Raw genomic sequence first — 72089 nt, 5'->3', positions numbered from 1 at the left:
CAAGCAACATTAGAGCATTGTAGGGGGGGATGGAAGAGGACCCCGGGGTGGGAGTGGGGGTGAATAGACACAAAGAGAGAGTTAACACTTCCTAGCCTGCTGGATTAGGAAGTGGTTGGCTTGTTTAGGTCTTCGGGTAAAGTCAAGGCGCCTGATCATATTTCTTTACTTTATAGGGTATTGTGAGACTTAAGTCTGTAATGTTTGTCAAACACTTTGTTTATTTATTATTATCTGCATTACAGTAGCACGCTGAGACCCCAGACAAGGTCTGGGTTCCATTGTGTTATGTGCTGTACAAACACATTGTCAGAGAGTACCTGCCCTGAGGAGCGTACAGTTTAAAGCCCCTTTCAGGAAAGCATCACTGTTCAGAACAGCATTGAATCCCATGCATAAATCCCATTAAAGTCCATTGGAGTTAAGCAATTGCTCAAAATTAAGCACATGCTTAAGTGCTTTCCTGAGTTGGGACATAAATAGACAGGAGAGAGAAAGGACTGGAGACAAAACGTTTTATGGGCTGTAATCTACAGCTGAGGAACTGAAGCACAGAGAATTTAGATGGCTTGTAGAGAACCTGCCTCTGCCAGAAACCAGGGACTGCACTAGAACTCCTGTGTACTAGTCCAGTGTGGTATGTACAAGACCACCCTTTCTCTCTCTCTGTTTTGAGATGGTTGGGTGAAAGGTGCTATAAGTGCTAATTATTAATTCTTATTTTATTATGATGATAGTACAGGACCTACGATTTTTTAAAAAAATTGCAACAATAAGATTTGCAGGTTAAAAAGAAGTTATCCTAAGATACCCCTCTGAACCAGGGTGTTTGCAGGTGGGAACCAGCCAGCGAAGGAGCATTAGCTCTGTCCAGCAAGGAGAGCACCTGAAAAATCACTCCCCAATAGTTACAGTATTGAAACTCCCATTGAAGTCAATGGGAGTTTTGATACTGACTTCATTGATAGCCAGAACACTGTTAATCATAGAAATAAGACATGGAAAAAAGTCATTAAATAATCCAATCCATCTGCCCTTCCAGTGCAGGATTGTTCTCTACCATGGATTATCTATTGTTTTGTCCAGCCTAGTTTTAAGAGTGTCAGGCATTTGTGTTGATGGTGGGGCATTTCCATATAAGATTTATTTTTAAAAATCAGTTTTTGAACCAGACTAATCAATTTGTGAAAAATTTATGCTAAAGAGCTTTCCTCATTCTGCTGGCAATGTTTGGCTAAATAATAAATATAAGTAGCAATACTATGCTTTTCACTCATATAGCATCTTTCCTATGAAGATCTCAAAGTGTTTTGCAAGCTTCCATTAAGCTTCATAATATTTCTGTGAAGTAGCTATAACATTACCAGTTTGAGAAGTAGGTAAGGAGACTTGCCCAGACAGAGTCAGTGGCCAGGAAGAAAATCCTAGGCTTGTCCTACACAGGGAAAATGTCCCCCAAGATTGTAATTGGTTTTAAAAATGGTTCAGCTAACCCTCTTCTAAAACCAGTTGGAGACATAACCTAGACCTGTTTTAAGCAGCCTGAATTGGTTTTAGTTGATCCAATTTTAAAACCACATGGTTCAGATTACCTGGAGCCTGGTCTGCTCTATGGCTCCAATTGGATTTTAAATTGCTTTAAGCTGATGGAGATAGTTCAACTGACATTTCTTCAGTGTAGGCCAGGTTCTATCTTATCTCCTTGTTCCCTGCCCTCAACCACTAGAGCACACTCTGACTTGGATGGGTTGAAAGTATAGAAGAGTATAACCTCAGTCTAATGGTTTTCAGGTAGGACACTGCTACTGCACTGGAGACTGGTTTGCTTTTGGTTCAGGCTCAGACTCCAAATAAAAAGTGTTGCCTGCAGTTTGGACCGTTCACTGAGGCATTCATATGTTTATGAAGACATGGCCTGCCACTGATTTAACTGAAAATACCCAGCTAAACAGAAATCACTATGGATATTATTGAAAAAGCTGGGTCTTTAATAGTCCTGAATTCTGATCCACCTATGACTCTTGCCACCTGTCCCAGACAGCATGAGGATAATGGCTTCATGGCTTTTCTTGGACAAATTAGTCAGTGCCTTTGTGCCTACTAGATGTTTACATGAAGTTATTGGTTTAGTTTCCTCCAGGTTTTAGGTTTTTATCTCTGCTCTTTCAAAATAATGGCCTCTCTATGTTATGTCTTCACCTCTCTTTGTAAATAGTCTACTTATTTTATGTGTGAAACTCTGATTGTACGTCTGCTGCAAATGCAAGCACTGGATATAGATGAAGGGATTTTTTCTCCAGTCCCTTACACCGGTTTACCTTAGTGTGACTCCACTAAAGTCAATGGATGAAATTATGGCTCCATTGAAGTCAGTGGCAAAACTCCCATTGACTTCAGTGGGGTCAGGATATTAGCCAATACCTTTACACCCACACTAAAGCCAGTTATCTGAATGGAGGAAATGGCTCAAAAAGTTGAATTGAAAATAAGTATAGCTCTATTGTTTGAAAGACTCGGATGCACTCTGGAAGGCTTTTTATTAAAAACAAAACTAAACTAAAACTAAAAATTCAGCTCCGCTTCATGTACTTTTTATTTATACTTTCCCATTGTTGCTGCTGAACAATTTATGGGTAAACATGGACATTTTCACACTGGTTAGACTAGTCCAGTATCCTGCCTCAAATGGAGGTAAGCATCACATGCTTCAGAGAAAGGTACAAAAAGCCCTATAATGGGACTATTACGTAAAAATCTGCCAGTGAGGAAAGTTCTTCTGAACCCCCTGGTTAGCTTATGCCAAAAAGCAGGAGGGTTGATATCCCTTATATTTTTGTATTATTATGTGAGTGTTCATATTGTCCATATAAATCAGTGGTTTTTAAAATGTGTTAATGTGTGAACTCCTAAAATTTTTTGAATGGAGGTGAAGACCCCTTTGGAATTGACTCCATGGGATCAGTGTGTAAGCTCTTCATGTCTTCCCTAAATGGGGCTGTTAAGCATTACCATGGTTACATCGATAAATAAATAATAATTAATAGTAATAAATAATGAATGCTATCTTGTGACAGTAAATTCCACATGTTAATTATGTATAGTGTAATAATCCTTTGGTCAGTTTTGAATGTATTGCCTTAAATTTCATTGTATGTCCCTTTGCCCTTATGAGAAAGATAAAGAGGTCTGCCCAAAAGATCTCCTGTATGTCATATTAATTATTTTATGTATCTTGGTCATGTATACTCTTATTAATCTTTTCTCTGGTTAGTCTTAATCTTTCATCCTCTCTACATATGGAAGATGAAATAGGGTAACCAGACCTGGACCCATTATTCAAGTGGACGATATACAAATGACCTACACAATGGCATTATATTCTTTTGGTTTTAATTTTCTGTGTAATTAGAAACTTTTCTCTTCAATAATTAGCTTTCCAGTTGATTCATTCAATGATGTCAAATCCAATGTTCCTGATATCAGAATTCAGTACAAGGAAAGAAGTCCTGACATCAGGAGCCCTATATTGTGCCATTACTGAAGGAAGAGAACTCTGGTTATGAAAGAGCGAGCTTCCATTTACACACACACTTTTTGGAAAGTAGCAATAACAGGACAGGAAGTAGAGGAAAAAACAAAATGACAGTTTAATAGAGGTACAATGAAATATATATTCCTTAAATGTGTATTATCAACTTATTTAGAGGCTATAAACTATGCCGAAAATAAAGGATAACCCTATGCTCTTCTCACTATAGCTTAATGATAAGAGCAGCTATATACCTACTTGTTAGCCCTATACATATGAACTCGGCTTCTAAAAAGTGATTCTTTTGGAGTGGATCATTGTAAAAGGTAGCATGGAAGATGTTAACGACCAATAAACATCACAATGTGTAATAGTGAACCTATTCAGAAATGGACGGGGCACAAATGCTTAGGTCCCATCTTACACGAGTCTCAGAGAGAGAGAGAGAGAGAAGGTCGTCAAATTAGCTATATTAAAAAGATGCAGATCATAAATGCAACCCTTGTAGCTTTTGTCCCGCTTTAGAGCAGTACTGACTGGGAGGCGGAAGTGGAGGTAAATGGCTATTGTCAGAGTATTTTACCTCAATACAGATGAAGGCAGCTAGAAACCCTCGTGGTTGAACTACTGAGACAATAAAGAGGGATAAGCAGGTGTGCGGCAGTAGATTCTGGGAGCTGGAGTTCCATTCCTGACATACTCTGTTCACATACGGTAAACACGGGGGTTTTTGATGTTACCGATATTCCTTTCCCAGGCTGCATGTTTGCAGTGCCAGGTTAACATAACTACCTGTTTCCTAAATAAATAAATGACACAAAGTCGTCTTAAAGCAGCAGCAGGAAAAAAAAAAAAACCCCGTTAGTCCAGTGTTTATGGTTTTGAAAGGTGATCCAGTGGGCCTTACTCAATTCTTTCTTCACTTTGCGTTTTGCCTGGGAAAGGACTGCAGGCGTCAGTGTTGCAGCGCAATGACATCTAGGAGCGTGTTTCGTAGTATCATTTTCAGTTCACCTAGTTATATTAGATCACGGGCCGTTTTCATGTCTCCTTGCTATTCAGAGAGATGATGGAATGTGCTGATTGCCTACAGTATCTGCAGGTAGTGAAAAAAAATAACCCTCAAAAAGCAGACCTAAATTTGTGCCAGGGCTGTCCCAGCACCTCTAGATTTGGCAGTTCATAGCCCCACACCTCTGGGGTGGCTGCATCCGTTCTGAATGTAAAGACATTTCCTGAGCCCTGGCACCTATTGTAATTGCTTGAGCCCTTACATCTCTTTCCGTACAAATTAAACACTATCAAAAAACTTGTTGAAATATTGCAAGCTAGCCCCCGGGTATCCGACTAACTTGATGTAATAATAATAAGGCGCAGCCTCTTCTGTAAGCCTCAGAATTAGAGTCCCACCCGTCAGTTTTATAAGGATGGGAAAGTACCTGGAAAAGATGAGTAGCGTACGAGGTACTACCGAAGAGCTACAATAGAAACCCCCAAAAAGAAAAGGAGGACTTGTGGCACCTTAGAGACTAACAAATGTATTTGAGCAGAAGCTTTCGTGAGCTACAGCATCCGACGAAGTGAGCTGTAGCTCACGAAAGCTTCTGCTCAAATAAATTTGTTAGTCTCTAAGGTGCCACAAGTCCTCCCTTTCTTTTTTGCGAATACAGACTAACACGGCTGCTACTCTGAAAATAGAAACCCCACTATTTCCACCTTGGCAAGGGTTCTGGTTTACGCAGTTAACAGCACACCTGACCCACAAGACAAACTTGCGCTTACCACGAGAGAGTGGGACAACGTCTTTACCAGAGCACATCTCGTGACTACACCAGTCCCGGACTGTCTCTATGTAAAAAAACCAAAACAAAACCCACTTTTAAAATACTATTTCAAACATTGGGCGGTATAATAGTCTATTATCTACTTCCCAATCAAGTCACTTACCAGCGTAAGGTATCTATTGATGCTAGATGTATAGATAATAAATATTTGTTGCAAGCCCCCCCCCCCTATGCAGTCGCCCCGCACCTGCAGTTAAGAGTTCTTAGAGTTCTTAATTCTAACATAATGATAAATAACCTTTCCCCCTTTCACTGTTTTTTTTTAAAATCTTGAACTGTCATTATTTTATTGTTGCGCGCTTTTTTCTTTTTCTTTCTTTCTCTTTCTTTCTTTCTTTCTTTCTTGTAAATTGCAGCTACACTCAGGAGTTCTTTTGAAGCCCCCTCCCTCTTTACTTTTCTAAGCTTTTTTAAAAAAGGCCCATTTACGTTATGATTAAATACAGTCTTGGATAAGCATAACGAAAGTCGTTAATCTATATAGATCTTCAAAGAATCAATATATTCTGAACTTTTGTAGGATTTGTTACACTCCATTTTGTTACAGTAGGCTAGCTCGTCTGGGTCTGGGCACATGTGTTTCTCCCCCTCCCCCTAAGAGTGAAAATAAAGTAAAAGGTCTTTCATGGTAAACAAAACCAGCTTATTCTCCACATAGAACACATGAATAGCTGGAAAAAAACTTACAATAAATGGTGCATTTTTTTCTCTGCTGGGTATAGCATTCAAGATCAGTCCAGTATTCAAGAAGCAGTCCATTTTTTGCTCAGCAAGAGAGTTTAGAAAAGAAGCGTGGGGTCTATTCAAGGATCTTTTCCCCCTTCACAATTGCTGGGCTTTATGAAACCTATCTTCCATGCCTTGTCAGAGTATTTCTGGGGACCAATTAGTGCTTTGTTGCAAGGCTTCTTTGCTGAATCTTTGAGCAGCAAGAAAAAGCTCTCTTGAGTCTCCCCTTATTTTGACTATTTCAGTCATTACCCAGTGTAATAATTAATATGACAACTGGACGCTGAAGTTTGTATAGAAACACCTCGGCTGCAGGAGGGAGCGTGCAGTGGGTGGTAACAAGCTACAGATCAGACCGAGAAGCCACACACACAAAAAGAAAGAAAGAAAGAAAGAAAGAAAGAAAGAAAAGGAATAAAGATAAATAAATAGTTGGCACAACCCGAAGAAACATAAAGCAGACTGGAAAGAAAAAACACAATTAGGAAGAGAGGGGACACAGAGAGGTTAACTTATTTTAAAACAGTTTTCTGGATCAGACACTATGTGCATCTAATTTCCAAATATTGTTAGTCTCATCACACAGAAAAGAGATATTTCTTATGATCGGTCATGTTTAAGGCGTATTTCTATACACGTTGGAGGTGTCCTTTAAGATTCCTTTTAGTAACAGTTTAACCCTATGGAAGGAGGTTTGCTGGCTTTGAGTTTTAAAAAACTGGCGATTCCAAACCACGTTAGAGACTAATACCCCATACTGCAAGTTTGAAGAGTCCTCTCCTGTAAAATCTGCCAGAAGAGGAATAAAGTGTGTTCACTCTGCTCGTTTAAAGTAAAGAACGACAAGGATGTTTGCGTCTAGGGTCGTTACTGGGATCTTCTAGGAATATTCACTGGAATGGACCCTTCTCGACTTTAGAGACATTTCTTGGGCTGCCAATTAAAAAAAGTCTCCGTGTTTCTCGAACCATTAGGGCATAATAAATAATTAGAGGTTTTAAGCATATTAGATACAGCTCATGCTAATGAGCTACCTCAGATCTCATACTAACCTGAAGTGACAGTTTGCATATAAGGCGGGGGGCACTACAACTTTTTTCGAGTCTTCTCTCCTATGAAACCACAAGCACTATGGATGTCTACACTGCAGTTTTTCAATCCCCCTCCCTTTTAATTCTGCAAACTTTGGGGTGTTTTTAGTTCATAAACCCGTGTTATTATATCACAAACACCCAGCCTCCCCCATCACCATTTGTGGTATGTAAGGAGATGAAGCGCAAGGCCGCTCACTGACTGCACCGAGGTGAGGATGAGACATGATATTAGATATTATTGCCTGTGCGTTTTCCTTTCTCCTGGCTTGAAAATATTGCAACTTCTTCTTGATCCTTCAGTTCCCAGACTGCGGCGCAGAGTCACGCTTGAAGTCACTGGCACAAAACAGCTGGAGGTGGGCTATGTTCAGCCCCTGATTTGGTTGCCCCCCCCCCCCCCACCACACACACACGCACTCTCGATCCACATTTCCGAGGACGTGGAAAAGGAGAGGGGCAGTTTGCCGAATTAGCTGAGGTCAGTCGTGTGTCTCCATTGTGTGGCCACGTGTCCCGTGTCCATCAGGAGCTCCCGAAGTCCAATGCAGCCCGACTCCTGGCTGCACAGAACGGGAGCATCAATCAGTCCCCCAGGTTCTCCCTGTTATTCCCCAGATGTCAGCGACTGATGCAGAAATATTGACTCTCCCTGCAGGTTGGAAGCAACTGTGTACAAACTAGCACTTAACCTCTGTACCTTGGGCTGAGTTCAGTCCAGCTGAGAGCTCGTTAACCCTTCAGCGAAGGTCACGCTATACTCTCTTTCAGCACGATGTAGGTGAACAGTGGGTGGAAAGGGTCTATTTCAAGATACAGGATTCTATTGGGTCTCAACCTGCACTCAGGTAAAACTGCCCTTGAAGTCAGGGGGAGAAGTTTTGCCTGGCCCCACTGTATGTATGTGTGCAAAATGGTTTGTGATGATGGCCTATTATACATTCATATAGAATAGGAGTTATATTGCCACGCTTAACCTTAGATATAACGGGCCAACTCCATGCCCATCTATAGCACCGTCCCAGCAATCAGTAATGATGTTAATAATGAGGAATAAATAATACATTTGCCCCTTGAGCGGATCCGTTGACGCCAGTGGAATTGCACAATGAGTCACTTTGGCTCACTGGTTCTAATTCACTTTTAAAAGGCTGATTCTTTAGTTAAAACGAAGCCTTATGCAAGCTAGAAGGAGGAAGGCAGACAGGTTCCTTTAGCTCCCAGGTTGTCCAGGAGAGGGCATCTTCTCCGCATTTCAGATGTGCCGAGAGAACGTGTGTTTTATAACTTCCTCAGTAGCTAATGATCTTTGCCGGCTCTGAGCATTGCATTGATTCGTCTTCTCAGGTTGTTTAAAACGATTGCATCTCTTTAAAAGAGAGTCATCAGTAAGTAGCAAAGACAGAATAATTTGTGTATTGACCAAATACCTGGAGAGAGACAGTGCTAAGACGTTGCTACGCACCAATCTCTCCTTTTATTGACTCAATTAACTAGAGTGGAGAGAGGGGCAGGTGCTGATCCAGGTGCAGAGGAACTGAAATTCCCTGTAGTAACTGCTAACCTTCCATTGATTAATTGGGTTGCTGGATTTTGAGCCCCCACCTTCTCTCCAGTTGTAATGATTTTTAAATCTTGAATAAAAAATCCAAATATGCAAAGTCAGTGATCTTATGAGGCCAGAGCTCCACCTATCGACCAGCTGTAGCTTTGTGAGAGGTAGAAAGGTACGTTGACACAGAGATATACTCAGGCACTGCTTTTGCAGAGGGCTTATCTTGGGACTGACATTTGATTCAGACACATTATAGGTGTTTCTTTAGTGTTTACTTAGTATAACTCTAGCACGTTTAAATACTTGGTTTGGCTTGTTCCATCACATAGTGACGGTAGCAGAGGATGGGACAGTCAAATGCATGATGAAACAGTCTTAAGCTACACTAAATCGCCAAGGAGTTTTCAAGTAAAGACAGACAGGTGATTTGCCTCGGGGAATTAGGAGAGTCTGAACATTTTGGAGGGGAGTCAGCTAAGGAAAGGGGTGGAGTAGTTCTGTGAAGGATGACAGGAATTCAGCTGAGGCCCTTCTCAGAGAACAGCAGGAAGATAGTGGTGTTACATCTCCAAGAAAGGGACTTAGTTTTCTTGGAAGATATTTTAATTTATCTTAATGGAACTTTTCAGATTTTTTTTTTTTGCCACTAGGGGAATCTCCCTCTCCTTCCCACTGATTCTTCAAACTGTCTGGGATGTATTGAATAGGCAAGAAAATGGGTAGACTCTTGGAGAATATTATGGAACAGTACAGATTTTGACAGATATATCCCATGTCCTACAAGTTGGAGTGATTCCTAGGTAAATTCTTGCCTCCATAAAGGCACTAGGAGGGATCTTTTTCCCAAGATAAGGGGGGAGTCTGAAATCCACTACTGGCAAGGGGACCCCCCCCCACACACACACACTTGATACCTATTACCTGTTTTCTCCTAGAAATTGTTTTTTTGCAACCATATCACCTTTAAAGGTCCTGACTGACTTAGCAGACAGATAGATCCAGAGAGCTGGTGGCAACAGGCTGATGATACTAATATTATGATTTATGTTATGGTAGCTACTAAAGGCCTCAAAGGACACAGAGGCCATTTAATTCTAGGTAATAATAATAAATCATTAATATCTAGTTTTTATACAGTGCTTTTCATCAGTTGATCTCAAAGCGTTTTACAAGGGAGGTCAGTATCATTTTCACCACATGGTATATATACATATACAGCATCTCTGTTTCAAAGAGCTTAGGGTATTCATATACAAAATAGACAAAGAGTGGGAGGGGATACAAAAGTAATTACAAAGATTCTGAATGAATGATTTTTAGCCTTGCCACTGCTGTATGGGTAGTATAAGAGGAAGGTCTCAGGAAGAAGAAGAAAAGATAGGAGAAGAGAATAGAAGTAGGACAAGACTGAAGGCATAGGGGAACACAAAAGAGAAGGAAAGGGACAGGCCAAAAGAAGGGGAAGAATCACAGGTGGCTGGTGAAAATATTCTATTTTGGGGCTGAACCTGCCCTTCACTCACCCTACACTGGTGGCTCGTGTCCCACGGGCCAGGACTGACTCCTTGCTCGGGCCTGTTGGCTCTCATGGCCTCAGAAGTTGCACGCATCCATGCACGGTCAGATACTTCCCTCCTTGACACCCCCCCTTCCTGCCTCTGGCACCACTGGAGGTGATTCCTCAGGATACACCCTTCTCTAGGACCCCTTCTTCTCCAAAACCCCTCAGGATCTCCCCCTTCCTCAGGATTCCCCTTCTTCCCCCCACTATCCCCCCAAGATCTTTCACCTTCCATGGGACTCCCCTTCCCCAATGCCCCAGGATCCTGACTCCCCTTCTCCCCAATCCGCTCAGGATACCCCCTCCCCTGGGACTCTCTGTCCTCTAAATCACCTCAGGATCCCCCGCCCCCCCAGGATTCCCCTTTTCTTCCCTAACAATCCCTTAAACATTCCCCCTTCAATGGGATTCCCCTTCTCCCCCCCCAACCCCAATCCCCTCAGGGTCTTCCTCCTTCCAGAGGAATCCCCTTCCCCACAATTTACTCAGGATCCACCCTCCTCTGGGACTCCTTTTCTCTCCCCCACATTCCCCTTGGGATACCCGCTCTGCCAGGACTCTTCCTTTCCCTCCACAATCACCTCAGGATCCCTCTTCCCCAGGGCTTCCTCTTCTCCCCTGACAATCCCCTCAGGATCCTCCGGGATACGTCTTCCCCCCCGTCATCTCAGGATTTCCCCGGTGCCTGTGCTGACCACAGCTGTGGTGGTATCACATGGTGAGAGGGGCACTCTATTCAACCCCGATCCTGCAGGTTGCAGCACATTGGTGGAGTCCCACTGCCTTCATTGAGGCTCCTTTTGGGTGCAGGGGCATATAACTAATTGCAGAATCAGGACCTCAGATCATTTAGGTATATAGGTCAAAATCAACATAATCAAAATGCACCTGAATATTGCTCCTGTTTTCTTGTATAGGGCCCTGGCTCTGCAGCATTCCCTCATCCCCCATTCTCATCCTCTCCCAGCTTGGTCCTGTGCTGTTCTGTGCAGATCCCATTACCAATCTCAGCCCTCCTCCATGATTCTCTTGTCATATTGATCCATCTCACATAGTCCCTTCTCAGTACTGCCACACCCTAGCACTCTGATACTCCTGTGCTCCTCACGTCAACTTTCGCAGTTCTCTTCCTACATCCTCTCCTTGTGGCTTTTCTCTATGTTCAGGTATCTCCCTAGACATACTTGCTTACTAAAGTAGATCCAACTGTAAACAGAAAATGTTGTAAATCCTGTATAATGTCAAATAGTGTCTAATGCTCACACAAGCCATGGAACATCAATGTACCGATCAGAAACTGCTTAACAAAAGATGAAGCCCTTTGCACAACTAAAATGAAAATAACATACAATATTAACCAAAAGCAAAGGATCTTAAACCATGCCATCTGTCCATGTTGGTCCCTGATACCATATGCTGGAGTGATTTATATGCTAAAGGACACTCCTGGAGAGGCTTGAATTCTGCTGCTCTCACTGCACACATGTGAATTGTTTGAGACTCTGGTGCCAGAATTTGACAGGGGGTGGAGAGGGGCGTGTAGGGAAGACGCCCCCTCTAACCACACACAGCTGGAGAAGGAGAGGGAGGAGGACAGCGTGAGGAAGGGTTGGACCTGCCTTTCATGCTGAACTTTAAATACCCTTGCACAGCACAGATCTGTCAAACCTAGTAAGGTCAGAAGGCTTTCTCTACAGGAGAGAAGAGTGCGTTACAACCTGAGTATTACTAGCTTTAAAGTCTGGACACAGAGGTTTGCAAAATGAATGAAGACCCTTTTCAGGTAAGTAGTATGGTATATACAAGTGTATCTGGTATGGCAGGTGAAATTATACTGATCTTTGGGGAGGATGGATGACTTTTGCTCCTCTGATCTTGTACTGTGTTTGTGAGACACAGCACATTATTATTCACTTCTGGTATGTGAGGAAACCAGTAGTTGTGGTGCTTAGTCTGCTCCCTCTTTGACAGTGAATGTACTTTTCTGTTGTAAATTATATTTATATGTGTGCATTAGTAACAAAAATTAATCAGTAAAACAGAGATGGAGACACATTATAGCAACATCATAAGACCACTGCTAATATATTTATGTGTATTTTTGGCAGATAGAATAAGAAAAGAAGTGAACAGAAAGATACTGGAGACTTCAAAATGTGTTGTAGAAGAAGACAATACCTATTATGATAGCCAGTTTCTTTACTGGTTTTGAGGGATTATTTTGTTAAATTCTGGGGTTTTATTGTCTCGTTACTTTTTTTTTTTTTAAGTTCTGATTGCTGTAGCTATTTTGAATCCATAGCTTCTGAAAGTAGATGACAATTTGCTGAAGTACATGCCATTAAGCTGTGGGCAATATTTTTACTGTAGGAACAAATGAGAGAAGTAGTCCACGATCAGTGGTATAGGTAAATTATTAGGGCCAAACTCTGTACTCATTTGCCCTAGTGCAACTGTATCAAGGTCAGAGTGGAACTTCAAAGAAAATGAGAAGGTATAGCAATTTAAAAATGGAAATTCTCAGAAGATCAAGGATAAAATTTTCAGTAGTAACTAAGTGACCTAGAAGCCTAACTCCCATTTTTCAAAAGTGATTGAGGAGCATAAGTGTGTATCTACACTGCAATTAAACACTTCTGGCCAGCCTGTGTCAACTGACTTGGGCTGATGGGGCTGTAAAATTGCAGTGTAGACATTTGGGCTCAGGCTGGAGCTTAAGCTCTGGGAACCTCTCCCTTTGTGGGGGGTCTCAGAGCTCGGGCTGCAGCCTGAACTCAAATGTCTACACTGCAAATGTACAGCCCCACGAGCCCAAGTCATCTGAATTGGGCCAGCCACGGGGGTTTAGTTGCAGTGTTGACAAACCTAAGTTTCCTTGAAAGTCAATGGGATTTAGGCTCATAATTTCCTGGGTCACTTTTGAAAAAGAAACTTAGACTCCTAAGTCACTTAGGTGTGTTTGAAAAATTGATCTTGTGTCATGTTTTGAAGTAGGAATATATTTCCATTTATAAATATTCCAACTCTGGAGTTTAGTAACATTGGGTGAAATCAATTGTGTTCAGTAGGGCTGGGATTTTACTCTTTCTTAATTTTAATGAACTCCAAAATATATGATAATGAATGGCAGATTTTGAAATGAGTCATATTTTCCCTCTTAGATGTGCACTGTGGATCTCCAAATTTTGGAACATCATGTGTGCCTGAAAGGCCAACAGCAGCCTCTATGCAAAACATTCAACCTTCTGGTATTACACTTTCTTGCAAAATACTTGGTCCAAACAACCACATTCTGTCTGCATTAGGGGTGGTGTTTTGGTCCAAAATGGTATTTAAGCCAACCATCTTGTTTTTATTTTAGTGTCTTAAAAGGACAGAATGGGGAAAAAATTGCTGAACTCAATTTGTTCCTGAGCTCTTTTGGATTTTCCTTAGTCTCCACCGATGCAAATTAATTAGTACTGGTTACCTGGGTTTGGTTTGGTTTGTTTGGATATATTTATAGAGATCAATCATATCTTCCCCAGCCTTCTTTTGGATAGGCTAAACAAGCCAAGCTCTTTGAGTCTCCTTTCATAAGACAGGTTTTCCATTCCTCGGATCATCCTTGTAGCCCTTCTCTGTACCTGTTCCAGTTTGAATTCATCCTTCTTAAACATGGGAGATCAGAACTGCACACAGTATTCCAGATGAGGTCTCACCATTGGCTTGTATGACGGTACTAACACCTCCTTATCTCTACTGGAAATACCTCGCCTGATACATCCCAAAACTGCATTAGTGTTTTTCACAGCCATATTACTTTGGTGCTCATAATCATCCTGTGGTCAACCAATACTCCAAGGTCGTCCTCCTTCTCTGTTATTTCCAAGTGATGCATCCCTAGTTTATAACAAAAATCCCTAAATGCATGACCTTGCACTTTTCACTATTAAATTTCCTCCTATTACTATTACTCCAGTTTACAAAGTCATCTAGATCTTCCCTTATGATATCCTGTTCCCTCTCTGTATTGGCAATACCTCCCAGCTTCGTGTCATCCGCAAACTTTATTAGCACACTCCCACTTTTTGTGCTGAGGTCAGTAATAAAAAGATTGGTCCCAAAACCGATCCCTGAGGAATTCCACTAGTAACCTCCTTCCAGCCTGACAGCTCACCTTTCAGTATGACCTGTTGTAGTCTCCCCTTTAACCAGTTCCTTATCCACCTTTCAATTTTCATATTGAGCCCCATCTTTTCCAATTTAACTAATAATTCCCCATGTGGAACCGTATCAAATGCCTTACTGAAATTGAGGTAAATTAAATCCACCTCGTTTCCTTTGTCTAAAAAATCTGTTGCCCTCTCAAAAGGAGGAGATCAGGTTGGTTTGACATGATCTACCTTTTGTAAAACCATGTTGTATTTTGTCCCAATTACCATTGACCTCAATGTCCTTAACTACTTTCTCCTTCAAAACTTTTTCCAAGACCATGCATACTACAGATGTCAAACTGACAGGCCTGTAGTTACCTAGATCACGTTTTTTTTTTCCCCCTTTCTTAAAAATAGGAACTGTGTTCGCAATTCTCCAGTCATACGGTACAATCCCTGAGTTTACAGATTCATTAAAAATTCTTGCTAATGGGCTTGCAATTTCATGTGCCAGTTCCTTTAATATTCTTGGATGAAGATTATCTGGGCCTCCCCGATTTAGTCCCATTAAGCTGTTCAAGTTTTGCTTCTACCTCTGATGTGGTAATATCTACCTCCATATCCTCATTCCCATTTGTCATGCTACCATTATCCCTAAGCTCCTCGTTAGCCTCATTAAAGACTGAGGCAAAATATTTGTTTAGATATTAGGTCATGCCTAAATTATCTTTAACCTCCACTCCATCATCAGTGTTTAGTGGTCCCACTTCTTCTTTCTTTGTTTTCTTCTTCTTTATATGGCTACAGAACCTTTTACTATTGGTTTTAATTCCCTTTGCAAGGTCCAACCCTACATGGCTTTTCGCCTTTCTCACTTTATCCCTACATGTTCTGACCTCAATAAGGTAGCTTTCCTTGCTGACCCCTGCCATCTTCCACTCCTTGTAGGCTTTCTGCTTTTTCTTAATCACCTCTCTGAGATGCTTGGTCTACAACTCCTGCCTATGAGTGGTTTTTTTTTGTTTTTGTTTTTTGTTTTTTCCCCCCCCCCCCCCCCTTCTTGGGATGCAGGCTTCTGATAGTTTCTGCAATGTTGACTTGAAGTAATTCCAGGCCTCCTCTGCCTTTAGATCTTCAGTCCAATCCACTTCCCTAACTAATTTCCTTCATTTTTTAAAGTTAACCCTTTTGAAATCAAAAACCCTAGTCACAGATTTTTTTTTTTTTTAATCCTTCCACTTAGTTTGAACTGAATTAGCTCATGATCACTGAAACCAAGGTTGTCCCCTACAACCATGTCTTCTATGAGGGCCTCACTACTCACCAAAACCAAATCTAAAATGGCATCCCCTCTTGTTGTTGTTTCAGCACCTACTTGGTGGAAAAAATCCATCAGCTATCACATCCAGGAAAATCTGAGCCCTATTATTATTACTAGCACTTGTCCTCCAGTCTATATCTGAGAAGTTAGTCTCCCATGATCACACAATTCCCATTAGTATTTACTTCATTAAAAACATTAAAGTCATAGTTTGGGGCTAACTGCACTTCTGACCCCTCCTCAATCTCCTTAAAGGCACCTCTCTGTGGGTGGAGACTTCTTCCCTTTTCCTCTAGGCTGGATGTGTAGGTTTGCAGACCTCTGCAGTTCATTGTGATTATCCCAGCAGGTCAGATCACAGGCCAACATCTGCACTTTGCCCTTCTCTGCACCTGTTCTAGCCTGAATTCATCTCACATGAACTTGGTTGACCAGAATTATATATAATATTCCAGATGAGGTCTCACCAGTGCCTTCTAAAACAGCATTTTTTGAGTCTTCTCATATATGAACACTTAAATACAAATTATACTCTGTTTTATACAAGTTGTATTTAAGTGTGCAATTTATTCAAAACTGAAATATTTATCTTTACAAAATCTGGCTTCCATTAGGTTTGTCTAACAAAATAATTACCTGATTATTTCATTAAATGAACCACTATTTCTCTTCCATACTTTTGTTAGGGTGCCTTCCTAACAAAGACATTTCAACACTGCTACTATCACCATTTTTTCAGATTCATTTCTGCAAACTAATAGTTCATAACTTGCATTTAAAATAATTGTACATAATTAAGAACTAACAGTCAAAATTTGGCATTGCATACTTTGAGGATGAGTGGCCCAGAGTTCTCCCCATCCTGCTGTCTCTCATGTAGAGGAACTTTGTCCAGACTTCCAGTTTCCTTATAGAGGAAGGATCTGAAATTCATAACCCACATAAAGTATCCAACCTCATATGTTGACTTCATTACTAAGATGACTCAAAGATTTCAAAGCCTTTCCCCTTTTCTTAAATGAAGGGTTGTCCAAGAAATAACAAAATTTAACGTTAAAAACTTTATTGATTTTAGCAGAACAAAAAGTAAACTTTCCAGAATGAAAACCACCATTGAAATGGATCTTATGAGAACTTTCTGGTGCATTTAAAAAAAAATACAGTAGAAGTTTGCCTCTAAGAGGGGGTTCATATAAGATAGAGTAGTGTCCTTAGTGAATATGTGAGAAGTAAGATCTACACATAAGTGATTTAAATTAAAAACTATAGACCAAAATAACAGCTGAGAAAGGAACTTCTTTTTGAAAAATCAAAGGAAACTGAAGACAGTGAATTTATCATATGGGGAAAAATTAAAACTTCAGAAATAAAAATTGAAAATTACAGTAACAAAGTGCTATGCTAACACTGTGAGATGTGATAATTTGAGAAGTCCAATTCAGGCAATCTGAACAAAGAGAAAACAAATTTGTGAAATGCTATAAAGCTATATACAGACACATTGCACTTATGAAAACTGACAAGGAATTCTTTGATGCATTTAAAAACATGTATGAAAAGTGTGTGTGTGTGTGTGTGTGTGTGTGTGTGTGTGTGTGTGTAAGTAAACTATTACACTGAATCAAGTCTCCTAGAGTTCAAATCCTCAAGACTCTGAGGATCTGGGCTCTAGGTTACACTATGCCTTTAACACCACCGTCATGGGGAGGGGGTGCTGATATGGTCCATCCAGAGAGGAATACAAGCCCCTCTGCCACTCACACCTTACTTTGGCAACCACTATAGGTGGCTCACCCTATTTCCATCAACTTTTAAACCCCCCCCATGACCTTCCTCACTCTCCCAGTTTTCCCTTCCCTGCCACTGTCTGGCAACGCGACTCCTCTTGCCTTAAATCTTGGCTCACCCATCCTGTTCCCAGTGTTGCCTCTCTGCTCCTCTTCCTTCCCTCCCTCCATTCCCTTTACCCTCCTCTGTTTGTTTGGCTGCTGCACAAATTCTGCCCCTCCGTCCTCTCCGCTTTGCCTCCTTCCCCTCCCCTCCCCTGCCCCAGTATCCTCGTTTTCAACAAGTAGCAAATTCTGAAGACCGTTAAGGGCAAAATGAGCACAAGGGATTCAAAAGATGTCACTGAGATGCTCAAACTGCTTGAGAAGTGACATGCTCAGGAACGGCAAGGTAGCTAATTCTGCTGGGTTAGCCAAGGTAGTTAATTTTGACACAACAGCTCCCTTGTAATTCTCTTCTTCAGGCTGTCTCTTCTCCCCTCCCCCCTTTTGGAGTCACTTAACCGCTAAGTTTGATTAAGTTAAGAAGGTAGCTACTTGATGACTAAGACTCCTCTGGCTAATCTGCTGCTCCCTTGAATACCTGTTTCCTTAAAGGAGCCATGTCCTAGACAGCAGCTGGCTGGTCCCGTCTTCACTACCCCTAAAAGGGCACAGACTCCCCTGTTCACAGTATACTCCTTCCTACAAACTCATGTACCACCAGTGTTACATAAACCACAGTTTGGGAACCACTGGTCTATTGCAACATGTCTGAGGTATAAAGAACTGCACACCACAAACTGTTACCAATTTCCAAGAGTAGAAAAGCCTTTGTTCCTGTTTTTGTTTTAAAAATGACTCAATTCAACACATTAAAGTTAAGGGCCAAAGGGAATTTATTAAGGTTTGAGTACATGGGTAAAGTCGCATAATCTAAAAAGATCAGTTTTTATAGTTACTGTGCAGGTTTTGCACCTCTGATTGTATACCATGCAAACTCACAGCTTCCTCCTTTTGTCAGACGTATTAATCTGAGCCTCTTCTGGAGATCTGTACGTGGTTCTAAATATTTTAATTGCACTGTTGCCTGGATTTGAAAATGTTTTTAGAACACAGCTTTTTAAAGTTAAATGCCCTCTCCGCTTGCTTGACGTCTGTGTAATAAATTTATTCCCCCCCCCCCCCCAAAAATGACTTAAGAACATCAAACTCATCTGGTGCTAATATTTTAGAATTGTTTTTCATTGCTTAAAATTTTTCCTCATTAAATCGTGCAGACTATTGACCTTTTTCTTACACAAGCACTTGTGTAAGAATGGCTTTCATTGGTCTGCTGCCATACTGTTTACTACTGCTGTTTCCCTCAGGCTTCACAAACTAAGTAGAGTTGGAATGGGTAGGTCTTCATATGAGAAGCCTCCAGAAAACAAACATGTTGTTGTGGGAAGTGGTGTTGATGATTCAATAGATGGCAATCTTTCCTCTATGCTGCAGTCTTGTCTCTACACAAGGTTTTTTACCCACCCCTCCCCAAACCATGTAGACCCCTCAATCGCATGCTTATTTGTGCTTTGATCCCATGCTTGTTTGCGCAACTGGGGAGATGAGTTAAAGTTGGAACAGTTTGCACTGGTACTGGTATTTTTCACATCCCATCCTAAACTATTACCTAATGTTTTTTGTGTGCTATGAAACAGCTGCTGGTTTACCCCCTAATGGCATCGTGAAGTGACCTCTCTATATCCCTTACCTACCATGCAATAGTGTTGTAATCTATAGTTAGTTAGTTAATGATTGTATGGCGTTTTGAAACCCTCAGCTGAAAGGTGTTATATTTGTATTACTGTAGCACCTAGCAGCCCCAGCTCCAGTCCTGGACCAGGACCCCACTCTGCTAGGCACGGTACAAAAACAGAACAAAAAGACAGTCCCTGTTCCAAATAGCTTACAATCTATACCAGCCCTAAGCCCTCTGGAGACTCCCCATACTGGGAGACTCCTCTTTGTGCTATTTGAGCATCCCAAAGTGAATGGCACCTGGCAGAAAATGTTCCCTCGGCCTCTAGTGATCAGTGCACAGTCTAACACAAGTAGAAAAGCTGGTCTGGAGAAGTAACAATAATTTATTTTTAAAATGAACCAGAAAATATTGTCTCTCAATGAGTCCTTCCCTTTTGACTTCAGGGGCAGTATTGGGGGTACAAGGAAAGCTGGATTCCCTTGCTGAACCAAAGGCTGCAGACTCTGCCTTTTGCTATTAGCAAGGCCTCTATCCTGGCATTGTTTTTGTCTTACACCGAATTCTCATTGCTTTTTAGTAGGAGTTCTGCATGAGGAATGCTCTCTGGAAATGACCCCGAAAATACAGTTCTGAAGAATATCTTCGAGAGAAATGGAAAAGATGGTCTAGTGAATCGGGTGCTAGTCTGAGACTTGTGGGTTTATTTCCCTGCTCAGTCACAGATTTCTTGTGTGTGCCCTTGGGCATGTCACTTTGGGATTTTTCCAAAGGCATTTAGGCACCTAAAGATATAGATAGGCACTTAGTGAGAATTTTTTTTTTTTTTTTTTTTTTTTTTTTTGAAAGCACCTAACCAAGTTAAGTGCCTAACTCCTATTGATTTAAATACCTTTGAGGATCTGGGCCTCTGTATTTCAGTTCCCCCTCGGTAAAACAGGGATAATATTACTTTCCTACCTCCGAGGTGTTTTGTGAGGACAAATGTATTAAAGATTGTGAGGTGCAATCTCACCATGGTAATGCAGGCAGAGCACACCTTAGCTAGTGCATGGCAGAAATTGTGCTTAATTGTTTTGAGGAAGAAAACGTAATATGTTTTGAATGAATATAAATGGAAGCATATCTTACCATCAGTCACTAGTCATTCAGCCTTTCATTGACTTTTTACATTTTCTGCACCATGTCTTTAATTTTGATACCACCCTGGGTGAAAGTCATCCCTGAAGTGCTATTTTGAGGGTGTAAGTGGTGCCTAGTCCTTGTGATGGCTCTTTGCACTGCATATGCATGTATGTATGTAGTTCTGCTGATCCTAAGGTGATGATCTAATGAAAGGAAAATCTAAAAGAAAGTCTTTTCACAATATACAAGATAAAAGAATGTTAAATCCTCAAGTGTGCATGAAGTGAGCTTGGTGTGTCTGAGAGGTGAAGTTGGATATTGTTGGGGGCTTAGTGACACCAATCATGGTACTTTCTTGCATGGGTGGCTCATCTCCAGCATATGTCAGAGTAGCCATAATACTTTTCTAAGCTACACTAGCAGAAGCAGCTCCCTATGCTAACCCAGGATGGCAAGAGTACACATCAGCTGTGCCTTGGCACACTCCCTATACTGGGGCAATGCTCAGATGTCTGTTTAAGGCAGCAGTAAGTCCACTTTGAGTTGCTGGAGGAAGGCAAAAGGGACTTATTGCAGAGCAGAATAGGGCCCTACCTGTATATCTGAATTTAAAAGAATTTGTTTTATCTTTCAGGAGACTATGTACATTGAAGAAAACACATATAAAAATGATATGATCTCTTTGATTTTCTCTCTGAAGGAAAAGGTTGGGGCGTTGGCTAAAGTTCTGCGCATATTTGAGGTAAATATTTTTGCTTTTCTCTGTGTCTTTAAAATGTCAGGACTTCCAATGTTACCCCCTGTTTTCAAATGATCCTGACTTAAGGGCTGGGGAATGTTTGTTTTCTGGGATCTAATTTTCCTTGATTACTTTCAGATGAGAGATGACTTTTTTTTTAAAAAAAAAAAAAAAAGCCCCTCAAAACTAACTCTTCAGTCACTTGTGCAAGGGTTTAAAAAAATCTGAATTTTTCCCATTCTTAGAAAATGATTTAGTGAACAAAATGTACCCTAGAAGTAGTTGCATTTGACTAGCTTGTGGAGTGTGCCTGTGGATGTGTCCCTATATTTCATATCTATGAATGTATACAGATTATAATCAGGCCTGATTCTTTACTTCCTTGCACCCTGTGTAGTCACTGACACTTGTACAAAGTGAGTGCATACTCTGTGTAAAATGCTATTGGATCAGAATGGCAGCATTTTACATCCACTTTGCAGAGGTGTTTAGCACTACACAAGATGTGAGGCAGCTGAGAATCAGGCCCAGGATATGTAAAAGCACTTTGGGATCCTGTGGGAAGAAAGGAGCAGCATTGCTGTTAAAACATCATCCATGCACATGCACACACATTTCCCCAAATGTAGTGGGTAATGCTTAAAAAAAGCCCATGGAATTTGTGACTTCTTTGACAGTCTTAGTTGTGACACGTAGGGCTGTGAACATAATCCCAAGCAAATCTACTGGTTTCTTAGGTTTTTATAACTTTAATATTAATCAATTGTTTCTTTGAGCAATTGTTTAGGCAGATTACTGTAATGAACTGCAGACTACACATTTTCTATTAGAAAATTGAATTGACTAGTAAATGAAAGGCATAGTACAAATGGAAACAAATGTCCCAGGACATCTTCAATCCATTAAATGGAAGGGGAGTACATAACTATCAGAGCTAGTGTCAGTCTGTGAATTGCAGTATGGCCCTTTGACAGTATTTCCACTTCTTAGCGATATGCACGTCTGAGGGTTTGTTTACACATACAGTTCCTTCTCATTAACTAATTCCATGTGTGGACATTTTCACAGAGATACAGTGACTCTGCGCTGCTCCCAGGTGCCCATCTCGGCACATTTGCCATGCTCCTATTGATTCCATCCATATCCCTGTCCTGTGGAGGAACAAGAGAATGAGCAGGAAAGTGTGGGGGGGGGGGCAGGCAGGGGGGAAACAACAGGAAAGGAAAAGAATAGCTCCTGATAACTCCCAAGAGTTTGTGGAGAGTGATAGCTTTGGCATTGACACTTCTCTATTAGCTGTGGTGATTTTTGATGACTCTTCAGCCAGCCTGCAAAACTAGTTTGGACCAGGACAGGAAAAGGCCAGCTGTCACAGGCTGACTAGCCCCTTTGAGAGGGAGCAGGGTTCAATGCATCTCTGATTACCTGCTGCTCAGCTGGGTTTAAGGGAAGGCACTTGGGGGCTGTAATACTTTGGTCTAATTTTGGTTGTTGAGGTTAGTGTGTGGGTGCTGGTGGCCTGTGATATACAGAAGGTCAGACTAGATGATCTGGTGGTCCATTCTGGTCTTAAACTTTGATTCACCTGGGCCTTATAAAGGGAAAGACACCAGCAAGGAAAGGGATGCCTGCTGACCCCTTCAGGCATAACATTAGAGATTGATTAGGGAGGAAAAAGAAGAGTGTGAACCCAGCAAGAGGTAACCAGAGCCCTGGGTTAGAGAAGTTTGTCTCCAGGCAAGTTCTGAGAAGGCAGCATCTGGGGACAGGTGTCAGGATGTATAATATTAAAAACATTGTTCTTAATATTAATCATAGAAAGAAAGTCATATAATTGTAGGGCTAGAAGGCGCCTGGAGAAATCATCTAGTCCCTTTCCCCTGCACTGAGACAGACAGGACAAAATAAACCTAGACCATTCCAGACAGGTGTTTTGTCTAACAAGTTCTTAACCTCCAATGGTGGAGATTGCACAACTCCCTTGGTAGCCTGTTCCAGTGCTTATCTATCCTTCTGCAGTTTTTCCTAATAGGTAACCTAAGTCTTCCTTGCTGCAGATAAAGCTAATTATTTCTTGGCCTGCTTTCATTGGACATGGAGAACTGATCACCATCCTCTTTACAACAGCCCTTAACATGTTGGAAGATTATCAGATCCCCACTCAAGACAAATAAACCTGGGCACATTGAAACCTTTCCTCATAGGTCAGGTTTTCTCAACCTTTTATCATTTCTGTTGCTTTCCTCGGGATTCTTGCCAATTTGTTCACATTTTGTAAACTGTGGTGCCCCGAGCTGGACACAGTAGTCCAGCTGAAGCCTCACCTGTGTTGTGTGGAGCTGAAGAACTACCTCCTGTGTTCTACACATGACATACCTGTTAATATACACCTGAATATTAACCTATTTTGCAACTGCTTCACATTGTTGGCTCATATTCAGTGTGTCATCCATTATAACCCCCAGATTCTTTTCTGCAGTACAACTAGCTAAGCAGTTATTTCCCATTTTGTAGTTTGTGCATTTGAATTTTTTCCCTTAAGTGCATAATTTACACTTGTCTTTAGTGAATGTCATCTTGTTGATTTTCAGACCAATTCTCCAGTTTATCCAGGTTACTTTGGAGTCTAATTCTGTCCTCCTGAAGTGCTTGCAACCCCTCCAAGTTGATGTCATCCACAAATTGTATGAGTATACTCCCTAATGAAAATATTGACTAGTACTGGACCCAGGACAGATCCCTGCAGGACTCAACTAGATGTGTCCTCCCAGTTTGATAGCAAACCATTAATAACTACTCTTTGATTATGGTTTTTCAACCAGTTGGACACCCACTTTACCGTAACTTCATCCAACCACATGTCCCTGGTTTAGAGAAGAAGCTTGTCTCCAGGGAGAGGGAGCACTCAGCATCTGGGGAAAGATGGCAGGGAACATAATATGCTGAGACAAGATATTTGTCCTCCAGAAGGAGAACCTGGCGAGAGATCACCTGGCTACAGAGGTGGTGGGGGAAGTGGGATATTTAATCATTGAGCAGTATGTCTTAAAACCATTCAAGGAAGAAGAGCCCAGGAATAGGTGAACTGGAAGAATTGTAAGGGGGGGGAAAGAGAGAGAGAGCTATTGTTGCTTGACATAAAAGTTTAGAATAGGGTAAATCTCTCTGTTTTGGGGGGGAATGATAATGTGACCTTTTATTAATAAACAAGGCTGGCTTGGGCACAAACACAGTAAGCCTGTTGTAATTTTTATATGGAGTCTGTAGTTCCATGGCCACCACTTGCCTCTACTTCCCCTTCATCAGGGCCTTTAAGAATTCACAAAGTTGCTAGTCACCTTCTCAGCCTCAAATTCTTTAATTCACTCTCCACCAAGTTGGCAACAAAGCTTGTCAAAAACAGAACAAAGTCCCAAAACAATCATCAATTCCAGAGCCATGCAATTGCCTCTCTTAGGCTTCCATAGCTTACTGGCAGGCCTCCTACCTCTGGTAGCCTCAGATACTTCTCTGTCACACTCTTCCCTTGCCCCTTCCTGTTGCCTTTTATATTTTAATGACCTGATTTCTCTTAGGTGGCATTCATCTTGTAATCAGGGCTGGCTTGGCCCCAGGTTTTCTAGCCCACAGAGCAAGCCACCCTATTAGAGTCCCTAATGGGGAGGAGAGGAGGAAAGGACACTGCAGAGCCACACTTTGTCAGAAGGATGAATGGCATGGTATGCCTGTCCTATTACAGCCATAAACACAGGATACCAAAGATCTTTGGCATGTTTAAAAAGGAACATTGTCTCAAGAGGGGAAAGTTGTTTGTGGGAATCACACTGCAACCCAGGCACCTGCTGGAGGTGTCAGAGGAATTAGGCCTGCCTAGGTTACCAGCAGGGGGCGGTAAGCCATTGTGTAACACAAGCATTAGTGTAGATGTTTGTTTTTAAAATCAGTTTTCTCAAAGCTTTGTTCCTACAGTTAAACAAATGACATTTTGGTTTTAAGAAGGTGGCTTAGTCACTATATACCCCACTGGTCACAGAATCCTGAAGGGAAGAGTTGCAGAGGCTGATCCTATTCAAACCTGCTCAGTAAGCATGGTTGATGCACAGGGAACTGAAGCCCATGGCCCAGTCTAGGAATGGGAATATTGCAGAATTCCACCCCAGGGGAGGTAAGGGCATGAGGCTGGACATCTGAGGGGGTGCACTCGGAGCAACCCAAAAGGGGATAGAGGTGCAGCTAGCCCTGCAACTGTGACACCAAATTTAAGGGAATCTCAAAGTGCTTTTGGGATGCACTGTATTTATTGTATGCAAAGAGCCCTCAAGGTCATGTCTGTGACTTAGGGACTGTCCATATGCATTGTTGTGTAATTTTGCTTTGAAACTGAGCTCTTGTTTTAGTACAATTACCACTTGTATCCAGAAGTGGTATCTTTTGGTATCCTGTGTTCATGCACTGAATCCCTCCTATTAATAGGAATTGATATTTTATCTGTTAGAATGTTACCACCAGATTTGAATAATTTCTGTGTAACTGCTTCTATGCATCTGACTGCTTTAAATTCAAACCATGTTTGGGTAGATCTGTTTTTTTTTTTTCTTATGTTTATTCCCGATTTTTATATTCTTTCAATCAGTTTTCAGAGCCAGGTCTGTGACTCTGAAATACAATCTGCCAATGTGGATAACCATTCTGGTCCCCAACAAAGGATGGGGTGCATGAGCAGGGTGACCATGTATCCCTTTAAACTGGGAATCTCTCTGTCTTCAGCAACAGGCTTAGAGCCACGTTTTTAGAAGTGCTGAGCATGCACAGCTGGGTCCAGATTTTCCAAAAGAGTTCGCTCCCATTTAGGCAGCAAAATAAATGACCACGTTTTCAGAAGACCTCAGGACATGGAGTACAAATTGAGATGCTGAGCTCTCTTGAATATCTAGCCCTAGTGTTTTGTCCCATGCTTTATAAGTTGTGGGACAAAACGTCTGGGCCAGATGGAACACTAGAATGGTGCCCTGAAGGAGTCATCGACCAGCTGAGCTGATGAACCAGGCAGCAGGCTGGCTGAGTGCATGTGTTCCTCAAGCATCACTCAGTACCCAGTCCTGCCACCATTTGCTACCCGGCTCTACTTCTACCCCCAGAAGGTTTCCCAGTGAGCCCCCCAACCCATTCTCCCCTGCAGGGTGAGCCAAATCCTCATGGAGTCAGAGGCTCATTCTTAAACTGAGCTGTGAATCCAGCTCCACCATTATAAGCAAGTGGTTACAAACCTAACCTGAGCCAGATTCTATGTATCCACTATCCCTGCCCCAGAAGTGAGTACCAGACTATATGGCAGTCCATTTGGGGGATGAAAGGAAGCCTGTTTCCCCTGTCCTTATTTACTACAGTCCAAATCTAGTCCCCATTAAAGTAAAAGGGAGTCTTTCCCTTAATTTCAGTAAGCAGTGGATTGGTGATGACATTATGCCTGTGAGAACTGTTGTTCGCCAAAATGTTTATGGAAAGAAGTGCTGCAAATGTGTATCTATGCACAAATATGCATGCAAATCTTCTTAAGGAACTGATATGGTTTCCATTAGTGCAACATAAGAGCACCTCACAATTTTTAATGTCCTCACAACACAGCTGTAAGTTAGGGAAGTACTATTCTCCTTATTTTCCAGAAGGGGAAAAGAATTGAGGCACAGAAAGACTAAGTGACTTGCCCAAGATCACACAAGAAATCTCTGGAACTGAACAGAGTCCAGACTTCCTGTGTCCTAGGCTAGCCTCCTAACCATTGGACCATTCCTCTTATGTGACGCCCCATGTGTCTGTTCTCAAGTACTCGTGTGTGTGTCTCTCTCTCTCTCTTGGAAGTTGGGATCTGAAAGCTTTGTGGGTTTGGGAGTCAACCAGTCAGGTAGCAGAAGTAGTACCTTGTGACTAAGGTGACCAATCACATACCATCAATAGTGGCTGGTTCTGCCAGCCTTAGTCATGGTGAATAGTATTCATCCTGTCTTACTGATCTTAATGGGACTATGTAGAAAGCAAGGTACTGCCCCTTGTAAGTTATGGTGGCAGAATCTGCTTTTATGCTGTAAAGAAACATGTAGGAAGTCACTAGTGGCTTTGACCACAAGAATGATTTTACAGTGTAGTAGACAAAATATATACATATCCCTGTGCAGAAAATCATGGATGGATTAAATCAGGGGTGAAAGTAAGTTAGAGGACTTACCAGTACACTGGAGTCCTGAGCAGGGGGCGTGGCCTGAACCAGAAGAGGCAGGACCTTAAATCCCCGGTCCCTTTAAATCTTGATTTAAAGGGCCAGGGCTCCAGCTGCAGTAGTGGCCCTTTAAATCACCCCTGACCTTCCAGATGCAGAGGTGGCTGGAAGTCCCGGGGCTTGGGGGTGATTTAAAGGGCCCAGGGCTCTAGCTGCCACTACCACAGCAGAGCCCCAGGCCCTTTAAATCTCTGAGGAGCCCTGGGGGATCCCAGCTGCCACCGCTACCCCCAGGCTCTGGGCTCTGGCAAAGCTTTAAAGGGCCTGGGGCTCCGCTGTGGTAGCAGCTGCCTGAGCCCTTTAAATCCCCGCCTGAGCCCTGCTGCCCGAGCCCTGGGGTAGCAGTGGCCTGGCTCCATCAGGGATTTAAAGGGCCCTGGGCTCCAGCCGCCACTACCGCCCCGGCCCTTTAAATGCCTGCTGGAGCCCCACAGCTACTACCCCAGGGCTTTGGCAGCAGGGGTCCGGCAGGGATATAAAAGGCCAGGGCAGTGGCTGGCACTCCGGGGCTCTTTAAATCCCCGCCAGAGCTCTCTTTCCCCTTCCCCCCCCCCCCCCCCCCCCGGGCTCAGGCAGCAGGGCTCAGGTGGGGATTTAAAGGGCTTGGGGCTCCAGCTGCCACTACCAGCCCTTTAAATCCCCTCCAGAGCCCTGCCACTGCTACCCCAGGGCTCGGGCAGCAGGGCTCAGGCTGGGATTTAAAGGCCCCTGGGGCAGTAGCAGCGGCTGGAGCTCCGGGGTCCTTTAAAGCCCCACTGCAGCCCTGCTGCTGCTACCCCAAGGCTTTAAATTGCCCTCTCAGAAAGACAGTCCTGGAACGGCGCACCAGCTCTTACAAGTATGCCGTATCGGGGCGTACCGGCTTACTTTCACCTCTGGATTAAATACTGGCCATATGAGAAGGAAAATCCTGCCCAGAGCCAGATGGATTAAAATGTTTGCTAGTTTAAAAAAAAAATAATAGGGTGGAATAATATTGTAATGCTGACTGACCCAGTCATTGTTGGGTTTGAACTTGAGGTTACTGGAACTTAGTGCATGAGCCTCTACTGCATGAGCTAAAAGCCATATGCCTGTTAGCTAAGGCTGTAGAGCAGACTCATTAATCTCTCTCTCTCAGTAGTCTTGAAACAACACCACACCCAGGAGGTGTGTGGGTTACGGTATCATGCAAATTGTTACCTCACGTTCAAATAGAAATCGCCCTGCTTTGTTGAGTAATGTTCTTTTCAAATAGCAGAATTTCACCCTAAGGACCAGGTTCTGATAGCTTTGCTTGCGCAGTGCAGCACAGCACATTTGATTTACATGGCTGTACTCATGCCGTAAATTGTTGCATCATGTGAGTAAAGATATTGGAACCTGGCCCAGAGGTAAATGGTAACATTGAGTCAGACCCTTTGCCTTCTGAGCCAACAAAGATGACTGTGGTAATTTTTTTTTTCTGTTTAGGGAGTTAACTTTGTGGTCAACAAATAATGACCACTTTGAAGTTTATCTCTTTGACTATCATGAATGTACTGGGCTTTTGCTGAATTTTGGATTGTTTCCAAAATGAGGAAAAGCATACAGGTTATGCAGGCATGGGTACATTTTGCAAAACAATCTGTCCCTAGAATTTAACTCAGTACGTTAGTGGGATAAATGGGACCTCTCCCACTTCAGCGCACACACAATTCCCAGTATACCTATTTCTACTACAACAAGCACCAGCTATCAACCCTTCCTTTGCTGCTCTGATCTAGACACTGCAGAAGGGTCATTTCATAGCTTTTAACTTCAAGACAGAAAGCACTGTGACATACTGGAATAGTGCTAATGAGAGCTGTGCAAATTGAGGTTTTTCCCCTCCAAAAAAAACTAAAATAAAAGGTGTTTCTCAGTGATACAAAAAATGAAAAATTATTAGTTTCAGGTCAGATGAAATGTTTCATTTCAATGTTGAGCATTTTGAATGCTTTTCATTTTATTAAAAGCAAAGGACAATTAGAAATACCATTCACAAAGCGACAGGAGGAGGCAGGCTCATTTGTGACCTTGCCCTTGGTCCTGAGCAAGGGGCAGTGGCTAGCTCCTTTTCTCTCAGGAGCAGACAAGGGAAACAGACTGTGACTCAAAGTAACTATCTGGTTCCTGGTTCTGCCGTACTCTGGGAGGACAGAAATCTGTACTAGCCGTACACCAAAGGCAGATTACTTCCCAGGGCATGTTGGCTCAGTTTAGCTGGCTGCCACACAAAAATGGGCAGGGTGGTTGGGAGAAGGGGGAGAGCCCTGTGTGCTTTGTACAAAGCTGCATGATTCATGGTCGTTTAATTTGTATTTATTACATTCAGCAAACTCTGATCTCATGGGCTTTGGCACTTAGACACTGCTGTGATGAATGCCTGAGGACAGAAGGTCTCAGAATGGTTGTGACAACTCCCAAGAAGTGTCAGGAGATTGTGACCACTCTGCCCTTCCCCCTACTGCTGAATGGAAGGGTTCCTGACTAGATATCAGCTAGACAAAAGGGGTGTCATGGAAGGGTGAGGGTGGGGTCCCAGTAGGGGAAAGGGGGTTGCAGTATGGAGACAACTGAGAATCCCTGCCTTAAACAAACAGAGCCTAAACAAACTCTCCCTGAGCAAAATGAAAGTCTCTGCATTGACTTTGAGGAAGCTATTCAAAGACACAAATGGCAATTAGGCTCCTAATTCTCATTGACTTTCAATGGGAATCAACAGCTTAACTGTTATGTGTGCTTTTTGAAAACCTTCCCTTTTAATGGGACTCGAATGTAGCCCACAGCTAGTCAGGGTTAAAAACTGCAGCACATAATTTTATATAAAGCTGGTAAGAAAGAGCATGTAAATGTTCACTCTGGGAGTATTTACTCAGTGCCTGAGTGAAAATTCAGTAGTTACGCAATCACCTTGTAGGAACGTCATGATGGGTCTGAGGTCGTTTAGTGACAAAGGCCATGGAAACAAGCCACAGATGGATGTTTATAGCTGTTTCTGGTTTTTAAGAATCAAGTACAGGGGCGTGTGGTAGCTCACAGAGGGAAGACACAAATGCACTGTTGGAAACAGTAGCCTAGAACTATCGTTCCCCCTTAAGGCTTCCTAATGTATTTGTGTGAAAATGTAACCTCTCCAATGATCTTTTGTTAAGACTTGTTAATGATGGGCCAATGTCTACTACCAGTGACGCATGCAGTATTGCCAACTCCAATCATTCAAAAATCATGAGACTGATTTCCCCCCCCCAAAGAAATCATGACTTTGTCTTAAAAATCATGAGACTTTTAAAAATCATAAATTTTGGGTTCTTGTTATTTGATGGTTTTTGAACCCATAGGCTACACCTGGGTCATGTTTTCAGGCTTTTTTCTGCAACCATGAAGGCTAAATGCTTATTTCCCCCCCCCCCCCCCCGCTAAGGAAGATAAAATTTTAAGCTCCAGGAGTGAGGCCTTTAAGCAAACCAATAAGAGTCAGGCTAAACTCATGGGAACTGGCAACCCCACTGAAGACTGGAGGGTTGCATAGCGCAAACTGAGAGCTATCATTGACCCTAATGGTGAAATCTGTTATAATTGGTTACTACGTGATAATGCTGAACTTATAAATGGCGCAAGTTTTGTGCCTTTAAATAAATGCAAGGCAGACAGCTATATGCTTACAAGCATCTCTGCAACTAAGCAACTCAGACAGGGGCCTCACTCATGTGCTGAAGCCCCTTTCAGTTGGCCAAATAATCATAGAAGTGCTGCAAAGGAGCCATAAATCCCATGTATGGAAGACCCCATGAGGCAGGTTTTCCACAGCAGGCTGAAGGCAGGAGGAGGGCCTGCTGAGGTAGGAGGTGGACTGGCCAGGGTGTGCCCACCCCCTCGGGATTCTGCACAGCCGCAATCGGAGAGAGGAGCAATTGCAGCAAGGGCACAAGTTAGTCTGAACCATGTGCTGAATTGATCCCTGTTGTTCTTGAATAGGGGCAATGCAAGATGTCCCCTTGCTAGCACTGGCACAAGGGTGAATCTGCGCCAGGGACATTAGGCATTAAGGTGTAAACTACAGTATTGTCAACCCCAAACATTCAAAAATCATGACTTGTCCCCAAAGTCATGAGATTGGCTTAAAAATAATGAGGGTGGATTTTTTTTTTAAAGAAATAATACACCCGAGGAGGTGTATTTTTTTTTATTTGCCTTCTGGTTTCTGAGCTTTTAGAGGATACTCATGTCAAGTTTACAAGCTTTTGTCTACAACCAGGAGGGCTAAAAACAACTTTTTTAAAAAAAACCAGTAACCCCCAAATTCTTCTTTGGCTCCAGGAGCTGGAGCTTTAAGTAAAACATCAAATATCATGAGACTAACAATAAAATTGCAAGAACTGGCAACACAGACTACACCCTACTGACTTCTGAATCATATAAAATATAATTACAATACCATCAGTAGACACCAGGTGGGGAAGTTGTACCAAAATGAAATTGGGTGCTGAATAGAAATTCAAGTAAGGGAGCTGCTGTAAATAATTTGAAGTGAAAGTGTTTATTACCAATACAAAACATCTGAGAACATGATTCTGCAAAACTACCAATTGGGAGGGGTCAATATTTGTGACTGAACTTCTGTTTCTAAAACAACAGTGATTGTAACTTACATTTATATGGCTCCAAAAGGATCCCAAAGCACTCTTTACAAAATGGCAACCATATATATATATCTATATAATACACACATGATTTTCTTTGCCCATTGCTGAGATGCAGGCACCTCTTGAATGAAAGGCAAAAAATGTTTGTGAGTACATAACACTACATCCTAGAGTCTGTTGTTTTGCATTATACAAGATTTTAGGACAGGAAGTGAAGACTGCCCTCCACAGAGCTCTTCTTCAGAGCTGAAGGAAGCATGTCTCTTTCACCAACAGAAGTTGGTCCAGTCAAAGATATTACCTCACCCAACTCTTCTTACTCAAACCTGGAGCCAACATGGCTACAACAACTATGCAAGCAACTGTCTTATAAGAACAGTTTCTCTGTATTGTGTTCCTCTGAGCAAACTACTGATTGTAAGAGAAATGGACATAAGAAATACAGATCAGTTTTGTTTACAATGTAATGTAATCAGTAACAGATGTTTTTGTAGTTAAGAGCATTGGTTTTAACAGAAATGAAAATAAAATGTGCACAGCTAATTGTGTATATTTATTGAAGTGATGAAGTGAACTGTAACTCACGAAAGCTTATGCTCAAATAAATTTGTTCGTCTCTAAGGTGCCACAAGTACTCCTTTTCTTTTTGTAAAGTTACATAATTCATGATGGGATATATACAGTTCAAAAGCTACACCTTCAATCATTGTTTTTTTCAGATGATAGTTTGAAATAAAGGTATTGCTTTCTGACATCAGATTGTAATTCAGGGTGAATTTTGACCCTGAGTAACTTAAGCACCATGGGCCTTTAATGCATCAGAATTTCAGATCACTTGGACCGCATTCTGCCCCTGATTCTCTGCTATGCCCAGTGTCTGCTGAGCATGGAGCAGACTGGTGGAGAGAGGGCTACCAGACAGCTAGCTGCCCCCTCTGTGTTTCTGAGGTTGGTTCATGGCTGGCCCTATACAGATTAGGGCATTGTAGAGCCTGATTAAAACTCTGCCAGGTAAGCTGAATTACTCTTTTCCCCACCCCCCCTTCCCATCTGTTCCTGACATACAGTCTGTGCAGAGGTGATGGGAGTGGAGAAGGAGCTGCCTGTGCCAGATTTACACAAGCTAAGGACTGAAGAATTATCAGATGGACAAATATGACCAATTTCTGGCCTCTACTCCTGGCTCTGTGTAGAAGTGACAGAGAAGGGGGAGAGAACCTTGTCTCACTTATGCTGATGCAAATTCAGAGTAGCTTCTCTGATTTCAGTAGAGTTATTCCAGAATTACATTGGTGTAAAGGAGGTGGAAATTTGATTTGGTGAGTATACGTCCTCTTTTAGTCTGACCAAAAGAAACCTGCATGAGCCTCTTCTGCCTCCCTGGTGAACTAGAAACAATTTGCTGTACAAGACGATAGCAGATCAATAGGTATTTCCTCTGTATTTGTGCAATAGTGGTACAGCTGGATGAGTAGAACTTGAGAGGACAGGCGACTATAATAAGCAAAATAGCTCCTTTTGCTTTTTACATCAGGCCAGAATGCACCGGAACCAATGTAGGTGGATAAAACAGGGAGAAGGTATAAAACAGCCCTCCCACCCTAGTCCTGCATCTTGGCACTGGGTCCCTTTGGGTTTCAAGACCCTGAACCCCAGGCTCATGACTTTTCAAGGGGAATGAGGCCAGTGTAGCAGGGCTGACCTGTCACTAGAGTGGCACACGTGTTGGCTGGCTGCTCCATTGTTTGTTCTCCGAGGACTCCTGGGCAAAGCATTGCTGTGTGGCCCCTGTTTGTATTCATTTAGATGGAACATATGGGCCAAAGGTGTTAACGCAACACAGTCACTGTCTAACATTAAACAATTTTAACAAGGTTCAGGGTTTGGTATGCAGAGACGTCAGCCTGCTTAGCACCATGGCGAAGCCAACATTAAACATCTTTTTAACTTTTTATTAACAATACAGAAAAGAAGGGAAAACAGTTAAAGCATTTGAAATGTAAAGCATTAAGTAAGGCTTGTTCCCTTTCCTTTTACAGAAGGAACCCTCCCCCGTTTGACAAATGGTATCAAAGCGGGTAATGACTGCCCTTTTGGAGGGAAAGAGAAGTTAGTTGACATGAGCTGAAACTGCTGCTGTTGTTAAAGTCTGATTCCCGTTTTATCTCAGGTGGTGTTTGGTATCCGCTGGAGTTGGTATGGGTGGTGATGTCATCTGGGTCTCCCTCTCCGGCCCGGTTTGCTCAGGACATCTCTCAGGACCTGGATGATGAAGATCCTGAGTCCCTGAAACAGTGGGAGAGGCAGCCATGATCATGAAGCTTACTCATAGCATTCATCTGTTCTTTTCTTTTCCCTCAAAGTCTCTTTCTATAAGGACCCACAAAGGGAATGGAGGGTGGAATAGCCCATCCCTTCATGTTTTTGTCCACCAATCAGGCCTAATATCTGACACATCAGTTCTGATTCATTAATTTCCAGTTCCACATCTTCTATTTTTACTAAGCATGATTTTAACATAGTCCTTGAGTTATAGCAGGAGGCCTTTTTCTCGGACTAATTCAGTTTTTCATCTCCCTTTTGCACCTATTCTCATCAACATTTATTACTATAGGTTGTTGTGACATTTTATGAACTTTTACATACTTCTTACACTTGAGCCTACAACGAGGGTAAATTTGTAGTCCCAATTATTACAATATCCCTCTGTCTCTCCCTCCTGCCAATCAGTACAAGCTGTGGGCTTCATTCTCCACTCCCTTGTTTGTTTTGTTTGTTTGTTTGTTTTGTTTGTTTTATGTTATTTATTACGGTAGTATCTAGGACTCCCCCAGACATGGACCTAATGTGCGAGGTGCTGTACAACCTCAGAACAACAAGTCTTTGTGCAATCATTTGCACCTGTGCACAGTGAACGTAAAATGTTACTGTCAGTGTGAATAGAGCATTCTGGTTTGGTGGCAGTTTACCGCCATTTTGCACAGTTGTCTGGGCAGTGGAGAATAAGGCCTAATGGTTCAGATTCTGCCCCTGGTGTAAATCATCAGTTGCTGCATTAACCTCATTGGCGTTATCGTGGATTTACCATGGCCCAGATGACAGCAGACTATAGCCCACTGTCTCTGGTCTCTGTCAAAAAATATATCTAGTTGCAAGTAATTTTAACTTCTAAGTCTTGAGCACTGTAATGAACTCTTACCATCTAGCTAAAAAGCAAATACAAAGTAAGGTCTGTGTGCTACACAGAATTTTATGGCTCTAAAACAAATCGTCCCTGGGGCTTAGCACAGTTAAACGCATTCTCTGCATTCAGACAGCACAACTGGGGAGTATCTTTCATGAGCAGCCGTTGGTGAATGTGCTTTTGAACTTTTCAACTTACTGTACTGATATTTAGCAAAACAACTTAAGGTAATCAGCGGCTTGCAACCCTCCAGACACAGAAGAGCGCCATGCATGCTTTTTCCTACCAGATTCTGAACTGCCTTTTGTAGCAAGGTATTTCTGTGTTGTTGATGGCCAGCTGCCTCGCTGCACTATGCAGCACAAAGGGGAGCAAAGGAGAACAAAACCAAGGAGCAGACAGGCCCAAACCTGAATTTTCTCTGTCTTCATGGGTCTCAGCTTCCTTTTGGGAAGCAGAACTTCATTATGGGCCTCGCCCTATAGCAACAACGGATGCAGTGGGAATATGCCTGAATAAGGAATGCAGGCCTAGGTCCTACATTTTGAGCTGGTTGACATTTTTTGTTCAAGGATTTTCTCAAGTAAACATGGGGTTTTTTTTGTTTGTTTGTTTTTTGTAAATCAGAATTTCCTTGGGAGAAACTCTGCTTTTGACTACGTTTTTCTGATTTTCCTCAAGAAACCAAACCCTGCATATTCTGGGTTTTTGATGAAAAGCAGAAGAATTTTGGAGAAAAACGTGGTCCACAACAAAAAATGTCTTCAAACTTTTTTCCATGGGAGAGAAAACATTTTCTGACCAGCTCTACTTAAGATTCAGCCCCCTCTAAGATAGAGACAACAGTCCTGCTCACTGGACGGAGATCCTGAAACACTGTGAAGTGTTTCGAAAACACTTTGGAATGTGTATCTTGGATGTTATTAATCAGATATTGTATCTATTTAGCTTGTTAAGTCAGTGGTTCCCGATGTGCATTTTTTTCTTGGTGCTCCCCTAGTGTCGGATTGGCAAATAGGGGCCCTTTCCTGTGCTGTTTCCTATGACAGTTGTTGTCTCTTCTCCTTTGTTTCCATTTATTTTTCTCTCTTGTCTTATTCGGTTTCCATTTTCTCTTTTCCTTCTCATCTGTTTTTTCTTCTGTGATTTTTTTTTAAATTTATGTATTTTTGGTGGGAGTGGCTTCCTATTCTTTTATTCTTTCCTGTTCTCTCTTGACTTTTGTTACCCCTTCTAGTTTCCCCATTCACCTGAATGCTACATGTTGCCCTGGGTGGCTTGCAGTGGCACTTTGGAGCCATGCCACATGTGCTTCCATGGCTGAGCTGAGTGTTGCAAGAGCAGAGATATTTGAGCTTGCAGCAGCTGATACTTGAGCTGCTCTCCTGGCTGGCTGCAATGCAGGAGCAAAGAGAGTAGGTAGGCAGGTTTAAAGGAATTGTCCATGGTTTATCCCTGCAGTCACATCAGTAAGCTTGCAGTAGGGTATGAGGCAAGGACACTGCATGTACAGAGTGAGGGCATATAATGACTTTTCATTTTCAGCCCCTTGAGATTTGGATCACAAGATGCCCCGCTTCTGGCTTTTCCAAACCTCATTTCATTGTAATTGCAAATAGCTTCAATGTATTTGTTTATTCTCACTTCTTTATTCTTCATGGAAGGAATTCTTGAATCCTGTGTTGATTCTGAGTAAATGCTCTTCTCCACATAGGCATATTCAGAGCCTCTGTGCAGCTTTTGTTCCTGGTGTACCAGGAATGAAATTCACCTCTGTAGAAATCCTATGCACCACTTAAATCCAACTTAAGCCCTATTTTGTGGGACTTAGTTGTGCGCAGGCCCTGCATTGACTCTGCATGGGCGGGTGAGGGGGATTTTGGTTGTATAGGGGTGAAATTCACCCCTATACAACTGCTCCATCTGATGGAGATTATTGGTGTAGAGGGCCTTGTGTGGACCATTTACCAACAGGTGAATTTCAGCATGCGTGATTCCACCTACAGCGTATAGTATCAACATTCAACCTGTTATCCTTTTCTCACAGGAAAAAAGTATAAATCTGATCCATATTGAATCCAGACCTTCCCGAGTCAACAAAGATGAGTATGAATTCTTTATAAACCTGGATAGCAGGAATATTCCTCTTCTCACGGATATCATCACAACTTTGAGAAATGAAATTGGAGCGACAGTTCATGAGCTTTCACGTAAAAAGAAGAAAGATGCTGGTAAGAAAATATTGACTATGATAATATTGACTATAAAATTGTGTGTTATCTGCCTAAACCATTCGGCCTTTTTGAACTACTTCTATTCCCTTCAGTAAAGCAGTTTTCTGGTTGACCTCTGTACCTGTGTTTCCCCTTCCACCCTTTATCTGTCTTGTCTATTTGGATTGTAAGCTCTTTGGGACAAGCTCTTGACTATACTAGGTGTTGTACATCCCCATACACTCTATGTGCATGTGCAGTACCTAGTATGGTCAACCTTGATTTTGGCTGAGGTCTCTTGGATCTTTTGGAATATGAATACATAATCATCTAGCTGTTCTCAATATTTTGTTTGCTGGCACTTACTGATATTTAGTTAGCAGGGCTGTCGTAAATGGTTAATATAACTACGGTAGTTATATGTAGTCAGGTGAATGGTTATTAAGGGGCCATTCTTGCAAACACTTATCCTCAGTGGAGCTACTTACTGATTAAAGCATTTTTATAGTCCTGTCTCCCATTCCAAAAAGTTGTAGGCATGTTCATTTTCTGCAAATGAACAGTGCCCCTGCTGTTCAAATAGGCTGCTATTTTCATACACAGCTTTCAGCAATCTACCAGATTCATCTAGTGTTGTCTTTTGCTCATACACACCAAACAATATGAAGAAACCACACGGGCACAGGTGCGTTCCATATGACTGCGTTTGCTAAAGATACACAAAAATGTCAAGCCTAGCTACATACACACGGCCACTGTGACTGATTTCCGGTGGCTTCTAGAACACAGTGAGCACCATTGGAGGGCTCACTAACTATTTAAAGAGATATTACTCTATTCCTATAAACACTATCTAGATTCAAACTTGTTTTTTTTAATGATGGCCTTTGCTTGACATGCACAACGTCTTTAGACTTGTCAACCTCCAGCAAGTTGCATAAAGCCCAGATTCAGCAAGTTACTTAAGCATATACTTAACTTTAAGCATGTGAGTAATTCTATTGGAATCTATGGGACTATTCATATGTTTAAAATGAATTATGTGCTTAAGTGCTTTGCTGGAGCAATGCAAGAGTGCTCAGCACCTAATTGAATCGAGCCCTTAATGTGCATTTTTGGTAATGAATGCGATCTAGAGCAAGATTCTCTTTCACCTTCCTAAGGAGGGCTGGCTCCTTTAAGTCACTAAGGAAGGCTTTAGAACAGTGGCCTAGAGACATTTGCAACTGCCTGCCCTTTATGCTCCCTGGATGAAGAACTTGAATCACTTTTCAAAGCTGTCGTGTCTTGATCACCCTTACAGGGGAGCAGTCAGGTGAAGATAGGCAGTTTGTTAACATTGAAATAGAATAATGCAGATTGTTTGAATCCACAATACAAAGTGAGCGGAGCCCTTCTTAGTCATCCTTCATAGTAAGGGTCCACATAGAAGTAGTTTATAAAGAGTTAATTATCATAAGAGGTGTTATGATTATCAGCATCTTACAGATATGAGTAGTTTGATGAGTTATAGATGGTTTATAAACCCATCAGTAGAAGGTATGACAGATGGTTATAAGCTACCAGTTTGACCCATTGGACTCTCTAACAATTGACTTACCAGTGCTTAAAACATCTGCTGGTCATTTATTAACTCTTTGTTAAATGGACCCTTCATGCAAAGTGTGACCATATTCTCAATTGTGTTTAATGCATAAAAGTTGCTGATAAAGGACCAAGTAACAAAATAACGAATGAAGTGTTGATTGTCCTGTCTAACTCCAGCACCCCCCATCACCACCCCCAAAACACCCCAAAATCTTGGTTAATAACAATGAACCAAATCCTGCAGCCCTTACTAAGGACTAAGGCCAATGAGGCACAGTCCAGTACTATGCTTGGTGTGAAGCAATGTAACCCATGGGGAAGCAGAGGGAGAAATTCTGCTTCAAGGAAGTAGATTTCTTCTCTGATTTCCCTGGCAGGAATCTATTACTGTGCCCCTTCAGAGAGTGGAAATCATTCCAACATCTCTTCCACACTGGTCCTTCTCTACAGTCTGATCAACCTCCAATCTCTCTCCATCTCCTGCTGGAGCACTGTACACCCCTTGGTGGATGGAGGGAGCAGGCTGTATCCTCCTTCAAGCTCAAGGGCAGCAGCTTTGTCTGACCCTTATGCAGGTTGGATGATGAGTGGGGAGGGGAGAGGAAGCCTTCTTGTGCACCTCCTCCCCCACAGCGCACCCACATAAGAGTCAGGCACAATCTTCCCCCTCATAGGCATAATCTTGCGCCATAATCTCACTCAAAACTTTTGGGTCCAATCGCCCCCCTCCCCCCACCCATGAAATCAGGGAGAGTTTTTTCTACCCATTTCAGTGGGAGCAAGCTCAACCCATTCTCATGCAGGCAAAACTCCCAGCAATGTTGATGGTAGTTTTGCCTTTTTAGGGAAGTAGGGCATGATCCTGGGAGGTGCTGAGTACCGTCCGTTCTTCTTATTAAAGTCAGTGAGAGTTGAGAGTGCTCAGCACCTTACAGGATTGGGGCCTGGATAAAGACGTGGCCCAGAAGATTCATATAAAGAAACCACGACACCCACTTTTATTAATACCTAACTAGCTCTTCAGACACCAGACGTGATTTTAATAGGATTTAAGCTAGGATTGTCTTCAAATGCTTTTGGTCTGGTTCTTCCTCTTCCTTCCTCGGAACAGCATAAAAGGGCATTAATATCTGCCCAAGATGAATCCTGGTAATCCTTTTACCATCTCCTTTGTGCCTGACCCATGACATTACATTTGGGGGAAAGAAGTCTCAAGCAAATACTTTCTGGGGTCAGTTCTCTCCATTCAAGTGACAAGAGACAAAGGGTTATGCCTGGACAAGGAGCTATGAGCACTACTGTTGGGATTCCCTCCAAGACCTCTTTCCACTCAGCTTCCCAAGAACTCAGTTCGATTCCCGCCTTTGTCACTCGGGTATCTTTACTGGGCACACAGCAATGCCATGCTGAGCTGATCAGATTCAAATGCAGGGGGGATGGAGGCAGGGTACATCACAGCTCCAAAGTTACACAGAAACTTCCTCCCTTTGTACACATTACACATCTCATTGCATTTACTATACTTTGCAGCACACATTTTTGGATCGGCCTAGTTACTTTGCAGGAACCAATCCCTGTGCAGCATGCACTGTCCACACACACACCACCAATTCAACTTCCTCTCTACATTCTTAACTTCCCTTATCTAGTTCATAGTAAACAGTCCTCTGTGTATTTCCCCTCTTAATTGTCTGAGACATTCTGTCTTCTTAGCCTACTGACCTATTTACTTACTTTATTTAGCACAAACATTCTGTTTTCAACCTAATGATTCATTTCCTTCCCTAATTTTCTCTTCCAAAAAACAGAGGCCTCCCTCCAGGAGTTAATTATTCCAGCCAGACCTCAGCTACACCTGCTATCATAGATATTCTCTCTTTGTCATGTGTCATTTTTCTGAATTACATTTTCAGAAGAAAGCTACAGACCCTGGCAAGTTTTTGCTGAGCAGCAGTGATTAAAGGTTTTGTAGGCACTGATTCGAGCACAGGGTAGAGCTCAAAACGTCAACAACAACAAAAAGACCACAAGAGAAATCATGGCTCCCTTGAAGTCAATGACAAAAATCCTATTGATTTAATCAAGGCTAGGATTTCACTTCATTTTTCCATGTTCATCAAAAGGTCTTCTTGAGCCAGATTAATCTCTATTGACTTCAGAGCAGCAGAGATTAATTCGATCCCTTCTGATTGAAGGAATGACTGTTTTTGTTTGTTAGTGGAAACAATTTATCATCAGAGAGAGAAAAGATCAAATTAATCATTTTATTTTTATTTCTTCTGTTCTTGATTCCCTTTTCACTTTCAATACTTGCCATTAGTGGAAGGGTCCACCATGAGCTTAAATCTCAGAAGGGTTGTGTCCTAAAAGTCAGATTAAGGCAGAGGTGCTGGAACAATTTATATAGTGGGGTGCTGAGAGCCGTTGAACTGAACTGTATCTGATGGAAACCACTTCAAGCCAGGGGGTGCAATAGCACCCCTAGTTCCAGCACCTGTGGACTAAGGCTGCTTAGGGAGCAAAGCATACGCGGGTTCAGAATGAAATGAGAGACCAAGCTGCAGACATAATGGCTGAATTTGTCCCTTAAACAAATATATGACGAGTGTTAATAAATAACAAGCATTGCCATGACAATGTCTACATTGACTTGTCCTTTAAAATTATCCCTGATAGATCTTAACATTGGAATCTTAACATCAGAATCTGCTGATGTTCTTTTTTGAAAAATATAAAACGAAGCAAAATATCACCCCTCCTCCCCCCCCGCCCTGCCCCGCCACCACACCCACCCACCCACCCACACACACACGCAAGCCAACCTCCCCTATGTTGTATGCGGACACAGGCCTTTTTCATTGCCAAGTAAAGTCAAGGAAAATCTTCTCCTTGTGAGATACATCTGTGTCAAGAAAGAAGCAATTTACTTAATATAGGGCAATAGTGCCAATTCCTTATCCACCATCTACAAATGTGATTGATTTTTCTTTGCTAAGGCTTATGGGTTCAGTTCAGCTGTGCACTTTACATGAATTCAGTGCAGGGCCACAGGGGTAGCAAAGGTGATTTTGAAATATTTCCCTATGTTGCTCCTTGGTGACCAATGCGCCATCTAGGCTAGTGAAATCCTCTTTCCTCAACTGATCTAATTATGACAGTCTGGGCTTTTTTCGGCTTGCGCTTAAATAGTCTTTGTTCATTTTGCCTGACATTTGTTGAGTGCCTCTAGGACTTGGTCCCCTAAGCACATGAAGAGAAGGAAGAACCACAAGAATGATTTAAGGGTTGGAAAACATGCTGTACAGTGAGTGTGCTGTCTATTTAGGCCAGGTCTACGCTTAAAAATTAGATCAACCTAGCTATAACACTCAGGGCTGTTAAAAATTTCATGCCCTGAGCACAGTAATTAGGTCAACCTAACTCCCGGTATAGACATGGCTAGGTTGATGGAAGGATTTTTGTGTCAACATAGCTACTGCCTCTCAGAGAGGTGGATTTATTATGTTGGAGTGAATTAAAAGCTCCTTTTGTCAATGTAGGAAGCATCCACTGGCTGTAGTGTAGACATACCCATAGTGTATTGAAGAAAAGGCTAAGAGGTGAATTGAGCATAGTCTGTAAGTACAGGAAGAAGATCTTGGATAGTAGAGGGGTCTTTAATTGAGCAGATGAAGGCATAACAAGATTGAATGGCTAGAAGTTGAAACTAGGTGAATTCAAACTAGAAATAAGATCACATTTTGAACAGTGTGGGTGATTATCAGTTGGAATGTGTAGTGGATTGACCATCACTTGAAATCTTTACATCAAGACTGGTTTCAGAGTAGCAGCCGTGTTAGTCTGTATTCGCAAAAACATCGATGCATCCGATGAAGTGAGCTGTAGCTCACGAAAGCTTATGCTCAAATAAATTTGTTAGTCTCTAAGGTACCACAAGTACTCCTTTTGTTTTTACATCAAGACTAGATATCTTCCTAAAAAAGTAAGTTCTAGTTCAATCACAGGTTACTGGGATTGATGCAGGAATCACTGGGTGAAAGTCTATGGTCTGTGCTATGCCAGAGGTCAGACTAGATGGTCACAATGGTCCCTTCTGGCCTGAAAATGTATGAATCCTGTGTTAACTTGAAGCATGTTTTGAGTGCTTTACTGGTCTGGGACTTTAGTGTACTGATGATTTTTCATTTGGGCTCAGTTATCATTTTTACTTTCTTTTTTCCCCAAGCTCTCTCAATTGTAGGACAAAAGATATTATATTTTCCCCTATTCAAGCAATGAAATAAAGATTTAGATCAATAATATAACTATAGCTTAGCAAATGCTAGCAAAATGTCATCATTCTGAAGGTAACTTTAGCTCTTCACATGAGTGATGTGCTGAAATGTTTCATCAGGCCAAATGCCTTTTGTGGAATTAGAGTTATTTGTTGCGAAAACACAGTGCATCTCTTCATGACTCTTTTGGGAAACAAGTTGAGTATTTGCAGACCCCTAGGAGCCCAGGAATAAAAGAATTAAATATTAGTCTATTTCGGGGGGTGGGGGGAACAGAGACAATTTATTGCATTTCTGAGACTGGCTGGAGGCTGAGGTTCTGTAAGAGCCTTGTTTGCTAAACCCTGGGGCAGGCCAAAGCATTTGGATCTGTTTAAAAAGGGCCAAACCTGTGCCTCGAACAGCTATAAATTTAATAGACCTGCCTTTGACCCTCCTCACAATGGTCAGAATGTAGGAGCTCTGCAGAAACTCCTAACGGCTTCCGTTTTGTTGCCCCACATATAAATAGCTTATTAGCATCCTATTACGCATTTGACCCCATGTTAATTTGGTCACCACTTGGGTGTCCAGTACATGCCCATAAATGCTGCTGTTTCCCTTACAGACAAATCAATATTTATTACTGATCAGCCCATGTTCTCTCTTGAAGTCTTCACAGAGGCTCCCTGTTGCAACAGCTTGCTCTGGCAATTCATTAACCACAGTGCAGACAGCCAGCATGTCTGGTTCGCTAGCCCCCACAAAAACATGTCAGCAAACAAAATATTTGACAAATTCATTGAGAGCCTAATTTGATTTGATATTTTTAAACTGTTGCTAGCATTGTTGGGGAAGGTCTTTCTGAACTGCATAGCCAGACAATATACCCCAGCAGCTCTCTCACATCTCTAACTGTTCTGATTCCTACTGTATGTATAGGACAGAGGGGCTAAATCCCATGCTGTGGTCAGCATCCTCAATTCCCATTGACTTGGGTACTGAGAACACTAAGCTCTTGACAGAAGACTCATAGGGCCCTGTTCAGCCTTCTGCTGCAGCCCCTTTGTACCAGTGAGGTTGGTGCAAATGGACCATAGGGCAGGTATAAAGCCTCCCTCATCAGGGATTTCCCCTACTACAGAGCCACTCCACCAGCTCTGAGCTGAATCCACATGAGCCCCAGGCACAGAGGATGTTCGGCGGTGGGATGCGGGGGGACAGACACAGGAGGTGAGGTGAAGTGAGGCCAGAGGAGGGAGGGGAGTAGTGAAAGGTGGTGTGATTAGGGTGGACTTGTGTCCTGGTGATTCTGGGTCCCTTGGGGGCAACTAATGCAAAGGTACAAGTTTGGGAAGCCCTGAGGGCTGCTCTAATCTTCACAACGCTCCATATTGGTCACCAGCAGCTCAAATAAGGGAGAAACAAACCACCTCCCTTCTGTCCCTAGGCCGGTGCCAGCCCAGGAATGAATCTGCCCCACAGTTTATAAGTCACCAGTTTGTCAAAAACTTTGGTAATAAAAGTTTATTGGATACTATTTTTTGTCTAATTCATCCACACTTGAAACAGCAATTACTTGAACCCACACCTTTCTAGTTCAGAGGAATATCTCTTCCTCTCCAAAATCCCTAACGGACCATCATCTCAGATCTGCACACACTGAAATCCATCGCAGGGCATAGCAGGCTTCACAGTCACTACTGGGATTTTTGCTGTGTTCAGATCTGATGGGTTTTAGAGCTTCCCTGGGAATGGCAATATGTGATGGCAATAATTAATAATATACATGTAGCTTCATGGTAGCACTTTTCCTCCCAAAATCTCAAAGCACTTTACAGAGTGTTGTCACCCCAATTTTACAGATGGGGAAACTGAGGCAGGGCATGGTGATGTGATTCACACGAAAGGTCACTGGCAGAGCTGGGAACAGAACCCAGGTTTCCTGACCATAAAGCCAGTAGCTTAGTTGCCTCGGCAATCAAAGTAGAAGATAATGGCATTCTCCAGGATTGTTGTATGAGGTTTGCCTTCTTTTAGTGTGCAGGCTGACAGGGACTTTTGTATCAAGTAAAAACATTCTTTCATAACAAAGTCCCATTTGCTTACTTAATCGGAGGGGGTGGAAATTACTGACAGAAAGTAGTCGAATATTTCTAGAGAAACAATGGAGCTCTGGATAAAAAACAAATACATCCAGTCGTGAAAGATTTTGATGCTACTGCTGCTGCCATCTAGTGACTAACTTCTTAGGTCTGCTTAAAGTTAGTAGCATGGGGCTCCAAAGAACATTTCTTTCTGAAATACAAAGCCACGTTCACTTCCATTAAAGGAAAAAAACAAAAACACCGCACTAAAAGAGCCTGTTTTGATGTTTAGAAACTGTTTGCAGCAGGAATTCTAAAAGCACAAAGACAATAGCACAACTCTCACATTAGTGTGCATAACACTGCCCTGGCACAGATTCACATGTCACGGAAGCATGCCACCCAGTAGTCCTAAATGCAGCCTGCTTTTCCGGGGCCTGTGTGAATTGAGCTAGTGGTCTGACTCCAATTCCGATGTGCAGGTGTCCGCATTACTTAAACCCTACCCCCATAAATGCCTTCTTTATTGTGAGTCTCAGCAGAGAGACCAAGGGCTGAACAGGCCTGGAGATGGAATGATCCTCTCATCCCTTAGGTGGTCCATGAGGCTCAGGGTTGGGGAACATCAGCAGGGCACTGTGGGAGGGATTGCGCTGCAGCTGGCTGTGCACCCTGGAGGATTTATACAGGACTTCCCTTTCCAGAGCTGTGGGTGCAGAACTTTTCTGGCAGCTGAGATTAACTAAAAACCAAAATGTTAAACAACATAAAATTGATTCGCTCAGCAGCAGCGTCCTCCTTAGGGAAGAAAGCAGGGCATGGGAAGCATTTTAAGGCACTCGCTGGATGAATGATGCACCTTTATGAAAGAGGCTAAATTCATATAAGTCACGGTGCAGTTCAGCTGGTAGAGAGAACACTGAGAGCTCTTGGGCTTGAACCCTCCACTTTAAACTCCAGGGCCCTCTGGGATGTTATCAATGGCAGTTACTTGTATCCTGCATGAAGAGAATAAGGCACACGAATGCAGAGTGCGAGCCCCATGTGACGTCCAAGCTGACAGCAGTGCTGTTGTCACCACAAGAGCTGTAATGATCCCCTCTCCTATTATAGTAATTGCTCTCAAGAGATTTGGGTGCCATTTTTCCATCTCTGATACACATAAAAAGAAATGGAGCCTGATTCTCTATTGCCCTGCACCTCATGTAGTTCTCACGCTCATGCAGTGTGAGTACACGCTGGATGCAAAAGACTCTGAAATCAGTGTTGGTAGCATTTTACACCTACAGTGCACTGATGCAAATGCATTTGAGAGTCATGGGGCAATGGACAAACAGATCTGTTCCTGCTGTTTGAAATGACACCTTGTGCGTTATTGCAATGTCCATTAATTGATACTACACTAATCAGAGGTACTAGAGTGCTGTTTAATTTGTATACTGCTTCACGGCTTAAACCAGATGAAGTGGCAGAGATTAGGAATTGGATGAGACTTTCATGGAGCTGATTATTCCATATCTACCTGCTGCAGGGTTTCTTTCCCCTTCCCTAAAGCAGCTGACTCTGGCTACTGTCAGAGACAGGATTCTAGACTAGATGAAACTTGAGTCTGATCCAGTCTGGTAATTCCTATGTTCTGATCATTCAAGAAATATCAATAAAAAAACAATAAATAATAACCATCACAAGCAAACAATGCCTAGAGCTGGATTCACTCCAGCTGCTTTGCATTGCTCCAACAATGCAAAACAGCCATAAACCTAATTTAACTGGCTCATGAAGCTGGGTTGACTATTGCATTGCTTCACTGGTGCAGTGCAACACTTCCGAAAAGTACCAGTGAATCTAGCCAGTGTTTATCCTACTTTATATTTATATCAAAGAAATGGAAAGAGTTAGATGAGACCCCCAAGATAAGCTAAACTGAAAAGAGCTCATTTGTATTTTCTTTTCTGTTTTGTAGTGCCGTGGTTCCCGAGAACTATCCAGGAGCTTGACAGATTTGCCAATCAGATCCTAAGTTATGGAGCTGAACTGGATGCAGACCACCCTGTAAGAAACAAGTCCTACCTTTAAACAAAGAACAACTTTATAGTATTGGGATTTTCATGTCACATGTTTTATACCAGGGTAACTCTAGTGGTCCAGGGAGGCACAAAGGCAGTTCCCATAACTAGGGTTGTTTGAGAGCTGGTCCCTGACATAAATTAGATCAGTCTGGAGGCTGCTCTAACTTATGCAACTGCCAGCAACCCCAAGCATTATGGCAGCTGGGGCTCTCCAGAGCCCACAGTCATCACAGGCACACTCACTTTCTCCCAACTACACATATGCAAAGGATTCTGGGATGTGGTATCTTGACGAACAATTTTTTGGCCATGTTGTACTTCATGGACCACAGAAAGTTGACACTCACCATATTCCAGTATGGTGATATTATGAGCTTTTTTTCCTTTTATAATGAACGTATAGTTGATTGACACCTGCATATTATTTGTTGCATGCCAATATGGCATTTATGATGCAAGGCACAGTAAAAGAAGTGGTCCCTGCTCCAAGGGGCTTGCAATTTAAATAATGAAAGTACATTTGTTTGTGCTAGTCAGCACATGAATCCTTAAGTGTTTTAAAGACTTTTCTTGATGCAAATATACTTTCCATTCCCACCCTCTCCCAAACAACAACTTATTTTCATGTCAAAACACACCAAGTTACATGCAGCACAACAGAAATTGCTGCTATTAGTTTAATTGAGACAGGCTCATTATAAATAAATTACATGCAGTGTAGCAAAAATTGCTGCTATTAGTTTAATTGAGATGGGGTGATTAGTCATTCACTACCTATTGCTTAATTCAAAGTGCGTTGTGTATCATGTACAATGATTCATGATATTCAGTGCGGTCATATGAAAAACAGAATGAAAGAAGATGCAATTACTTCAGCAAACTGAATCAATAGCCTTCTCATTTGTTGCACTGGGATACGAGCATGTCATAAAACAATGTTGCTCTTGAAAGCAAAAAAAGAAATAAAACTCAGGTATTAAAGTGAATGAAGCTGCTCAGTTCTACCTGGCAGAACTCATTAGCTAGTGGTCAGTTTCCTCTATGTTCTCATAAAATCAAAGCACAACGAAGCATATGGTATAGTAAGAAAGGATAGTAGAATTTAGGATGTAACCAGGAGGAAAAACTAGGAGTCACTCAATTGCTATCATTTAGGTAGACGTGGGAGCTAAAAATAGGATAAATGTTCTATTATGCCATTCTATTCTATAACAAATAACTTTTCAAATCACCTGGTCCCTTTTGGTGTATGAGCACACTTTGGTCTAATACAACTGTGTTGGATACCTGGTTGTTTCACAGTTGTCCCCAGATCCCGTTTCATCTTGTACTGTGCTGGGGTTAACCAAATGACCATTATTATTTGTATATTGGAGTAGTAGTTAGAGGTCTCAGCTGAAACAGGGGTCCCATTGTGCTAAACACTGTACATACACGTAGTGCGAGACAGGCCCTGCCCTAAAGAGCTCACATTCTAAATAGACAAGGCAGACAAAGACGGGAGTATGTTGCATTGTAGCTGTGTCAGTCCCAGGATATGAGAGAGATGAGGGGGTGAGGGAATCCCTTTTATTGATCCAACTTTGGTTGGTGGGAGAGACAAGCTTTGAGCTCCCACAGAGCTCTTCTTCAGGTGAGGCCTAATCCTCACTGGCCAGATGAACTTTGTGAAAAATACATGTATAAGAGGTGAGATTTTTAGCTTAAATGTGTGGGGGAGCCATGCATCTGAGTGCACACCCCCTGTGTGGTAATAAGTGAAGCTCTCCTCTTTGTGAGCCCCCTGCTTGGCAGCATGCAGAGAACTGGAGGAGGCAGGACATGAGTAAGGCTGGGAAATTGCTGCTAAATGGATCCTCTTGTCTCTCTCCCACACACCGTCTGGTGGGAGGATGTAAACAGCCTGCATATGCTATTTCAGCAAAGCAGTCATTCAGCCTGGGAAGAAGCAGTCTTCCTTGCTTGCTCTTGTGCACTTGGTGTCCACACTGGGGGCTGGGATCTCGATTTTAGCCTAAGATCGCTTTCCTGCTCCCTCTGAATTCAGTGTCAAAGCTCCCAAGGTCTTCAGGGGGAGCAGGATTAAGGCCTGAACCCTGCATTGTTCCCATTAAGCAAGAGGAGTATATTTTAATTGTTTCCTCCTAGGGTTTCAAAGATCCTGTTTACCGGGCCCGGAGAAAGGAGTTTGCTGACATCGCCTACAACTACAGACAGTGAGTGTGAACCACACACGCAGGAGAGACACCAGTCACACAAGTGAATGCTTCCCACGCTATGACTGCCCTTTCATCACCGTAACAACAAATTCTTGTCAGGGATTTCCTTTTTGCTGTTGGCAGCTTCTCTCTTGGCGTGTGTTTAAATCTTCCTGTAAATGCGTTTATCCAAAATTACAGCAAAACAAAAGTAAATTGCTCAAGGCGAACATTCAAATGAGAACATGTCCCTTCACCACACTCCAGCACCAAGCTTTGTTGTCTAATTGTACAACAGTATCACATGCTACTACAAAGACCTGAGCACTGAATAATATAGCTTCTGGTATTCTCCATATTAAACAGTGGAGAGGGGGAGAGTGTATATAATTTACATTAAAGGAGCTGCACACACTATTAAAATAATGAATAACGTATGGTCCTCTTGTTAATCCAGTGCTTGTTATTCTACTTTTATCATGTCTGATCCAGCTGCATTGAGCAATTTAGGTTCTCATCTCACAAGCAAAATAAACAAATGAAGCAGATCCACTTCCCTAGGATAGACTTCATTTTGTTTTCTGCTTTTTATTTCTTTTTCTGTTCACGGTCAATTTGAATGACAATAGGAACTAAAACTCTCCCCCAAAGTCATTCATGCTTTTATATTATACCTAATGGGCCCAATCCTTGCAGTCAATGGTAAGGCTCTCTTTGACTTCAAAGGATTAGACCAATGTTTCATGATTTTTAAACCATTATTATTATTATTTTATTGTATTAATTTTACTTAGGGTCCCACTGTGCAGGCTGTTGTACAAACACAAAACAGAAAGACAGTCCCTGCCCCAAAGCGCTTATAATCTAAGTTACAAGACAAAAGATGCAACCTCTCTGTTTAATTACTTGAAAGGAGTCAAAGAAATCTGAGAGGAACCTGCTTGCTGGCTAGAAAGTTTGGGTAAGCCTATATGGCCAGGTTCTGATCTTGGTTACAGAGGTACATCCCCACTTACAGGAGTATGTGGAATAGTAGCCTTTTAACTGAGAGCAGAATTTGTCCCTTACTTTGCAGACTTCAGCCAAATTTTATATAAAAATGATAGAACAAGTATCAAAAATAGCTATTACCAAACCTGAAACAAATTCGGGGGATGAGACCCCACAGTATTACTAAGATGTGTCCATATTGGGAGACAGACCAGGCTGGGATTTTATGCGTTTACTTCGTATTCTGTCAGGAGTTCTCGAGCTCCATGCTTTTAAATAATAGAATAATAATAGAACAGTTACAAGATGGCAAAGAAATTTGGCTTTTTTGGATTCTTCACAAAGAAGAAGGGGCACTGTGTAGACCCCTCTGGTCCCACCCTGGGCCAGCCAGCCAGCCACCCAGTAACTGCACGCTCAGATCCCGAGCCCTGCAGAGATGCCCTGTTGCAAGTTCAGCAGAGGGGTGAGAAACAGTGCTATGAAGGCAGCTTAGTTCCCATCTGTGTAAAAAGGGGCAGATCCAGGCACAGAGGGTCCCCTGTGAACTTGGAGCTTGTTGGGGTTGATGGGAAGGTTGATGGGCCTTTAAAGGGTAACTATAAATTCCAGGTGCCATTACCTCTAAATATCAGCTACACGAAGTGGGACAGCCATGTAATGAATGGATTCACACTCTCTTGTCCTCTTTTCCTTTGATCTTTTCCCCCCCTCCTCCCCCCAGCCCATTGCTTTCCCCTGGCATGTCTTTTCTGCCCATATCTGCTGCTTGTTTGACTTTCTCCTCTCCTTTGCTCCTTTTTCTTTTTTCATTTTATTCTTATCCTTCCTCAGCGTGAATTCCTACTTCCCTGCCTTCTCTTTCCCTTGCTTTTGGCTCCCTTTTCTCTTGCTTCCTTCCCTAGTCCCTGCCCTATTGATCTCTGGGACCTTTTGATGGATATTTGAAAGTGCGCTAAGCCTCTGCTTCCTTCTCCAGCCCTGTGAAGGTGGCCCAAAGTTTAATTAGGAACTGTGAGTGCTGTAGGAACAGCAGTGGTCCCCCCAGCAATCTTAATAATTCAAGAGCATGTTTAAAGCTCCATAGATCAAGGAAGACTGATGCACACAGGCAGAAAATTACAGAGTTACTGGGGAGCTGCCCCCAGGCCAAAGTTAAAATGAGAGAGTGGGAGGCGGTGGGATATCACTGGAGTTTAACAATGAATCTCAAGGCTTGGAAAGCCCTAGCATTATTCCAGTAGTGCTGCTAACCCTATTAAGTTGCTTAAAACCCTTTGATTTTTAAAAGCTGGGGGATTCACCTATGGCCCTTTTCTTTATTGCTAAGGAATCTTCCTCCCCCCGATTAATTCCAAGGCAATAGGGCCAAATTCATAGTTCATGGTGCCTAACTCTTGTTAACATCAGCATGAGCTCCATGAACACGTGATTGAGGCAGAATTTGACCCAGGGGTTATTCATTTTTTTTTAAATCAAATTTACCAAAATCTGTATTTAGTGATGATTAGGAGCATCTCCAAGATACTTAAACCAGTAAGAGCTGTGCATCTTCAGAACTGATGTTTTCCTGACCACAGTAGGAACATCAGAACAAATCAATAGGCATGAAATGCAACAACCCTCTGCACATCAATAAAGGAAAATCAATGAAAGACAGCAGCCAGTGAATTTTACTAGCAGATCAGCAGCAGCAGCAGCAAAATAAACATGGTTTATTTTTGCGACACTGGAACCAAAAGGCTGCAACTGAGATCAGGCCCCCATTGTGTCAGGCAGTGAACAAACACAGGGGAAGAGACAACCTCTGCCCTTAGGAGTGTACAATCTAAATGACAGCGTAGCTCAACTGAATTCAGTAGAGTTATTCCATCACATTGTTTTCTCTCTTGCTGTATATGAGAAGAGCGATTTTCGTCACTCGCATCAACTCCTGTCCAGCTCCGGATGGGAGTACAAGCACAGATGTCGGTGACACAAGCCACTTCTTTATATTGCTGGTTTAAGGTGTATCCATTTCACTGTGGATTAAAAATGCTCTTTGCTTTACAGTGGGCAGCCTATTCCTAAAGTGACTTACACAGAGGAAGAAAAGAAAACGTGGGGCATAGTCTTCAGGGAGCTGAAGACTCTCTATCCAACTCACGCTTGCTATGAACACAACCACGTGTTTCCGCTACTGGAAAAATACTGTGGCTACCAGGAGGATAATATTCCACAACTTGAAGATGTTTCAAGATTCTTGCAAAGTATGTTTGTGTTAAAATAGCCCAGTAGAGAAGAAGGATGGTCCAGCTGTTAGGTGCTAGCCTGAGACTTGAGAGCCCTAGGTTAAATTTCCTGCTCTTCCACAGACTTTGTGTGACCTTAGGAAAATCACTTAGTTACTCTCTGCATCAGGGCCTCACCTGTGAAATAGAATCATAGAATTCATAGAATCATAGAATATCAGGTTGGAAGGGATCTCAGGAGGTCATCTAGTCCAACCCCCTGCTCAAAGCAGGGCCATATAGGGATAATAGAATAGGGATAAAAGAACTCTCCTACCTTACAGACATGTGTCGAGGCTGAATAAATTAAAGACGGTGAGGCACAGAGATACTGTGATGACGGTATCCATGTAAGTACCTTAGGCAGGTAGGGAGTTCTCCACTATATGGAGAAGCTTATAATTAAGAGAGAAAACTGATGCAAAGCTCTGTCCAGTTCCCAGGACCGAAAGGAGAGGCATAAACCAAGTCCAATAGACTTTTTAAAATGGACCCTTTTTCTCCCTAAAGCCTGCACTGGATTCCGCTTACGCCCTGTCGCTGGCCTGCTGTCTTCTCGGGATTTCCTGGCTGGTTTGGCATTTAGAGTGTTTCACTCTACACAATACATCCGCCATGGATCTAAACCAATGTACACACCGGAACCGTAAGTACTTTGGCGCTGAAGGTAGACAGGGCTGCATAAGCTGCAGAGGTTAACTAAATAATGGGTTAGTAAATAATAATTGCAGTTATTAACTAAATAATGGGTTAGTAAATAATAACTGCAGTTAATTCTATTGTTAATAATTAGGGCCCTACCAAATTTACAGTCCATTTTGGTCAATGTCATGGTCATAAGATTTTAAAAATCATAAGTGTCATGGTTGCAGCTATTTAAATCTGAAATTCCACAGTGTTGTAATTGTAGGGATCCTGATCCTAAAAGGAGTTGTGGGAGGGTCTCAAGGTTATTGTAGGGAGAGTTGCGGTACTGCTACCCTTACTTCTGTGCCGCTACTGGCGGTGCCTCTGCCTTCAGAGTTGGGCGCCTGGCCAACAACCACTGCTCTCCAGCCACCCAGCTCTGAAGGGAGCGCAAAAGTAAGGGTGGCAAAACCGTGACCCCTGCAACTCCCTTTTGGGCCAGGATCCCCAATTTGAGAAACGCTGTTCTCCCCTATGAAATCTGTATAGTATAGGGTAAAAGCACACCAAAGACCAGATTTCACGGCCCGTGATGCGTTTTTCATGGCCATGAATTTGGTGGGGCCCTATTAATAATATACCATCCTCATGGCAAAGCATGACACTGTGCCATATTGAGGTATCCCCATTATATTGTTGCTCTCATCTGAACATTTTAGAAGGGATTTCTAGTCTCCTTAGCGAGAAAGTGTAGCTCTGTCTCTGCAAGCTGTCCCCTCCTCTACTAGCCCTTCTTGAACTGAACAGCTTCACTAACTGACTGTCAGAGATCTCATATTCTTCCTTCTTGCAACATTTACATTCCTTTATGCCTTTCTCGCCTCCTTTCATCTCCATCTTTAATTCTCTCTCTTTCTCTCTCTCTCCATTTTTCCTTTGGTCTTGCTAACTCTACCTTGTGTTTATTTTCTTTCTCTTTTTCTTTAAAAAATCTGGGGTTTTTTCTGTTTCTCCTTTCCCCCTTATTTCTTTACTTCCTACTCTTCTCTTCACTTCTGCCTTTCCCTCCATTTTTTCCTCGCCTCATTCTTCTTTCTTCCCTCTCTCGTTTCTTCTCATTCTAGGTTAAATTTGTCTCCTTCCCTTGCACAAAACCAGAGTTAAACCATTTTGTGCAGTGGGTGTTATCCTCCCAAACAACCCCACCTGCAAATTGAAGGCAACTTCACAGTCCCTCAAGAGCCATTACTCCAGTCCCTGCTCTGCAATAGTGGCTGTGACTCCCCTTTCACAGGGGCTTGGGGCCACTGACACATCATAACTGCAGACCCACTAGCCTCCTCCCTGCACCTAGCCTGCACTACTCCTTTTCCCTCCATGATGATCTATGTGGAGCCCTGCTCTGCTGTGCACAACTTACCGTGTTCCCCCGCATGTCCATTCTGTAGCTACCCACCCACTGCACAGCAGAGTTGTATTGAGTACCTTCCGGAGCTCCTGTGCTGCCTGGAGAATCTCCTCCTCCTCCCTCTTTCCTTCTTCCTTCCTATTCTACTTTTCTCTCCCACCCAATCCTTTCTGCCAGGGATATGGCAAAGCTGCACACCGCCTCACCACTTCCTCTCTGCCTTTCCAACTACCAGCAACCCCTACCCCCACTCTTCCTGAAACACATGCTCTGGCCATCTGGGAGCTTTAAGCACAAGAATTGCAGCTTTGGCAAACCGCCACATGTGTAGGAGTGTGAAGGGAAGTCTGCCAGCGGGAGGCTGCAGCAGCGCAACAAGTGAGTGGCACAGGTCAAAGCGGGCTTGGCCAGGCAGATTCCAAAGTTCATCCCCTCAACAGCCAGTCAGCTTGCTTCCTGTGAGGCCACATGATAAACTAAAGCTGCCCCCTACTTCCATGGCTGAAAAGTCCATGTGAGGGAAACAACTCCAACACAGCATCTCCTTCTGCAGGGAGAATTCCCTCTGGGCTGCAGGGGCCCAGGGTGGTTCAGGAAGGTATAGTTTACACCTACAGGTGTTGGTTTCAGTAAACTTGGCCCAGGAATTCAAAGAGAGTTATGTTCATCCTGTGCAAAGGGCTGGCACAAAGCCTCTGCACTAATTTTGTGGGATTTAAGTGGTGCATAGGTCTTGAGCTGCTTCTCTGTGCAGGGCTGAATATACAAGGTATATTTTACTTACAGCCAAGATTTGCTTTACTGTTCCCTTCTTCACCTGTTAGCAGTGATTATTGTTAACAAAATGAAAAGGGAGAAGGGTCCAGCGGCTAGGGCACTAGCCTAGGATTTGGGAGATCTGCTCCCAATTCACTGCTTCACCATAAAGTGCCTGTGTGACCTTGGGCAAATCACTTAGTTTCCCCAGGCCTTAGCGCCTCTTCTGTGAAATATGGGAAACAGTACTTCCCTTCCTCACAGGGCTATTGTGAGCATAAATTTGTTATAAATGGTGAGAGACCCAGATAGCACAGTAGCGTGGGCTCCAGAAGTATTTGAGATAGAAATTCCTTTCCCTCTGGATCTTGGCATTTTTCTCTAATTTGATTTCTTCTCTGTAAACATGGAGAGACTCTGACACTAGTGAGTCTACAGATTTTTTTGAAATAAAGTTAATTCATACAGCTTATTTTCTCTAGTGATGTTTGCCATGAGCTCCTAGGACATGTACCTCTGTTTGCTGACATTAGCTTTGCTCAGTTTTCCCAGGTAAGTGCATACATTACTCTATCATTGTTACTTACGATGCCAGAAACTGGATAATTCAGAAAATTAGTAAAGGGTTAGGGAGCTTTCAGCTTCTAGCTTATTGTTTCAAATCTAGTTGAGGTCAGGTGGGTCAGTTTCCCATGTAAAAACACGTATTTATTATCTATCCACTGTTCAGCAATTTATGTGAAAAGGTCTAGATCTTTACGGACAGGTAAACATAATATTAATTGGCAGCTGCATTGGCAGATTCAACAAAGTTGCTAAGAACTGAATGGGCATAGAAAATGCACTCCCCTGTCTCCTAGAAGTGGTGATCCTTCAGTGATCCCTTCAGTCAGAGTTGAAGCACATTGGCCTATCTGTTATGCAAAGTATGTAATGTGATTTAAAATTTGACTTTACATACATTTAAGTAGGACCTGTTTTATTTATTGTTTAAAAAATTAGACTAATTTCATGCAAAAAACCCTAGTGTATACAAAATATAGATTTCATTATTGTGTAGTTTGGTTTTTGAATCCATATCCCTTGTGACAGGCTGATAGTGTTTGCCTAACACCTTCTTAGCAGGTGTTAATCCTGCTTAGAAAGGGTTAAATGATATCTGAGTCAGATGGCTTGTTACCACAATCTGATATACAGGAGTTGGAGTGACTTGGGCATCAGAATAGCTGAGATGAGGTAAGATTGGAACCCTCAGAGCCGTCAAACCTGCTGAAGAAAATTTGAGCTGCTACTTTGTATTATATGTTGTTAATTTTTAATTTCTCTGTTAATCTCACCAAACCTCAGGAAGGGACTGAGCTTTTGGCTATGTCTTCACTGCAACAAAGGGTGTGTTTGTACATCAAGATAGCTAAGTCAGTGTAAATCCTAGTTGAAACAAGGCACAGATAGTCTTTACCTTGGTGTAGTAAGTGGAGGTCAACCCTGTTACCCCCAAGTCTCCCCACCCCCACATGTGCACACACTCCCACAGCCCAGGGGTTTACTTTGGCTAGCTACATCTAAGCAAAAGCAGCCTTGTCTCCTGCTAGGATTTTACATCAAGATAGCCCCCCCTTTTTTTTTTTTTTTTTGCAGCGAGGACATAGCCTTTGACTCTGCAGCATGCAGTCTGTGTTTTAGAGCAAGTTAGCTGTACACATTCTTGAGTGGGGCTTGTATTTTTTCTGCACTTTGGGTATTTTACACCCATATGGATATCTCTGTGGTTCAAATTCACAGGTAGCTCCTGAGATAAGAGTAGGTTCTTTTCACACTGTGTCCCTAGCATCTGGAACCATTTCATATGAGCTTATGGGGAAGCACTTTTTACGTGACCAATCTGAGGAACTGTCCCAGGTTGAGGTGTCAGTAGAGGAGGTTCTGGAACAAATTGATAAACTAAACAGTAATAGGTCACCAGAATGAAATGGTATTCACCAAAGGGTTCTGAAGGAACTCAAATGTGAAATTGCAGAACTACTAACTATAGTCTGTAACCTATCATTAAAATCAGCTTCTGTACCAAATGACTGGAGGATAGCTAATGTGAAGCCAGTTTTTAAAAAGGACTCCAGAGGTGACCCCCGCAATTACAGGCCAGTAAGCCTGACTTCAGTACTGGGCAAACTGGTTGAAACTATAGTAAAGAACAATATTGTCAGACACATAGATGAACATAATTTGTTGTGGAAGAGTCAGTATGGTTTTTGTAAAGGGAAATCACGCCTTACCAATTTACTAGAATTCTTTGAGGGGGTTAACAAGCATGTGGACAAGGGAGATCCAGTGGATATAGTGTATTTAGATTTCCAGAAAGCCTTTGACAAGGTCCCTCACTGAAGGCTCTTAAGCAAAGTAAGCAGTCATGGGATAAGAGGGAAGGTCCTCTCATGGATTGGTACCTGGTTAAAAGATAGGCAAGAAAGGGTAGGAATAAATGGTCAGTTTTCAGAATGGAGAGAGATAAATAGTGGTATCCCCCAGGGGTCTGTTCTGGGCCCAGTCCTATTTAGCATATTCATAAGTGATCTGGAACAAGGGGTAAACAGTGAGGTGGCAAAATTTGCAGATGATACAAAACTACTCAAGATAGTTAAGTCCCAGGCAGACTGCAAAGAGCTACAAAAGGATCTGTCAAAACTGGGTGACTGGGCAACAAAATGGCAGATGAAATTCAATGTTGATAAACGCAAAGCAATGCACATTGGAAAACATAATCCCAGCTATACATATAAAATGATGGGGTCTACGTTAGCTGTTACTACTCAAGAAAGAGATCTGGGAGTCATTGTGGATAGTTCTCTGAAAACATCCACACAATGTGCAGTGGCTGTCAAAAAAGTGAACAGAATATTGGGCATCATTAAGAAAGGGATAGATAATAAGACAGAAAATATCATATTGCCTCTATATAAATCCATGGTATGCCCACACCTTGAATACTGCATGCAGATGTGGTTGCCCCATCTCAAAAGAAATATATTGGAATTGGAAAAGGTTCAGAAAAGGGCAACAAAAATAATTAGGGGTATGGAATGGCTGCCGTATAAGGAAGATTAATAAAACTGGGACTTTTCAGCTTGGAAAAGAGATGACAAGGGGGGATATGATAGAGGTCTATAAAATCATGACGGGCATGGAGAAAGTAGATAAGGAAGTGTTGTTTACTCCTTCTCATAACACAAGAACTAGGGGGCCACCAAATGAAATTAATAGGCAGCAGGTTTAAAACAAACAAACGGAATTATTTTTTCACACAACGCACAGTCAACCTGTGGAACTCCTTACCAGAGGATGTTGTGAAGGCCAAGTCTATAACAGGGTTCAAAAAAGAATTAGATAAGTTCATGGAGGAGAGGTCCATCAATGGCTATTAGCCAGGATGGGCAGAGATGGTGTCCCTAGCCTCTGTTTGCCAAAAGCTGGGAATGGACGACAGGGGATGGATCACTAGATGATTACCTGTTCTGTTCATTCCCTCTGGGGCACCTGGCATTGGCCACTGTCAGAAGACAGGATACTGGGCTAGATGGACCTTTGGTCTGACCCAGTATGGCTATTCTTATGTTCTTATGTTCACTTTCCACCAGGGAAAATAATAAATATTTAAAGTATCTGCTTTGTGGTTGACTTATCATCTTTTTATTGTAAGGTTCTACTGGTTGCTTACTATTGGTCTGATCCAAAGCCTATTGAAGTCAGTGTAAATGGGCTACATGCCAGGTCCAATGGGTCACACCATGCAAATGAAATTTAGACAGAGACCCTCATTAACTTCCATAGGGACTTCTGGTTAACAATTGCTGGTGCACTAGGGTAAGGTACTCTGTTAACATTTGTGTGTGGTGGTGCTAGATGGTAATTAAAAAGTGAACAATGAAATAAGGCATATTAGAAGCAATGTTTGCACTAAACAGCTTGAAGAACAATGATTTATTATTGCAGGAAATTGGACTTGCATCCTTGGGAGCGCCGGATGAATACATTGAGAAACTTGCTACGGTAATTTAATACATTAGGATGGGATTTTGCAAAGCTCTCAGGCCCGGATCTTCAGAAGTTATTTAGGCACCTGATTTCCATGGATTTCAATGGGTGAAGTGCCTCAATACCTTTTGAAGTTCTGGGGTGGAGGGCTGGCCTAATTCTACTTTCACTGAAATCAATGGTGGAATTCCTATTGACTTTAATGGAAGCAGAATTAGGCCAATGACAAGCACTTTGAAAAATCCCACTGGTAAACACTTGCCTTAATGGATAATAAGAATGCTTATCCTATCTGAGCCTTATTGACTTTACAGTTGTGATTAAACAAGAAGATCCAGAGTATAGTGCTCTAGCTGGACCCTTTCTGGTAAGGAGATACTGCAGTTACTTCATTTCTCCTGCAAATGTGCAGGAAGAGACAGCTTTGACAGTTGTTCTACTGGCCAAGGACTCTGCTCTTCCACCCTATGATACAAATAACTCCCTCTGATGTCAATGGGAGTTACTCATACCCTACTGTGGGAGAGCTGAGACCCAGAGCTCTATGAACTCCAGCTGAAAGTCAAGCTCTGTTCTTTCTAGCTCAGTATAAGTAGGTTTGGCAGAATTCCATTTTTATTTTTTTTATAAATGTGACTGCTAATATTGATGTTGATTTTTAAGCATTTTAAACATTAAAAATTTCACAGTTGCACAAAATTTTGTTTTTTAAATGTTTTCATTTTTGTCCATTTAAATTTTCACAGATGTGGGAAATAATGTGGGGGGACAATAATTTAATGACAGTAGTAGACATTAAGATTGAAAAGTGCAAAGCTTCAGAACTGTTACAACACAAAGTGTTAACATCACATGTCAAAATATACAAAGTAAATATCCTTAAATCAAACTCTAGTAAGTTCTCAGGCAGCATTTTTCTTACTCCACCAATCTGTAAATTTCAATTGTTATCTTTGGGAATATTTTTTCTTTGCTTTGTGCATGTACAGTGAAATTGATGTTTACCAACATTTACTGATAAAAATCTGCTCCTTCCAAGTTGAGCCATAAGCAATTGTCAGGGTTCTGCTAACAATTTAGTCTCTTTTGCTCTCCCCTGTCTCTGTAATAGCTTGGTGCCCTACATGTGAAACAGGAAACAATTTGTGTCACTAAGGAACAAAACTCAACATCTGTCAATGATTGACAACCCATATTACAATCCATTTCTCTCTCGTGTAGCTTTATTGGCTCTATTCTGCCAACAAATATAAAGGCTGTAAAAATAATTTATTCTGTCAGGAAAGTAAGCAGATCTGGATAAACACGTGGCTATTGGGATGGCTTAAGTAGGACATAAGTGAAACATAGACCTCGTGCTGACCCTCTTCAAAGGGGTGAATTTCACTGAAAGAGAGCAGATCTGTTCAGTAAAAAGGAACCATTTTAAAACAGTCTTTATTTAAAAACTTTATCTATGTAGATATGGTTTAAATAGTAACTTTATCTAGCAAATGTAAGTTCCAAATACTTAAAAATCAGTGCCACATGGTCAGATATTGTTTGCTTAGAGAATCATCTATTTCTGTCTAATTTTCATGTTAGGTCTACTGGTTTACGGTGGAATTTGGACTCTGTAAAGAAGGTGATGCAATAAAGGCTTATGGTGCTGGGTTGCTGTCTTCATTTGGCGAGTTGCAGGTTTGTTCCCAATAACACGTCATAATAGCTACATGATTCGTGGGTTTTTTTTAATTACGTGTTTCTTATGTAAATGTTACTGTATCTTCACTTAGTTCTGTGCATCCAGATTGAATTAAATGGAGTACTATAATTCAATACAGCCAAATGTGAAGCCATACATCTAGAAAGAAAGAACGCAGGCCATACTTACAGAGTGGAGAACTGGGAAATGACTCTGTAAAAGTTGAGGGTCATGGTGGACAATCAGCTGAACATGAGCTCCCAGTGTGATGCTGTGGACGAAAAGGCTAAAGCAATGCTTAGACTCTTGAATAGGAGTAAGGAGATTATATTACATCTGTGTTAAGCACTGGTGCAACTGTTACTGAAATGCTGTATTCAGTTCAATTAAAGAAGGAAGTCGATAAATTGGAGAAGGTTCAGAGAAGAGTTATGAGAATGATTAAAGTATTGTAAAATGTGCTTTATAGCAGAGGGTCCCAAAGTGGGGGACACGATCCCCAGGGGGGCATGGAGTAATGTCTGAGGGCGCAGCAGGGTCTGGGCCACCCCACATGGGAGGGAGTGCCACTCATCACCTCCCTGCCCCCAGCTCTCCTCTGGTCCCACCCCCAGCCACATCCTTGGCTCCCGGCTCTGCGCTTGGCCCCATCCCCAACCTCATTGTGGTTGTGCTCCCAGCCCCATGCCAGCCCCCAGTGTGAGCTGCTGGCCCTGGCTCCATTCCTGGTCTGGGGCCAAGGCTGGGAGCAAGGCTGGGAGTAGAGATGCACCTAGCCATGGGCCTGGCTGCCAGCCCCCACCGCAGCCTATCTGCGATTCTACTCCCACTACCTCCACCAGCCTCGGCCCCTGTCTGCAGCCCCACTCCAAGCCCCAGACCCACCCCCAGCTGTGGCCCCAGCCTCGGTCCCCTTACCCCATCCGTGTCTCCTCCCTCCTGGAGCCACTGCCCCGCTCCCTGCCCTGGGGCAGGTGCAGACAGGGGCAAAGGTGGACATGACTCTCAAAAGTTTGGGGATATACTGCTTTATAGTGCTAGACTCAAAAACTCAATCTATTTAGCTTATCAAAGAGACAGTTAAGGGGTGAGTTGACAGTCTTTAAGTATTTAAGGGGAGAACAAATATTTGATAGTGGGCTGTTCGATCTAGCAGAGAAAGATGTAACACGAACCAATGCCTGGAAATTGAAGTTAGACAAATTCAGACTGGAATAAGGTACAGAACTGAACAGTGAAGGTAGTTAACCATTGGAACAACTCACCAAGGGTAGTGATGGATTCACCATCATTAGCAATTAGTATATCAAGATTGGATGTTTTTGCTAAAAAATCGGCTCTAATTCAAACAGATTTGGAGAAGTTCCATGGCCTGTGTTAAACAGGAGGGCTGGCCTTAGAATCTATGAATCTGTTATATTGCATAGAAGTCATATTTCATAAATGGATCATTATCTTCATTTAGAGCCTGCTCCACCTCACTTTGAACTCAATGGTCAAATTCCTTTTGACTTCAATGGGAGGAAGAGCAGGTCCTGAATAACTGAACGTGTGCATGTCTAAGTAACATTGTCCTCCTTCATTATTCAGACAAAACCACTTTTTAATGGAAAGAAATCTCTCACTCTTTCCATACAGTATTGTTTATCAGATAAACCTGAAATTCAATCCCTTAACCTGGAGAAGACTGCAGTCCAGAAATACCCCGTCACTGAGTTCCAGCCTGTTTACTATGTTGCTGAAAGTTTTAAAAATGCCAAGGAAAAAGTAAGGTAAAATAATCATCTCCATTATAGGCAATATCTTACACACACACACACACACACACACATACCTCCCTGAGGTCTTTGTGGACCCCTGCAGCTGAGGAGCATGTTCTCTGAAGTCTTAGACTTCTGGTCTGGCTTTTAAAAGCTTCTTTGAACTTTTGCTGTGCATAAGGGGACTGTTTGAATGTGTTCTGTAGTCAGCTTGATAGCCCTGAAGGCTGAAGTCTTCAGTTTTTCTCAGAAGAGGTGTGACATAGGCAGTGATGCTACTCTACCAATTACATCCTGGGAAAATCCCTTCTAGGGATGAGAGAATAGTTCAGTCTCGATGCCCAGTCAAGACTTGGCTTCTTGTAGTTGAGGCTAACAACAAAATCCATGGGCCATGTTCTCCTTTCACAACAACTATTCTTTTCTGGTTCTGCTTAGTAGCTTCATCTGCTGCTCAAATCTTTCCCCCTTTTATTCCACAATGGAAACCCTTAATAATAAAAATAACTATTATTGTTTATTATTTATCTTACACCTCATGGATATATTTCCAACTTGGGCTTTACACCGAAATAAGATAATTGCCTATTTCTTTTATGGGACTGTGTCACAATCTGGGGTACAATCCAGATCAGAGAGAGGTTGTGTCATTGCCTGCCCTGTAACCATGGGTGCCTTACAATGCTTTACTGCTGTAGCTTCAAAACTAGGTCACTTACAAACAGCCTGCCAGCATGAAGGTCTCACCCTGAGCGTGTGTGTGCATAGCTACAGCCTTGATCCAACAGCTCTGACCCCAGCAACCTGTCAGCAACACCTCAGTCACACTCTGGCTTCCACCAGTCTCGGTTACTACTTTCAAGGTGACCCCAACATACTTCCAGTTCCAAATTTTCCCAAAAGCATGTATTCTGCATTGTCCAGCCCTCTCCTGGACAGTTCAGATATTAAAGGTCCATTGCCCCTGTAAAGGATCAGTATTCAACAGTTTGCTACTTTAACTGGAGTTACCAAACCGTTCAATTTAAACACAGCATTGCATTAGTTCAGATTAAAAATAAAACAAGTTTATTAATAAAACAAAATAGGATTTTAAGTGAATTCAAGTATCAGGTACTACGGTTACAAGAGAAATAAAAATAAAACTCTTTCTTAGTAGCTAAAACTTAACAAGCTACACTTGGTTCAAGTAAAATCCTCACACACATTCCCAGCAATATGGATGACCAAAATCTCAGGTTTGGATCTCCCCTCAATGTCAATGGTCTGGTTCTTTTGTCATCTTAGGTGAGAAAGAGAGAGATACCTTGGGGTTTTTTGCCCCTTTCTTTCATAGTCCAGTTAACCTTTGAAGTAGATTCTTCTGAGGGTTACTCCTGAAGGCAAAGTTTATTCAAACAGTAAAAAAAGATGACATAAAGTCTGGTGGTGAAGGAAGCTCCATGTACTTTCTTCTCAAACGTGTTTGCTGAAATGCTAATTTGCTTTGTTGCCTGCCATCTCCTCTCCCTGCTGTGTTGAGGACCTTATCTAATACCGATATGTATTACTGAGGTAAACACACATTTCTTTATTCAGTATACTTCTGCCTGGGCAGAGCTGTGTGTTTTTGAACATGTGCCAATAATATTATACAGGGGAATTTCATAACTTTACATATCATGTTGCTACATGCATTTCACCATGAAATTATTGATCAGTTATCAGTTTAGAAATGATACCTCACAAGCCATATTTTGTACAAAAATTATTAGAACGGTGTGAATACAAAGGAGTCTGTGGTCACAGATTACCTTTGTTTTTTTAGTCACCATTCTGTGTCTGAGCTAAGGTTTCCTACTTCTAGTGAAGCCCTTGGGCCTCTTACTGAGATCTGGAAGGAACATTCTTTTTCCTAGAATGTTGACACTTGCCCAGAAGGACCTGGACTGATATCACCAACCTTTGTCTTATAGACCACTGGCTAGCCATCACATGATAATACGTTTAGATTCATAGATTCATAGATACTAAGGTCAGAAGGGACCATTCTGATCATCTAGTCTGACCTCCTGCACAGTGCAGGCCACAGAATCTCACCCACCCACTCCTATGAAAAACCTCACCCATGTCTGAGCTGTCCCCAAATCATGGTTTAAAGACTTCAAGGAGCAGAGAAGCCTCCCTCAAGTCAACCATGCCCCATGCTACAGAGGAAGGCGAAAAACCTCCAGGACCTCTCCAATCTGCCCTGGAGGAAAATTCCTTCCCGACCCCAAATATGGCGATCAGCTAAACCCTGAGCATATGGGCAAGATTCACCAGCCACATACTGCAGAAAATTCTTTCCTGGGTAACTCAGATCCCATCCATCTAATATCCCATCTCAGGGGATTTGGCCTATTTACCCTGAATATTTAAAGATCAATTACTTACCAAAATCCCATTATCCCATCATACCATCTCCTCCATAAACTTATCGAGTAGAATCTTAAAAACAGATAGATCTTTTGCCCCCACTGCTTCCCTTGGAAGGCTATTCCAAAACTTCACTCCTCTGATGGTTAAAAACCTTCATCTGATTTCAAGTCTAAACTTCCTGGTGGCCAGTTTATACTCATTTGTTCTTGTGTCCACATTGGTGCTGAGCTGAAATAATTCCTCTCCCTCTCCTGTATTTATCCCTCTGATATATTTATAAAGAGCAATCATATCTCTCCTCAACCTTCTTTTAGTTAGGCTAAACAAGCCAACGTTTAGGCCACGGTTCTGTGCAGAGCTCCACATGTACACGGGGCAACCCATAAAGACTTCAGGTGGGATTGTGGCTTCAGTCACTACTAACGTGGCCTGAATTCAATCTGGAGTTTCTTCTTCTTTCGTATGGCTTGGATAGGTAGCAATGACTACAAATTTATATCTAGATTTGATTGCCAATACATTGCCACAGCAATGAGCTGGTGAATGTCCTTTAGACCCCCCAGATATTCAGATATGACTTGCTCCGTTGTTTGTGCCTGTTTACCTCAGCCGCATTCAGGTGTTTGCCTCTGGAGTTGGGTTGCCTGGACATTGTGGAAGCCACGGCCCAAGGAGTGGAGCTGGCCACCTGGAAAGGATAGAGGAAAACACCTATGCCCAGAAATATGCATGGCTGAACATAATCATCAACAAATTTTATGTCAATATTCAACTATGAGCCTTAACTGTGTGCATTTGTGGGGGATGGGAATGAAGGATTTTATTTATAGAATAAATTTGATAGAATAAATTAACACAGGAGTTGCTGCTGTAGAATTTGGTCCAGCTTTACCACAGAGTACATGAGGCCCTTGGTCTTGGTAGCCTATTACCTAGCCCTTGAGTCTCCCACTCTTTGTCTCTCAAACTTTTTGAAGTAACAGAGCTGTAGGTGACTTGAGAAGCACAGCCATTTTCCAAGGCAAGTTATTAATCTGGTATAACTTCAGTGAGAGAGCTTTGGCAAATGACAGGTGTTCTGCCACAATTATGGGACCAGATCTTCAGCTCCAGTATATAAGTGCCAGACCAAGAGGCTGTAAAGCAACCCTAATCCCACAGCTGAGGACTCCCCTGGCAAGGCTGAGGAAAAAGTGTGGCCAGAATGAAACTGTGCTCCAGTGATCTCTGACTGGCTTTCCAGCACCTTGGAGGCTGCTACCAGCTATCAGAAGTTAGACAAGCCCTGAGATTGCTCTAATGCATGTCAAGGTCTGCAACCCCAAGGGCTGCAAAAGTGGATCAGGGAATCACATTCTGCATTAGTAATAGGAAAATGGGGATTTAAAGTCTGGGAAATGCTGACACCTGCTCACTGGGTTAAATCAGCAGCAGCCAGTATTACTCCTATAATAGCATGGTAAATACTGCATAACGGGGTCTGTTTGAAAAAATGAAGGGTGGTTAATAAATGACACACCTATAGGAAAGCCTCCCAGGTCAGCCTCAAAGATATTGCTAAAGCACTGGAGAATACTGTTGCTGCCTAGTCACGGAGTAGGTCTTTAGTTACTTTACTACATTGGCTTCCCTATCCTTCACATTAATAAATGCTCCTCCCAACTCAAAGGAGCAGGTTACTTAAAAAGAAACAGTTGTTTTCATAAAAGTGTTTGTCTTTTCTCCTTCAGGAGATTTGCTTCAACAATCCCTCGACCTTTCTTGGTTCGCTACAATCCATACACCCAGAGAATTGAAGTCTTGGACAATGCAAAGCAGTTGAAGAATTTAGCTGAGTCCATCAGCAGTAAGCAATTGCAGTTTTGTTATATTAGATTCCTCAAAAGCTACGACTTGAATGGGGAGAAGTGTTTTTCTCCTGTCTCCATTAAAAATCTGATTCTCACTCCAGTGGGAATTTGATCAGATCCTAAATATTTCCTTTATGGTGTATAAAAACTGCTTCCTAATTTCACCCATCCCCCAAAGTAGTTTGCCCACTTTATTGTTTGCTTTTTATATTGGAAATATCTCATCTTGATGTTATTCCTTTTTTGCTGGAGGGCTTTGGCAAATTTTGGAGGGCTGGTTGGTGATATCACAGGAGGATGAAACCAGAGTTGTGGCTCTCTCTGCCCCCAGTAAGGAAAAGGGGATATTCACAGCCTTAGACCATTTGGATTTTCTTTCATCATTCCAGGATGAGCAGTTCTTTCCAATTGACTGGCTGCATCCCTGATCTTACACAGCATCTATGGCTGATAAAACTCCAGATATAAGGGTTGATCCTGCTGTCTATACTCATGCAAAACATCCACTGAAATTAATGTGCCCAGTCTATCACCCGCCTCTTTGGTTTCATTCTTTCAGGGAATGAAAATATGGCTGTGCTGTAGTTCCATTGAAATGTATAGAACAGGCTGTAAGACTAACAGGACAATGCATCCGATGAAGTGAGCTGTAGCTCACGAAAGCTTATGCTCAAATAAATTTGTTAGTCTCTAAGGTGCCACAAGTCCTCCTTTTTTTTTTTGCGGATACAGACTAACATGACTGGTACTCTGAAACAGGACAAACACTGATATTTGCTATTTCTTGTGCAGGTGAGATGGGAACTCTTTGCAGTGCCCTCAAGAAGATAGAATGAAGGTTTTCTCAGAGTCCTCCCCTCCAAGAGCAACTAGCTGAAGTGACTATATGCAAATGTCAATAATATTCTAGCTATTTCACATTATCACTCTATTGAATGTGTGAATGTTTATGATATATGAACACACACACACACACACACACATATTATTTAATCCCTATAGTTTAGCAACAAAAGGGGCTTCTGTGGGTGACTCTGTGCTCTCTTTGGTTGCATATCATAATTCTATTTAAAATTCACCACAGCCCTGGGTGACTGTCCATGGCCTGCACATCTTTTCTGTCTGAATCCTGGAAGCTGGCAGAAGAGGGAATCCTTCTCCATTCACCAGCCTGCGGAGTTTCTGCAGCCCTGGTACTGTATTGCCCCTGTGTCCCAGTGACAACGTGGCAATGACTAGCAGCAGATTCACCCACCCTGCCATATCTTTCCTACACTCCCATCCGCCCCAGCCTGAAGCCATGCCGGGTTCCCCTGGAGAGCTAAGCTCTGTATCCCTAGCTAGTACACAGGCTCTACATGTCCTCACAAACCCTGTCCCCTACATAGCAAATCTGCATCTCTTCCACTACACACTGGGCACTCTGCAAGGAGAAGAGGCCGCAGTTTGCCACCTTAACATGGAGCTTAAGTAATACCTTGTGTGGGTCCTCTGCACTGGGGTGAATTTTGCTATAAAAGTTTTTGTTCTGCAAAAGTGACTTCAAATTTAGTCAAAGAGTAGATGCTCTGATGTTACTAGTGGAGATGTGTTTTCAGTATGTTTCTGACTCATTAGTGAAGATTTCTCCTTCAGTGTTAAAATATTGTGTTCACACCATGTGCAATGTGTTCCCACAGCTCATAGTCCAGGGACTAAATTTGCTAGGTCACAAATTGGACATTTGAACCATCCTGAGCTAAGCAGAGGAAATCAGTGTTTCTCATTAACAACTTTCCCATACACAAGTTTCAACATGTGATGAGAGGTTCTAAAACTACTGTGGGCTTTACATTTTATGGACTTTTAAATCAGTTTTGTAATATCTATTATTGCACCACTTTTATATTTACTTCTCAAAAAGCAATAGATCTTTCATTCAAACATTGTCCTTTAAGGAGATCCAAACTACAACTATCTCTATTATATTTATGGAGTATAACAACATTAATCTAATCTAAGGATACCAGCTGGGACCTTTTAGAACAAGGTATATTTATACAAAATGGCATCATTTTGGTGCTTTGAAGTATGCCTTTTTATCACTGGGTCTTTTATTGTGTGGTAATGTCTGTGCAAACCTTTAATCCCTGGCACTTATTTCAAAAGTGAAAGTAGCCCATGTACCTTCTCTTCTAGTATAGTGATACCACTAAGGTGATTGTGTTCACAGAAGGATGATTCCACCACAAGTTTGAAGTCTTTCAAAATAATCTCCTGCTGGCTTTCAAATCTTGTTGTGACTGCTGCTATAAATAACAGTAGAGCAGCATCCATGGTGCTGTTGGGAACACGGGATACATGGTTTCCTTTATACTTAAGTGGAATTATTAAACAACTTTCACATTTAGGGTCTGATTCTGTCTCATTTACACAGGTGTAGTCTGGAATGACTCCAGTTAAGTCAATGGAATTACATTGGTGTCAAACTACTGTTAAGTGAGGTGACAGCACTAGCCCCCTTGGGATTTTAGAAATGGATGAAACAAAAAGCAACTAGATATTCTTACTAAAAAAATAAGCTTATGCATTTATTTTTAAATATTTTAAGTTAGTTGCATTTAGAATACTATTTTTAGTGGATAGCTCAAGAAAGAAATTAAAATTTGTAAAAAATCTTTTAATTTCTCTTCTGTCTGGTAAACATATCATTCTGCTTTGTAAACTAAATAAATGTAAATGTTTAGTAAGCCAGTATTAAAACAAATAGTTACATATATATATATATATATATATATATATATATATATATATATATAGTACTTTTAAGTGGTGTTTTGGAAAGACTGAATTAAAAAAAATACGCAATAGTATTTTACTCTTTTGCAGACTCATTCATGCAAGAACATCAAAATGCTTTAAAAACATTAACTAAGAAGTCTCAGATTCATGAAGTATTACCTGTATTTTACAATCAGGGAAACCGAGACATAGAAGGTTACTTGACATGTCCAGGATCTGCTATCGAGCCTGAGATAAACATTCCGGCTCTGTCAATTTAGGCTTTTATAGTGTTCCCATCATAGTGCTATCCAAGTACTTAGGATACTCAACTATAACTAAACTTCTGATCCCCAGTCCCATGCTATAACATCTTCCTCCATGCTTCTTCCTTCAGTGCTTCTTGTAGAACAAGCTAAAATATCCATGGTGCCTTCATTCCTGACTAAGGTGATCAAAAATTTGTGGTGAAACAGCTCTTGCATTATCTAGTTGCCTCAGATCTCCTTGACCTTTTTCAGCTTGGGTACCAACCTGGTTACAAAACAGAGTCCATGTTAGTTGCATTGACAGAAGATCAGCTGCCCATGCTGATACTATTAGTCTTGGTAGCTGCCTTTAATAGAGTTGATCATGAGGGTGTTTATTATTGTAAAGATTGGGAAAATAGAGTGGGAGGGAGACTTGAGATTTTATTTTGCTTTCTGCTGATGGTTTAATCTTAAAGTATACTGCTGCACTTAGCATATACTGTATTTTTAAGTTATGTCAAAGGTGTATAGATAGAAGACTTGGTTAGCATTTAAATGACTCTAAATGAATAATAGTAATACCATATAAATCCATTATTAACAAAACCTCAACAATAAATACAATGTAAAAGCCACTATATGAAAAGGATTTCTGCTGAAATTAGTTAGTTGGTTTTGGTTGATTTGTTTGTTTTTCCTAAAAGTGCCAATAGCTAATATGATTGGTGTGGCTTTTCATTCTTCTGTAAACCCAGTTTCTTCTAAGCACATAGGCCATCATGGCTCCATAAAATAACACTAATAATGAGTTACATGTGCATATCCAGTAGTGACAAGATGCCATATATAGTGCGTTGTGATATTCTATATTTTGAAGCATTTACTTTACATCTTCAGTATGGGGGGATGTAATTATACATCTTCTTTGAGTAGCATCTCTTTAGCAGGTTTTGCTGTCTGCACAAATGCACAGCTGAGCTAACACTTACTTCGGTGTCTCACTGCATGCAAACTATTTAACTTCCTTACCATTTATTTTCATTACATTGCATATGTTCACTGTTACTTTTTATGTCAACAGATTGTCATGTTCTTGCAGAGCTAAATAAATATAGTGTGTAGTACATATTAAGTGTATATTTCAGCAATATTGGGCAATGTAGTGATTGAGACGCTGATCCTTGTATATGTCTTAAAAGCAATAGGTAACAGTTTTGTTTTGTTGTATGCAAATAAAATTGCTAACAATAAAACTCATTTACCAGATGGGATTTGTGTAACCTGGTTTACTACTATGGAGACATACTAGCCATTCCATAGCCAAGGCTATGCCACAACTTTCCATTAAACCAACAGGACCTTCCTGTCTTTAATATGTGCCCTTTAAAATATAAAGCATGGGCATAGCTCTTTTGTCACCTGACTTTCTTTTACCATGGAAACTAATTTAGGGCTCAGTCTTATAGTCTTTTATGCAGGCCAACTTTCGCTGATTTCCAAGGGAATTTTCCTGCAAAAGGACTATGGCCAGGTCCTCAAAGGGATTTGAGTTGGAGTTAGGCACCTAACTGCCTTAGAGGATCTGAATCTATGTGTCTGAGACTTAAGTTTCCTTATAAGTTGAAACTGAGGTATTCAAAGAAGGGGCTTATTAAA

General features: G+C 42.0%; 1 protein-coding gene across 1 annotated transcript; it reads left to right on the top strand.

Annotated features, from left to right (window-relative positions):
- Positions 1-11894: 11894 nt before the first annotated feature.
- On the top strand, positions 11895-71696 carry PAH (phenylalanine hydroxylase). Its single transcript, XM_038412718.2, has 13 exons — positions 11895-12092; positions 21033-21140; positions 37289-37472; positions 47345-47433; positions 49599-49666; positions 52691-52887; positions 53419-53554; positions 56182-56251; positions 59687-59743; positions 61313-61408; positions 63051-63184; positions 67303-67418; positions 68215-71696. Exons 1-13 carry the CDS (start codon positions 12072-12074, stop codon positions 68256-68258), a joined length of 1320 nt encoding a protein of 439 aa, XP_038268646.1. The 5' UTR covers positions 11895-12071; the 3' UTR covers positions 68259-71696.
- The last annotated feature ends 393 nt before the right edge of the window (positions 71697-72089 follow it).

The sequence above is a fragment of the Dermochelys coriacea genome, chromosome 1, assembly GCF_009764565.3.
Source record: "Dermochelys coriacea isolate rDerCor1 chromosome 1, rDerCor1.pri.v4, whole genome shotgun sequence".
NCBI classification, from domain to species: Eukaryota; Metazoa; Chordata; order Testudines; family Dermochelyidae; genus Dermochelys; species Dermochelys coriacea.
Note: the sequence above shows the minus strand (reverse complement) of the source record. Positions and strands in the feature narration are given on the sequence as shown.

Bases quoted from the DNA above. Each gene is read 5' to 3' on its own strand.
- PAH (XM_038412718.2), top strand. From the start codon at position 12,072: ATGAATGAAGACCCTTTTCAG. The intron at 12,093-21,032 runs GTAAGTAGTATG...TTTATCTTTCAG, and splicing joins TGAATGAAGACCCTTTTCAG to GAGACTATGTACATTGAAGA. The intron at 53,555-56,181 runs GTAAGTACTTTG...TATTTTCTCTAG, and splicing joins CCAATGTACACACCGGAACC to TGATGTTTGCCATGAGCTCC.